The sequence below is a fragment of the Adiantum capillus-veneris genome, chromosome 21 (assembly GCF_014529385.1).
Source record: "Adiantum capillus-veneris isolate H3 chromosome 21, ASM1452938v2, whole genome shotgun sequence".
Taxonomy (NCBI): domain Eukaryota; kingdom Viridiplantae; phylum Streptophyta; class Polypodiopsida; order Polypodiales; family Pteridaceae; genus Adiantum; species Adiantum capillus-veneris.
In genome coordinates this window covers 132765809-132837897 of record NC_140951.1, presented here as the reverse complement: position 1 = coordinate 132837897, position 72089 = coordinate 132765809, and the positions used below count along the sequence as shown (strand labels likewise).

General features: G+C 44.5%; 1 protein-coding gene across 2 annotated transcripts; it reads right to left on the bottom strand.

Annotated features, from left to right (window-relative positions):
* Nucleotides 1–12222: 12222 nt before the first annotated feature.
* On the bottom strand, nt 12223–68344 carry LOC147431754 (magnesium transporter MRS2-1-like). Of its 2 annotated transcripts, XM_086494251.1 has the most exons (7): nt 67960–68344; nt 66630–67340; nt 13658–13786; nt 13247–13582; nt 13116–13163; nt 12499–12734; nt 12223–12419 (listed from the first exon to the last, which is right to left on the bottom strand). In XM_086494251.1, exons 2-6 carry the CDS (start codon nt 67272–67274, stop codon nt 12504–12506), a joined length of 1389 nt encoding a protein of 462 aa, XP_086350377.1. In that variant the 5' UTR covers nt 67275–67340; nt 67960–68344; the 3' UTR covers nt 12223–12419; nt 12499–12503. The 2 variants fall into 2 exon arrangements, with proteins under 2 accessions (XP_086350377.1, XP_086350376.1); XM_086494250.1 differs by having other exon boundaries at nt 12223–12734.
* Nucleotides 68345–72089: the final 3745 nt, after the last annotated feature.

The following is a 72089-nucleotide window of genomic DNA, read 5'->3' as shown; positions in this document are numbered from 1 at the left end:
TTCCTATCTATAATGCCATTTTGCTAAGGCATATATGGAATTTCACATTGGCGTTTTATCCCATGACTAGCTAAGAATGCGTTGACCTCTTTAGAAATATACTCGCCTCCTTGATGAAAAAAGAGGGTACCCACAATACAATTAGATACATTTTAGCTATAAGAAAAAATTTATTGAAGCACATAAATACTTTAGAACTTTCTTTAAGTGCATACACCCATGCATGCCTGGATTGATCGTCAATGAAAGTCACAAAGTACAAATAATTTCCAAAAGAAGGAGTGTGCATTTGGACCACAAACAACACCTTGTACAAGATGTTATTTGTGAGTAGCTTACACAAAACCATCCTTAGGAAAAAACACTTTTTGCCCAAAATACAACCTTCACATACATATTTCAATGGTACCTTAAGATGGGCAATTAACCAACCATATCATATTTCTACAGACACGTCGAACTGGAAAAATGTAGATGACCAAAACAAGCATGCCAAATTTTAGCATTTTAAAAAACTTTCAAACTAAAAATTGTGCATGTTGAATCTTCCATACATTTCTTATCAGAATTGGGCTTATGCACTCCATCAAGTAAAGCACCAGATGCCTCAATAGTATCACCCAAATTGAGATCATACACAATGCATCTTCATCCAAAAACTTGACCAAGTTTTGTAAGTATAGATACATATAAAGGATTCTTCTTGAACCCATGTACATACAAAGCATCCAAGAGTGAGCTGCCATTGGCAATAGTATGCACAATCTTCCCAATTCCTTGAATTGAATAAGAGGCTTTGCACACGTGATAGTATTTCCATTATGGATAGTCTCAAGAGAGGTGAATGTTGAAGTTTCAAGTTCAATACATCTTCTTCAATAAGTTAGAAACAAAAGGTCAAGCATGTTGGTATGATAGCTTAGCATGGTTCTTTGACATCATTTTGGATGGTCATGGACATCTACATCATTATCTATACACGTTGGAGGACTCTACAACAACCACCTTGAAGATTGGTGAACATTTATTAAAGGTAGGAGTACTCAAGATGTGTAGCATGCAAATTTGCAAAGGGATCCATGACTTAGAATCAAGAGCTACAACTATGTGAAGATGTCCCAATACACTAGCTCAATGGGGAGCATAAAGAGACCACTGAGAGAGAGCTGACTAGCTTGGGCTTGGGGATCAACCATTGCATGTATCAGAAAGTACCTATACATTGTATCATAGGTACTTTCACAATACCTATCTAGGTAATCTAGAGTACCTTCTTCAGATAGTAAAACGTACTTTAGAGTACCTATTTGAGCACTTTAAGTAACTAGATTTTATCCCATGGTAGCTCTCTAATTAAAGCAACATTTTGTTATTTTATATCATCGGGTCTCTCTTTCATACTTGGCTAAATGTCATATTCCTCCTCTCCTCACTTCCCATCAATTTTCTCATGGTATCAAAGTAGGTTGTACGGCCTAAATAGAGAGAGGTTGAGTGAGAGAAAAAAATCCCCCTTCATTACATTAGTTGTGAGAAATTTCAAGATGACACCAAGACTTAGTCTACACAACCTACACTTGAAGGGATCTAAAAAGCTCAATGGCAACACCTATGCAACTTGGAAGGTGAAGATGGAGTCTCTACTCTTCTTCCAAAAATGTTGGGAGATGGTTTCCATGGAGAGGCCAAGTGAAGAGGAGCATACTAAAGAGGGAATGTCAAGATGAAACAAGAAAGGCCATGTTTGTTGTCTATATGACAAGACTAAGTGTCAAAGATGACATTTTCAGCCACCTAATGGATGTGAAGACTCCCAAGAAGTCTTGGGACATGTTGAAGAACATTCATGAGTCCAAGAGCACCTCAAGGAAAGTGGCTTTGAGAGCTAAATTTACCGACACCAAGAGGAACCACAGAGAGGATGTTGCAAGCTTCATCAAGAGGGTGAAGCATCTACAACAACAACTAGTATTTGTTGGAGACAAGATTTTAGAAAATGAACTCTCTACAATCATCATTCATGGATTGAGAAATAGACAGAAGGGCCTCATTCTAGGGGGTCATTATTTGAGGAAAAATCCACCACTTGATGAAATGGAAAAAAAAAATAGAGATAAAGACAAAAAGAAAGCGACCGTGAGAACAGTACAAGATGGAGTAAGAGTAGCACCTCCAAACACCAATGATAAAGATCTCTTTACAACAAAGGAAGAGGAAGATCTCCCACACAAAGAGGATGAGAACAACCAATATTAACAATCTTATGGAGGTAGCTCATTTGCATACAGTAATGGAAGCCATTCATCTAGATGTAGAGCAATAGAAAGAGGTAGAAGCAACTACCATTTCGTGCAATGTTTCAAATGCTCAAAGTATGAGCATCTCGCTAAGTATTTCAGAAGAAACCAAGATGATAGGAATGAAAAATAACGCAACTACATGGATGGAGAAAATGAAGGAGGAAGCTCACATTCCTTCTAAGAGGATAAATCATTGCTAACTTTGGAAGAGAGGGCAGCTCATTGTGAAAAAGAACCATGACGAATTGATAGTAGGGTAGGCTCCCACATTACATGATTACTTCTCGAACATCAATGCTACTCACGATGGCACTATATACATTACAAATAGTAGTCCAAATGGTATTGAATGGAAAGGTGACATACCCATTCATTTTGGCATGTGAATGAAGATCAATCTCTCATTCAACTCATAGAGCATGCCAAAGGAGGCCAACTAAGGCTTCCTCGATGGGCAACTTGAGGAAGGAGTGAAGCAACCACAAAGGAGTGTTGTTGCAACTAAAAAGCACTTGGAAAGAAAGTTGAAGGAAGAGAATCAACCACAATGATGCATGGTTGCAAGTTCAAACAGTCCATATGCAAGCAAGAAAGAGTCTACATGGAGCCAAGCAAGCCTCAATGGATCCTCAAGAGCTTGGCATGGAAGATGGAAGAAATCTTTCAAGTCCAACGGAAGCAAGAGTGCTACAGTGATGGATGCATACCAACAAGCGAGGAGATCCACAAAGAGAGAATGGATTCCCAAATCATCCTTTGAGCACTGTGATTTTCCCCTTCTTAGCTCTACTATGAGCATGCTGAAGCTACGAAGTACAAGGACAATTGTGGTAGAAAGCAATGGCCAAAAGCAGATAGCATGTGAAAAACATCATTATTGTCATCCATGGCTAGTGACTGCACCTGAGAATGAAATAAAAATTGCACAAAAGCAACTTGGGATATATTGTACAACCCATATCAGACTACAAAGCTCATGTTTTGCAAAAAACTGCACCGTCAAAAACCTACACAAAAGGACAACATTACTTGTACAGTATTGCCCACACTGCAAACTCTAGAAATGTACCCGATTCAAAATTATGAAAGACCCAAGATCAAACATTACTTTTGAAGATTATATTGCCCTACAAATGCTCACAAAAATCACCTCAATTACACTAGATGAGCCATAAGAGTGATGGCGACGTTGCCCTATATGGAAAAGCCCACTATGATACCAATTGTTAGAAATAAAATTGAAAGAATGAATGTCTAGATGGAGAAAGAATCTCAAGAGCACAAAACACACAAGAAGGTAGTATTACAAGTATGCCAATACAAACCTTAGACTTTCCCTAGAGTGATGAGCTTATATACAAGGCGGGGGGGGAGGGGGGCTAAAGAGGGTAAAAAGTGCTTTGATAGTCCTAAGTGTGTTCACACACATCAATACCATAATGGTAATACAAATATGGACTAGAGAAAAACTTGGGGGGATTAGTGAAGTAGATGGGACTTGACTCAGATACAATATCTCCCTCACCTTTTCTTGTCATGCCATCTCAATAGGGAATGCTTGGTAGTTGTACACTATATGGTGAGAATTCATTCGAACAAGTTCTTAGTAATGAAATACTATTAGAAGAATGTCATGCAATAGTCTACCCTCTTCCCTTGCTCAAATTTGACCTCTACAGGTGCATCTCATGTGTTGCCCATATGATTTAGTCTTCAACTGAAGAAAGTTTGAATTTTGTATAGAGGTCTACTAGATGGAAGCAATAGAAATTCAAGTTTTTCTCTTTGTATTTTCCACAACTTTGTAGAAGACAAAGGTCTATTGATACCATGAACTTGATTACCCTACTCTCTCTTATGTCCTTTTGACTAGTTGCTTTGTGAGTAAAAACGTCATTGTTGATCATGGATCTCTAGGTGAGATGAAAAATTGTCACATATCGCTTCTCCCTACATGAGGGAAACAATTTGAATATTTTCTCCTTAATTTACTTTCGACATCACTCAAAAAATAAAATGTACACGCCATTTATTTTCCCAAGGAAATTGCACAAGGAACATGGAGCACGTAGAGTAATGAGAAGAATCGATACAATCATTCAGGGTGTCCTCTATAGCATAGGGATCCATAGAAGACCAATCCCCCTCATTAAGAATAGGAAGAATCCCAATTCTACACAAGAAATTTGAATAAGATGTTCACATTAACAAGTGATTTGAGAGCCACATTAAATTTCAAATTTGAAGGACGATGCATGATGTGGCAACATGTACAAGAGAAGAATCAATGGTAGGGCTAAAGTGGGCATGTGACTGGATGCATTCCAAGGTAATTATCCTAATAAAGAATCCATAGTTTGTTATTGATGACATTAAAGCTGCAAAGTAAGCCATACAAAGGTTTAACAAACATATGGTCAATGCGAGGCTGGTTGCACACTACGTGGTGGTTATATCTTGCATTTGTGCTAAAAATGTTTATGTCAAATATTCTAAGTTCATTTCCATATGCACATATTTAACATTCAAGTACGCCCATTGCCAACCCATTGATCTTCATAACAATGCTAGCTAAAGGAAGATTGTTGCAAATCTTTGGTCCCATAGTGTTTAAAGGTGCTCAAGGTTAGTACCCACAGCCTCTTGCCTTGAAGAAAACTGGTATAATTTCTACAACTTCTAGTGCGGATACCACATGCAACTACTTCAAATTTTAAACTTAAAGCTGGACAGTTTGAAGTGTGCCATTTCTTTTCTTCCATTACAAATAATGTTTTTCACAAGCTTTGGCCGGCGGTATCAAATAGCTAGACTTGAGAAAGATAACAACAGTAGTAGATGTCAAGTCCAATTAAGAGGGTCCATGTAATAGGGATTGTATAAGCAATGATATTGAGATAGTTGATGGCTAAGTCGTGGGTGCCCCCACGAAACTACTAGTGCCTCCTACCACAATGACATATAGGATGGGATTGATCATGCATTTTTGGCCCAAGATTGAGAGGATTCCCTTGCAGACTCCATCCATGATGTAGGTGGTCTCGGTGTGGAAGATCTTATAGCCCCACTTTTCAAGGGCCCTGATCCATGCCTAAGGGCTACAAGCTATTAGAGGGGATGTTATTGATTGAGTAGAGGTGGTGCTAAAGGAGTAGGTATTAGGCCATGTCACCTTGGGAGACAAGCCACCCAAAGTGAGCTAAAGTTGTCCGTGTTTTCCATCTAGACAATGTTGTGTAGGTAGAAGGAGGAGGACTTGGACCCATAGAGAGTAGAAAACATGTTTTTATAGGTCCAATCTGCATCATCCATAGCTCTAGTAGGTGGTCATAGTAATATGGTAATCTTTTGAGTAAGCTATAAATATAATCATTGTGACTACAACACAAGATTCCATAATTGTTTTAAAAAGATTACTACAGAGCTAATACGTGTATTGAAATGCTTCAAACCAAGGATAGACAATGGAAGCTAGCTCAATATCTTGACATTAATCTTGCAAAGATTGGCTAAAGGTTTTGTTGGAGATGGATGAAAGTATAATCTCCTTTGGATTATTCTCAACGGACTTCTTTGCAAACCAACACTAATTTTCTCATCGCAGAAAAATTTATTGGTACAATCAACAAAAATATGTTGGTAAAACCACCTCATCTATGACTAGATCCTAGCATTAGGGGGGAATAGACCTAAGAGGGCCACTGTATTTCCCATGGGATTAAAAATGTGATTAAACAATGAGTAAACATTTGGCTACCACTCGATTCAATAACAGGTATATCAAAATGTTCGTTCTTGCTTTTGTTGCAAAGAACCTAAGAAGATAAGTTGGATCATCAATCATAAAAACAAGATGTGTGGTGTGGACATCATCTACGTAAGACAAATGCAAGGCAACAAGTACAACGGGCATGTAAGACTTCCCCAAGCCCATTGTGTTCCACAGGGCTATCATGCTAAATTTGTGTGGGAGGCTGGCTCATAGAAACATGTAGGTGTGGTAATAGGGTACAACCCTAAGGAAAAATTATTGGATAGAATACCATATTTCTCTCATATACGTGAATTATCCGTTGTCATGTAGCTTGAAGCATGCACGTGCCTTCTCTAGAGGAGGGAAAGACGTGGAAGTCCATAAGAGTTGGATTTAATAAATTCTTGGTTCCTCCCATGGTACACCAAACCCTATTGAGAAGCATCTATGCAGTCTTTGTTTGTTTCCATTATTGCAGAAGCCCTAATTGTTAATGTAGGATATGGCATGTATTTTACTTTAGAGCATTCAATGTAGATCTAGAAAGACCTGAAACAATGTCTACGCCTTTACATGGTCCACACATAATTGCAATCATCAGTACCATGATCCCATGGGTCATGCCCCCTCCACACTTGCATTTTGCATACATTACCATCAGCATGACTATGTTGCTACTCATCTCAAGCACAAACCATACCCAAATTGGGTGCTACCATTTTCGGGCTCGCGTTGTCATCAAATGGATCTACTAGTACCTTGAACCCACTCAGTTGCTGCTTCCCCAAGTAATTACCACCCGTTCTGGCATCATCCTATGCTATTTTAGGCTACTACTATCCATACTTCATCCCCTAACCTTTGGCTGCTTGATAATGGTCGCACCCATCAAATGACCTATCACTTTCATTATCTTTCAAATCTAATTTACCTAGAAATACATCTAGAAATCTACCTCGGTGATGATGGCATTCAACTTGCCCTGGCCTATGGAGATGCTACCATCAACTTACCCAATGCACTTCATACTACTATCTCTAAGGTATATTATGTACCTCCCCTCAAGAAAAACCTCATTTTTTTCAACGAGATTACCTCTAAAGGCACCATTGAAAAATTTATGAAAAATGGCTTCAACATACTAGCCCAAGACAAGAATGGCAAGCACATCAATCTTCAAGTACTCAAGCTAGGCGGCTCTACCCGCTAGGTGATTGATTCTCTTGACATGCATTAGCATCTTCGAGACGTTCATCCCATGCTTGCAAGCCACTTGATCACCTTACACCACCTTCACCATTCACCTAGTGCATCTTTTTAATCCTTGCTCACAAATCGACCCTTCATTCACAACACATTTTACCCCTACATATCACAAATTTGATCGCATACACATGTTATATCCACCCAAAAGTGACTCCATTTGAAGAAAGGACTCTTAAGCTCCTTTTTTGTTCGTCTAATATGTGAGATCAACAATATTGTTATTTAGAGTATCTTGCTTTAAAACCCTTGCAAATCCTTTCTATCATTGAAGGAGGCATAGGAAGGACAAGTTGTACCCTTGTTCCTGCTTTGATGCAGTGCAGCCTTCTATAACAGCTAAGCAAGCCTCCATTTCTCATTACGAATAAATCAAAACAACTTAGTAATATTATGATATGAAGGCAGTGTTGTGGTAAGAGGATCACTTGGTAATGATTGGTGGTTTTGTGCCCAATTCTTTGTAGGTGATATGCAAGCAAACAACATGCGTGCTATTTTACCATGCCAACCTTCTAGTGTGTAACACAACAAATTCACCATGCTGATTTTATTTTACCTTCTTTGCAAGAAATGAATGGCATATTCACATTTCCATGTAGACAACATCCTGTGATGAGAGCAATTAATTTTCTCAACAAAGGGACATTCATGTTTTGTGTGATCAGATTGAAGTACATTTTTTGTTAAAGTATGGGGTTGACTAACTAACTATTCTTGAAACTTCTTTGTGTTGTTGGAGTTGTCCTAAGGCAGTGAAGTGATATTCTTTGATCAAGGTAGTTAAACAATTCTTCATGTCAATAAGGTAAATTTCACATTTTGATATTCACTTGGATATTTTGAAAGGCCCAGTTTTTCTCTCACTTACTCTTGCAACACTTGTTTCGTAGGGAAATTCTACGTTTTGATATTCAATTGGTTGTTTTGGAAGGCCCATTTTTTTATCGCTTCCTCATGCAACACTTGTTTGGCAATGAAACACTTTGAGTGATACCTCAGCAAAGCGCACAACAAGGCTACCCTTTGATGGCTATCGGCTGATTAGGTGTGGCAACAAGGGTGTTGCCTTCTTCTTGTATACTCTTTGTGGCTACTCTGTATGATAGGGATTGCCATTGCTTGAGCAAATGTGGCAACAAGCCTGTTGATTTCTTCTGATACATCCTTTGGGACTGTTATGTATAGCAGGATTTGTGGCCCTTTGGGATAGTACTATCTATGGTAGAAATGGTCACTAGCTAGTACCTATGTGTATGTTTTACCACGCTTCTTCAATCAACAAAGCTCTCATTTATTCCATTGAAAGACAACCCTATTTGCTTGTGCTAGGTGTGGGATGGGACCATTTGAATTTACCGAGGTGGTGGGCTTACAATCTATAGAAGGGAGTATATTTTTTCCTAGTAGCATGTTCACTCTTCTCTTACTTAATTGATCAATTATCAATTCTTTGCATGTCGCCTTCTTTGGTAATTTTAATACTATTCCTCTGCATGGTATTTTTTGCAAGCCCTTAATTTCACTTTTGTTCATTGAAGCTTTCTACTACTTGGTTCACTCTAGAAACAATGTACATTGTGCTTGTACTTTCTATATTTCTTGCCCAAAAGCTTTTCAATTTTTTGTTACATCTAGCTTTCACCATATTAGCATGGCTCCCAAACAAGTGAGCAAAAAGATCAGGAATTCGTCTTCCCCTCCTTGAGACATGCATGTTTCTATCAAGCAAAGAAAAAGAGTTATTGATAAAACATCCTCTCTTATCATGCCAAGTGGATCTCCACCAAAAAGAAGAGGTACAACCTTCAAGTGTTGCATTTTTGTTGATGACGGGTCACTTGTTTGATTGAGTTTCTTTTAATTATATGGTTTGAAAAAAGAGATCCCTAATTGGGATGAATTTAAAAAGTCTATAGCGTTGGGAGTCATGGACCTTGCTAGTAAGTTTTTGGTGGATGAGGGATTTCTTGTCACCTCGTGCCTTGTTCATCACATTTGAGACTTTTTGATAGATGTGAAATAGGGTGGGACTTTGTTTGCATCGCACGTGTACACTCATGGGAAAGAGAGCTTATAGAATTCCTTCAACTTTGGAGCAGGACTAATGACATTGTTGTTCCATAAATGGTTGTTAGTGGCCATATGTATTTTAAGTGTGGATATGTAAAAAGTCACTTGATTTTGCACATGATTGATCTCACTATACGTTAATTTAAAAAAGATTATTGAGGGCATTGAGATCCTACTTATAATAGGGAAATATGATACAAGTTCTCATATGTCTTGTTTCCATCATTCAAGAGATATCTTATGGACACCCTTGTCTTGCCTATCACCGTTTAAGTGAGGTGTCAATCTGAGGTGGTTTGAAGTGATATAGTGAGTTTTCTTAAGGTGAAATGCCACTATCTTTTCTTTGTAGTACATGAAATAAAGAATTTATATTTTCTAATGCCTTGGTCTTTATTGTGTCCACATATACATGTGGCTATTTGTTGTATCTATGGATTGTGTCAATTATGTGTTGGATGTGTTTGCTTATGTGGAGGCTTGAGACTCACATGTGCATAGGATGCTTGCCAATGTGTTTTCAAGAAAACTAATATACTTTTGGACCAGTTGTGTCTTTTAGAGATTGCATGTGTGCCTTATACATGTAGGGAGAGAGTCCCTTTGGTGATACTTGATGCAAAGAGGACATGCAAACACTTAAAGGGTCTTGCCACATGATTTTGGGTTAGGCATGTTAGGTTAATTTTGTTGTGAGCATTGAAAATTTTTGTGGATTTATTACAATTTTGTAGATTTTAACATATCAAGTTGATTTGTGCATTGTAGATTGCCTATGATTTTATGAAACCAAGTGCTTGTTGAGTGCAAGTGACACATAATCTCCTTTTCTATCATCAATGTGCAATCACCTCTATGTTGTTCTTATATGAGGTGCAATTTCAGAGATTGCATGTGTTCCATAGACATGTAGGGAGAGAGTCCCTTTGGTGATACATGATGCAAAGAGGACATGCAAACACTTAATGGGTCTTGCCACATGATTTTGGGTTAGGTATGTTGGGTTAATTTTGTTGTGAGCATTGAAATTTTTTGTCGATTTATTACAATTTTGTAGATTTGAACATATCAAGTTGATTTGTGCGTCGCAAATTGCCTATGATTTTGTGAAAACAAGTGCTTGCTGAGTGCAAGTGACACACAATCTCCTCTTCTATCATCAATGTGCAATCACCTCTATGCTGTCTTATATGAGGTGCGATTCCATATGATAGTTTGGAATGTCTCGATGTGTCCATGCATCAAAATAATTTAAAAGCATATTTTTTTCTTGTGTTGTTTCAAATCTCGAGGGGTCTACCCTCCAGAAATTGCTCAAAGCATGTGCATTTGAGAGGTATTTCACTCACACACACACACACACACACACACACACACACACACACACACACGCAAAGAAAAGTTGTTTTATCGCCCGAAAGAGAAAGGAAAGCTATGTTTATGAGAGAATGACTATCTATCTCTTTTGCAACAAGAAAGCAACAAAATGAATCCTTTAATAAAGTAAGGAAGAGTGTTCTTAATGTAAAAGAGTACGAACAAACCAAAGCTCAATTTCTACACGTTCAAATGAGAGTTACCTAATTTACTTTTCAAGAGAATTAAATCATAGTAATAGCAAAGAAATAAGATTTTTAAAGGGCTTTCTTAAAAAGCTTTAGTGAAGGGAGTAAGGCATACATTTGACTTTTGCGTGTGAAGCATTGCTTTTTTAAGTTGATGAACATGTCCTTTAATTTTAAGAGTCTTATATGAGTCCTTTCATTTTTTTTGGCCTTTTCATAACATTGCTTTGCTTTTTGGAGCTAACTAAAATAATGGAAAAACATATCTTATCTCTGTAAATTCTCATATTGAATGTTGTCAAGGGAATTTCCAAGGTCAAATCATTGGAACTTTAAAAGATTGAAACCACTCAATCATTTTCTCAAAGTGTAAAAGTTAAGGCTTACTAATAAACTTGGCTCACTATCTCTCAACCCCGTCATCATTCTAGTGAGTTTCGAATAAGTACTAGTACTACACTTTAATTTCCTCTTGAATTCTCTTGGAGCTAGGATACCATGTTGTCTTTCTATGTTCAAGGTGAAAAGTCACAATGGTCTACAAGAGGATGACAAAGAGGTGGTGTGACCCACTACTTGATGTCCGCCTTCATACAAATGGGAAAACAAATGTCAACCCTCTCACAGTAGCCTCCATGTGCATAAGATGATGCTTCGTTAATTTCCTCTTATGAGGAGGGAAAAAGGGTTTGCCATCATTAAATTGTCATGTGGCACAATGCCGCACAAATCAAAAAGCTTTATCCAATGGTCCGTAATTGCTCCCGAAAGTTCCATGCTTTACAAAGACCTTATGTAGGCCAAAAAACATAGCCAACATTATCTCATGTCTTAAAAAGCACAAAAAAAGAGTGATTTTTCTCTATTAGATATTTTGATCTCTGGCTCTCCATGTACAGCTCGCCAGTTCTCGATCTCCCCTCCATCTCCATCTCACTATCTATAAGACCTATCATACGTCTCTCCCTATCTTTCATATAGTGGACATAAAACTTAGAATTTTAAATATTTCTTGCACCTAATCTCTTATCAGGTTCTCCATACCTACCATAGACATGTAATGCCACCTTGCTTCCAGCCCTTGTGCATAACCAAGAACGGCGTACACAGCTCGTCTCCTATCATTGCCCTACGATAGGGACTTGGCAGCAATCACGTACATATAGACAAGTTTCTCTCGAAGAAATGTATCATATCCTCAATCCAAACATTCGTTTACCCTTTCTTGCAGAGTGACAAAAAGACATGGCTGATTCATGATCATACATTCGTCGACAAAACGGGCCAGAAACAAGCAGCCCTTATTTCAGCTATGCTGCAACAAAGATGACACACTACAAAAGAGCTTCATCTTCAATAAAGAATTGCCACTGTTGTTCTCTCTCTCTCTCTCTCTCTCTCTCTTCCGAGTAGGTCAAGTGACCTACCTGGGCTACAAAGTCATTAGCCCTCAAAAAGCTTTATCTGCAATAAAGAATTGTCACTGTTATATGTGTGTCTCTCTTCGAGATTTATTTTGATCCGTGTAAGTCAAGTGACCAACCTGGGCTACAAAGTCATTAGCCCTCTTTTTCTGAAGTACCACATGAAAGCTCCAAAAATCAGCAAGCCTACAATCCCTGCGATAATCAAGACCCACTTGAAAGCCTTAGGTTCCTCAAAAAGGTCAATGGGAATGTTCATCCCAAAAACACCTGCCACAACTCCAAAAATTGCCACCACAAAGGTAGAAACGGTCAAAAGCAATTCGAATTGGATGAGCTGGTTTCTGACATTGTCCTGCATCATAAACAACATACTCATTACAAGAAGCCTAAAAATTAGTTGTTCTCTTGTAGGCAAAGAGAGAAGACAAGCAGGTAATAACTAGAAAAAATTCATGAATTTTACTTTGAAGTGAATGGGGGAGCACACTTAAAAGGAAAAGAAAACTTGAAGAACTTTATAAGATGGCTCAGTGCAAGAATGTTTTCTGTCAATCAAGTATCACAAATAGCAATTGTAATATAGGGTTAATTGACATCTAGTCGTGAGCCACATTTGAGAGTGTAAACTCAACCCTGCTAAAAATGGTACTTGTTCGGGTTTTTAAAAAAAACCCTTAAGAGACCAGATTGTTGACCTTAACACAATAACAAGAAGCACACAAAAGCTACTTACCAACTGGATATTGATGAAGTCCTCTGTATCATCAATATACTCTTTCAGCTGAAATTTGATAAAACAAACCCAAATCATAAACTGCTCAAAGTTCAATTACTTTGAAGAACCCAGCCTAAAAACGAACTTACAGAGGTAAGCTTGTTGAGAATGGCATCAATCACCACAAAGTAGGCCTCCAAAAGCATCTCTAGCTCTTGTATATCACTGCCCTCCTCAGAAACCCTCGAGCTGCTGTGCCTACTTGCAGCCATGCTCAAGTTCTTCTCCAATCTGCGTTGTGATTCTGGAGGGGAACAAACTGGTGAGACTGGTGCAGATATGGAACCCCCAACTCCCATCCCTGCAAAAACTGTTGCAGCTTGGTCTTTGGAGAAAAAATTGTCCAATCTCTCCTGCTTCTCAGTCAAGTACATTTCAGCCATATCTCCGTCATCATCCATCAGTTGCTCTATCTCATCCCTGACCTATTAAAAAACTGCCATTTTCATTCTCTGACCGATTACAAACACTCTAAAATTACCCAAGTAGATTTTCCATACCTTTTGCACGCGACGAGTCAAAGCCACCAGCCTGCTCTTAAGTCTTCGAACACGCTCCAGGTTCAGGGTGCTGATCTTGGAAGTAAGCTCATCAAGCACAGGATATGCTTCCACCTCCAACTCTGTCGCCTGTGGAGCGTGAGAGGCCAATAAGGACTTCACACTTGTGAAAATAGAACTCGGGAATCAGCCCCACCCCCTTCTTGATTACACTCAAGTCTTGAACGTGCATTGCAAGTCCTTTTTATTATACACCTAGATGAACCCAGGAGAAGCCCAAAAGCTTCCCTGAAAAGAAATGCAGCTCTATAGACTCATGGTAGTCAAGACGATATAACCATCAGCTCCATCATGTATAAACTAAATACCCACTAATGCCCTGTCAGTCGCCAAAATGGCTATAGATCATACCTACTGGCCCAAACACATGCGTGCGTGCACACACAAGCATACATCAACACAAAGGTCTATGTACTGAGTTTCTAGTAGCACTCCATGACTGCGCCTCGTAAGTATTCCAGGATTGATGGTCACAACCTTGAGAGCTTGCTGCTTACAAGAGCACTCCACATGCTCATAAACAATGTGGCCATTAACATGCCAGGTTTGAATTGCACAATCCAGCTAAACTAATGTCATTTAGAGCTCTGAAGTATGGGGATGTAAATAGGCTGGCCTCACAAGAGGCAGGTGGTAACCTTTAAAGTACAAATCAGCAATCACCAAAGAGATTACTTGCACAATCCAAGTGGCAAGACCACCACTTGGCAGAGAAGACAGAAGTACTGGTCCCAACCAACATCCGCGCCCCTTGCGATATTTGTAATATAATAACTTGGGGACTGATGTGCTGATACACTACTCTCGCACGTCCAAGAGGTTGTGCTTGCATCTATTGCACAAGACTTGCACAATTAGTCCGGCATGGCACCCCAAAGAATACCACCCTCATTACCAAAAACCAGGCATCGCAGGTGTGGGTCTCCACCATCTTTGAGCTGCAAGTTCTGACAATGAGCAGGCTCAGAGGATGAAGCAGAGGCAAAAGGAAAGTGCCGAATAGGGAAAAAGCAGGTAAGACAACAGCGGGTATGGTAGCGGTAAGGGCGTGGGACCTTTGAAAGCCAAAGAAACCTGTGCAAACAATTACTTGGAACTTGCTTGGGATAGAAAGGCCACTCAGAGTGTGTTACACCTATCATTTGGAAAGTTGCATCTGCATATCCAGTCATATGTGGACACAGAGGAATTTTACATCATGCCATTGGAAGGGTGCGATCCTCTGTTGGGAATCCCGTGGATGTTCCGTGTACATGGGAGTGTTGGATGTCTTCAACGAAAAGATCACCCTTCAGCATAGGGGCAAAACTCACATCCTTGATGTAAAGCTTAGCGGGGAGTCTATCCCTATTGTATCTGCTTCGGCTATCACTTTTGTAATTAACAATCATCTTTCTGCGTACTTGATTTTTGCACGTAATGTTTCAGATAATTGTTAGTCAAATTTATCTGTGTTAGATAAAGAAAGGTCAGCATTTTTGCAAGAGTTTAATGACTGTTTTTCTGACTCATTACCATCTTGATTGCCGCCGGAGAGGCCGGAGGATCATGCGATAGATTTATTGCTAGGTTGTAGACCACCAAATAGGCCTCCCTACAGGGTTAGTGCGGCTCAGCAGAAAGAGATTATGGGCCAAGTAGAGGAGCTGTTAGAGAAAGGGCTGATTCAACCTAGTTCTTCACCCTTTTGCTCCCCAGTGCTTCTAGTGCAGAAGAAAGATGGCTCTTCGCACATGTGTATTTACTATTGATTACCGTGCGTTGAATAAGAATACCATCAAGAACAGGTTTCCTATCCCAAGGATTGATCATATTCCTGACCGACTAGAGGGTGCTGCAATTTTCAGCAGGAATAGTGTAACAAACTTGGACACTCCAAGTCAAGATTCTACCGCGACACGACAGGAATTCACTTCAAAACGATTCACAGTTCACAATTGATTTGACACGGCCCGCGGAGTTCCGTGCCTAGAGATGTTGGCCCCAAAGACTGGCGCCCCTTTCGGTATTTCTTTTTATATTAAATCTGTGCTCAAAGTACAAAGGAGTGGGAGGGTCTCATTCTCAGACTCTGCGTCCAGATGCTCTGTAGAGTGGGAGCCCTACCCACACTTATAAAGGTTTACAAGGGATGCGAAAAGCAGAGCCCTAAAAGCTTAAAAATCAAAAGCTTCTCTCTTTTTAAAATCCACTTAAAAATAAAGCAAGCTTTCAAAAGCTTCTCAGCCCAAGACTTGCGTAGGATACAGCGTAGCCAAAAAGCTGCCTTCCCGTACGTTTTCTGCCACCTCAGCCCTCCGTGTTTTCCGCCAGATTTTGCGCCGCAAATGGCGGGAGTCCGTACATTGCTGCCACGTCAGCCCCGCAGCGCAATTCACAGAACTGCCTACCAGAGAAGGTGTGTGTGCATGTTTGGTGTTTCCTCTGCCCAAGGCCATGCCACGTCGTGTGACATAACACCCTCTTGAAAGCATTGTAATCGCCCTCGATTACGCCTGCAAAACAGATAGATGCCATAAACTGTCTTAGCAGACACTGACTATTAGTACCGATGCACTAGGAACACACATCTAGCACACCTACCAATCGACGGTCACATCACACGACCTCACAAGACATCACTTGACATCACAGGACATCACATGACAAATCACATTCAAATTTCATTCGGATCTCAAACCATGATTAATCGGCAACGTATTTAGCAATCGCATCTAGATCCACTCGGGACCTCATAGATGCCCTATTGACTAATCCGTATTGCAATCACGTCTATCGAGATCTTTCAGAACGAAATGCTGCAGTCATTTCGTCTATCAGTTCCTGCACTTAAACAAGTCAAGAACAAGTCAGTATCATGTTCGGGAATTCCAGTTCATAAAGTCATACAACAGAATACTGTCAGCTCACAGTATCTCTGAAACTCAAAAGAGACATCAGTGACTTTAGTATCGAAATCGAGGCAATCTGTTGACAAAGGAGCGGAGCGACTCCCCTCTTGTGCATACCCGCTGCGCCAGACTCCACCCAAGCTGAGTTCCGGGTTCCATTTAGAATAGACTATGCTAATCCAAATGCTTCAAGGTAAAGATTCACAATCTGAGGAGTATCTGCCAGGTCCTCCTCCTCCATTCAATTCGCATCCAATGCGGAGTAGTCTTGAATTTAACCAAGAACCGTCTTATCGCTTTACCTTCTATCTTTCTGTGCCAATATCTGTTCTGGAACGAGTATGTACTCGTTTTCCTCCACTTCGGGTTGCTCATCTGGCTCCCCATCATCGGGCACATCGCCTTTAAGAAGGCTTCAAGAGACTTGCATAAAAACATTGTGAAGTCTCCAAGTGTCAGGCAGCTTCAGTCTAAAGAAGACATCATTTATCTTTTCGGATAATCTGGAAAGGTCCAAAGTATCTCATACTAAGCTTTCGAGAAAGCAGCTCGTGAACTGGTCGGCTTTAAAGAAAAATCTTATCTTTTGCGCTAAGGAAGAGTGAAACCTTCGTAGCAATTTCAATAATCTCAAATGGCACCTTCCCCATCAAAGAGTTAATCGTGTTTCTGTAGGCATATTCCACCGAAGGTAAAAACCTTTTCACATGAAGTCTTCAGATCCAAAGAAGAAGACTTGAACAAATCTAGTACTACTAAATTAGCAATCTCTGATTGCCCGTCAGTCTGCAGGTGGAACGATGACGAGAACTGCAACCGTGTGCCAATGTTCTCCCAAATAGCCTTCCAAAACAAACTCAAGAATATGGGGTCTTTGTCGGAAACAATCGTCTCAGACATGCCGTGTAATCTGAAGATTGGACCATAAACAATCGTGTCCACATTGTGTTTTCAGGAGATCAAAAATGAAATCCATTGCAATACTTTTCCAGGGGCATGTGGGTATGTGTAAAGGCTGTAACAATCCTTGTGCTTTATGCCTGTCAAAAGTTGACCTTCTAGCATACCAAGCTACTGCGTACAAAATCGTCCGCGTCCTTCTTTAGTCTCAGCCAAACAAAAATATCTCTCCACACCTTTCAAGGTGGTAACAATGCCGCGGTGACCCGTAAAAGGTGGACAGCGGCATTCGGTTAGAACCTTTTCCTTCAATGGCTGTGTAACGCACAACATCGTTTTCTTCATCAAGTAGCCATCCCGAAAGGAATATCCCGCTACTACCTCCCCATCCTGTATTCAACTGAATACATTTGCAAAATCTGTATCTATGGCGTATTGACCGACCATATCCTCGAAGCTTCTATGATGTATCGCGGAAATAGCCAGAACCAACGGCTTCGGGGACAAAGTATCTGCTACCAATTTCTTCTATCCCTGCACATGGACAATCCGGAAGTAAAATTGTGACAAGATGTTTGCCCACCGTAGCAGCGTAAATTCCAACCAGCTGTGGAAATCGTAAAATCCGCTCCGAGTAGGTAATGTCGCCACTGAGTAAGAGCATGGATAACCGCCAAAAGCTCTTTCTCACATATCTGTACTGTCAATTCAGGCCTTGAAAACAATCGGCTCTCATAGGCAATGACATGGCCTTCATGCATTAAGACCGCATCCGGACTACGACCACGAGTATCACAATATACTTCAAACGACTTCTGCAAATCCGACGTCAGGTTTCAGTCAGTTTTTTTAGGCTACCAGGACACCCATCGAGCCCTTCAGTTTGTACAACAGTTTGACGTCGTCTTCCTTGGAAAGCGGTTCTTAGAACATTCCACGGAGGGACAAGCGGCATCTTACTTGAAAGGAACGATGCAGATGAATATGTCATCATGACTTGGCACTTGAAAATGATTGAGAAAGATACATTGGATGACTACTCAAGAGATTTTGGGATACTTGTTTGCCAATGTCTTTGTTTCGAAAGATTAGTTTGAAAGACCAGATTGAGCGGTTTCGATATGGTTTGCTAAAGAGATTCAAGACTATGAGAGAGAGAGAGAGAGAGAGAGAGAGAGAGAGAGAGAGAGAGAGAGAGAGAGAGAGAGAGAGAGACAAACGCCAAAGATGGTGAAGAGGGGGCGATCAGCTCTCCATGACTACCGTGAGCAGAAGACCCTATCAATACATCAGATGATCTCTGTGTGATGACTCATGAGATATGGAAGTGGGTACCCCCTTGGCCCCATAAATAGGTTCCCAAGGGGAGATAGGGCAAGGCCTGATAAAAATCCCCACGACCCAACAGAAAAATGATATATAAAAATATATGTGGACGCCCGGACAAAAATGGGTGGCCAGCACCAAACTCGGGCAGCCGGACTAGGTACAACCTAGACAATGGGTGGCCAGCCCGAAGACATACTAGCCGTACAAGTATGCCCTAGACCTGTGAAGCAGCAGAGTGGATCTCAGGTCTAGGGTTCAGGTCAGCCTAGAAAGTGTTCTGGTACCCTTGTGAGCCTGTGCACAGACCGTGCATGTCCAGGCACTTAGATTAGTTGCATATCCTCTGATTGCACACAACATAATCTCTTGCAGCAGGCCCTCTAGCGCTTCCTCCTCAGCAAGACTTCCTCAACAAGTTCCCTAGCGTTTTCAACAAGCCTCATCAGCCATTTTGTATCAGCGTTTTCAGCCTGATAGCATCAACATCAGATCCTTGTCGTATTCCCCCGAACACATCAGATCAGCCTAGCATTTCCATTCTCTAGCAGATCAGCCCAGCGATTTGCATTTACAGTAAATCAGCCCAACGTTTTTGCATTTCAGTAGCAGTCCGACCGCGGCGATAGCAGATCAGCCCCACAGTACCGCTCCAGTCGCAGATTCACCGCGGGAAAACCTAGCGTTTTCAATTTCAGCATTGACATCGTCGTCGTCGACATTCTCGTCGTCACCGACATCAGCATGGTCGTCGTCATCATTGTCGTCGACATCATCGGTGTAACAGACTTGGACACTCCAAGTCAAGAATCAATCACGACAACACCAAATAACCACTTCAAAACAATTCACAGTTCACAATAGATTTGCACTGGCCTGGCGGACTTCCATGCCTAGAGATATTGGCCCCAAAGACTGGCGCCCCTTTCGGTATTTCTTTATGTATTAATCAATGTTCACAGTAGAAGAGAGCGGTTAGGGTTTCACTCTCAGACTCTGCGTCCAGATGCTCTGTAGAGTGTGAGCCCTCACCGCTTATTCAAAGTTTACAAGGGATGCCAAAAGCAGAGCCCCAAAAGCTTAAAAATAAAGCAATACTCTTTTCTCTCACAAGCTCCTCTCTGTAGGGCTTTTAACAAATAAAAGCAATCCTTTTTCTCTCTCTCTCTCACACAAATTGCGTAGCCAAAAGCTGAAAATCAGCGCCGCAATTTCCGGAGAATTCCATACGATGCCACGTCATCATGCCAGCGCATAATATCAGCTGCTGTTTTTTAGGGTTAGGGTTAGGGTTAGGTTTTAGGACAGGTTTTAGGATTAGGGTTAGGTTTTAGGACGGGTTTTAGGGTTAGGGTTAGGTTTCTGGCAGATTTTAGGGTTTGCAGGTTTTAGGGTTAGGGTTTGCAGAATTAGGGTTTTCAACAACTCGGCTCGCAGGTAGACACGTCATCACTTTGTGACATAACCCCCTCTTGAAAGCATTGTAATCGCCCTCGATTACGCCTGCAAAACAGACAGAAGCCATAAACCGTCTTAGCAGACACTAACTGTTAGTACCTACATACTAGGAACACACATCTAGCACATGTACCAATCGACAGTTACATCACATGACATCACAGGACATCACTAGACATCACATGACATTCAACATTCTTTCGGATCTTACACCATGATTTATCGGCAATGTAGCTAGCAATCGTCTAGATCCAATCGGGACCTCATCGATGTCCGATTGACTAACCCCTATTGCAACCATGTCTATTCGAGATCAATCAGACCAAAATGCTACAGCCATTTCGTCTATTAGTTCTTGCACTTAAAAGAAGTCAAGAACAAATCAGTATCATAATCAAGAATTCCATTTCATAAAGTCATCCAACAAAATACTGTCAGCTCTTAGTATCCCTGAAGCTCAAAGAGACATGAGTGACTTTAGTATCAAAATCAAGGCATCTGTTGACAAAGGAGCGGAGTGACTCCCCTCTTGTGCATCCCACACTCCCCTCTTGTGCATCCCACTGCACCAGATCTCCGGCCAAGCTGAATTCTGGGTTCCATTGGGAGTAGACTATGCTAAACCAAAAGCATCGAGGTAAAGTTTCACAATCCAAGGAGTATCTGCTAGGTCCTCCTACTCCATCCACTTCGCATTCAATGCAAGATAGTTCTTGAACTTAACCAAGAACCGCCTTCGGACTTTACCTTTCTTTGTATCATTATGTGCCAAATCTGTTCAGGAACAAGGATCTCCTCGTTTTCTTCCACCTTGGGTTTCTCATCAGGCACCCCATCATCAAGCACATCATGTTTAAAAGGTTTGAAGAGACTCACATGAAATGCATTGTGAATCCTCCAAGTATCAGGCAGTTTCAGTCCGAAGGAGACATCATTTATCTTCTCAGTGATCTGGAAAGGTCCGTAGTATCGCATACTAAGCTTTGGAAAAAGCCTCTCCTTTCCCTTTTTCTTTCTCAGGCGTGCGTTCTCAAAACGTAAGAGCATCCAATCATCCTCCTTCCATTTCAAGTCACGACAACGGCGATCCGCTGCCTTTTTCTATCGTTCTTGAGATTTCTGCAAAGTCTCGCGAACCTTGACAAAAGCCGTATCTAAGTCTCACGTATATTCATCCGCTTCAAAAATCTTATCTTTCGTGCTTAAGGAAGGGTGGAACCTTCGCAGCACCTTCAACAATCTCAAATGGCGCCTTCCCCGTCGAAGAGTTTATCGTCTTATTGTAGGCAAATTCCACCAAAGGTAGGTACTTTTCCCATTGAGTCTTCTGATCTGAGATATAAGACTTCAATAAATTTAGAACCACTAAATTTGCAATCTCAGATTGCCCATCAGTCTGCGGGTGGAACGATGATGAGAACTGCAACCGCGTGCCAATGTTCTCCCAAATTGCCTTCCAAAACAAACTCGTAAATCTGGGGTCTCTGTCGGAGACAATCGTCTCAGGCATGCCATGTAATCTAAAGATCTGGGCCACAAACAGTCTCGCTAAGTGATCCGGCTTGACTGTTTTCTTTCACTGGAATGAAATGAGCCTGTTTGTTAAATCTGTCAATAACAGTCCAGATACCATCGTGACCACTCTGTGTTCTCGGGAGATCAAAAATGAAATCCATTGCAATACTTTCCTAGGGGCGGGTGGGTATGGGTAAAGGCTGTAACAATCCCTGTGCTTTATGCCTGTCAAACTTGACCTTCTGGCATACTAAGCAACTGCTCACAAACTCTTCCACATCCTTTTTGAGTGTCGGCCAAAAGAAGTATCTCTCTACCCCTTTCATGGTGGTAGCAATGCCGCGGAGACCCGTAAAAGGTGCACAGTGGAATTCAATCATAACCTTTTCCCTCAACGGCTGTGTAACGCACAACATGGTTTTTCTCATCAAGTAGCCATCCCGGATGGAAGATCCCGCTATTGTCTCCCCATCCCGTATCCGTGTGAAAACGTTTGCAAAATCAGTATCTGTGGCATACTGGTCGACCATATCCTCAAAGCTCCTATGATGTATCGCGGAAATAGCCAGAACCAACAGCTTCCGAGACAAAGCATCTGCCACCACATTCTTATGTCCCTGCGACAAGATGTTCGCCCACCGCATCTGCTTTTCCGAAAGCTGCTTCTGTGAAAGGGGCGCCAGTCTTTGGGGAGGCTGGACAAGCCCTTCTTTCTTGGGTTACCTGTCACTCTTCAAAAACATGATTAGGAATCGACACGCCCAAGTGGACTCGGGTTATGTGCGACCGCAACAAGCAAAAAATTTCTTGTGGTTCGTTCCTTGAGTGATACAAAACACAGCCAAAGCTCTGATACCAATGTAAGGTGCAGCGGAAGTGAATGTTGATAGTGTTTAAGATGAGTGCTCCGAATTGTGCTCAAGGGTTTCTTTTACTTACGGAAGGGAGAGCCTTCCGTCCTTTAGAGAGAGTGCAATGATCTCAAACAAAGTGAATGCTACTGTGAGTGGAAGTGCTGAGACTGAGAGGAGAGAGAGAAGAATACGACACCAGGAGGTTCTCAAATCCTCCTCCAAGGACCCCCCTCTCTATGGCGAGAGACGTTTATGCTATAGAATGCACAAATCTGGTTTAGATGCAATGGACTTGCCGACTATCACAAAGTGATGATGTGTCTGCTGGGGAGCCGAGCTGCTGAAAACCCTAATTCTGCAAATCCTAACCCTAAAACCTGCAAACCCTAAAATCCACCAAAAACCCTAACCCTAACCCTAACCCTAAAAAGCAACAGCTTATATTTCCGTGAAATGCTCTAGCATGATGATGTGGCATCGTACGGAATTCTCCGAAAATTGCGGCGCTGATTTTCAGCTTTTGGCTATGCAATTTGTGTGTGAGAGAGAGAGAAAAAGGATTGCTTTTATTTGTTAAAAGCCCTACAGAGAGGAGCTTGTGAGAGAAAAGAGTACTGCTTTATTTTTAAGCTTTTGGGGCTCTGCTTTTGGCATCCCTTGTAAACTTTAAATAAGCGGTGAGGGCTCACACTCTGCAGAGCATCTGGATGCAGAGTCTGAGAGTGAAACCCTAACCGCTCTCTTGTACTGTGAACATTGATTAATACATAAAGAAATACTGAAAGGGGCGCCAGTCTTTGGGGCCAATATCTCTAGGCACGGAAGTCCGCCGGGCCAGTGCAAATCTATTGTGAACTGTGAACTGTTTTGAAATGGTTATTTGGTGCTGTCGTGATTGATTCTTGACTTGGAGTGTCCAAGTCTGTTACAGTTGTATCAGAGCATGGCCAATTTCTCTTCTACGGGAAATCCGATTCCCAATATTTTTTTTTCGTGGCACCTATGGCTTCACTCAAGGATCAGTCAACTCCCTCTGCATCCGGAGATGCAGACAAGGATCACAATGAAGATTCCGGCAGAGAGTATGACCTGCCTCGGCCTACTCAGGCGGAGCAACGAGAGATGAAGGGTCGTCAATTGATCGGCGATGCAACAAAGATGATGCTCAGTTTTGCGAAGGACCCGAAATTGGCAAAATATATGAGCAAGACTTCTTTTCAGGAAGTGCACGAGCAGTGGCAGAAAACCACAACACCATCCCCGAACCTGCTCTCAAGAAACCTTCTGATCACAAACAGTATTCAGAGAAGGAATGAGAAGAGGTGGTTGATGCACGGATTGCTCAGCTTTTTGACTCGCAGAAGAAAGCCAAAAAGCACGGCAAAAAGCAGAAGAAAGACACTGGCTTCCCGGGTTATTTGGGTCGTCAATCGACATTTGACAAAAAAGCAAAGAAACAGAAGACGTGTGTTCGATTTGAAGAAGTACCCAGTTCTTTTTCTTCTTCTTCTGACAGTTCTTCTAGCTCTTCAGATTCGAGCGAAGAAGACAGAAAAGGTAAAAAGCGAAGCAAGAAACAACGCTTCAGAAAGGGCAAGAAAAAGGCAAAGAAGTCTAAATCTCGCCCAGTGAGTGACAGTCCTACAGAGGACTCGTCTACAGACAGTTCAGACTCCGATGACGGAAAATTTTATGCGAACAAGAAGAATTTTTATAAAGCCAACCAGTATGACTTTCTGGAAGATAAAAGCAAGAAAGTCTGAGAGTTTAAGGTGGACAATCGATCAAATTTGACACTTTTTCAGGATACAAAGATGCTTCAAAGGCTTTGTCTTTTATTCAGCAGTTTGACATCGCTTTCGCGGGAGGACGCTACTCAGAGCACTCCAAGGTTCGGAGAGCTGCCTCTTATTTTAAGGGGAATGCTCGTTCTTGGTGGTCCACGCTTCTTTTAAACAAGGCTGCGTCAGTTAAATGGCTGAAATTTAAGAAGCTTTTTATTTCTTCTTGGTTGACGCAAGAGTATGAACGCGATATACGAGCTACTTGGAACCATCTTCGGATGACCAAGAGAGATACAGTGGATTCTTACTGTGAGAGATTCTGGAGCTCTTTTCACCCGCCTCTTCATTCAAGAAGATCTCGTTCAGAGAACAGATTGAGCAGTTCACCTTGGGTCTACCTACAGAGATCCAAGATCACTGCTTGGAACAGAAGTCAGCTTCTATTCAGGAGTTGATGAGTCATGCGAAGCGGGGTTTTGCCATTCACTCTGGCAGTCTGACCTACCCCACCGATGAGGTTATGACGCAACGAGCCGAACAGACTTCAGCGAATGAAAGTAGAAAGAGAAAGAGCAACCCAGAAAAGAAGGATGCACGACCCTTACTCCTGAGGAGAGAGCTTGCTTCATCAAGGAGGGGAAGTGCTTTGGATGAGGGGAACATAGACATATCTCTGCGAAGTGCCCTAACAAGGCATCGAATGAACAAGATGAAGAAAGGCCAGCTCAGAGACGTGGCAAAAAAGGCAGATAAAAAGCAGAACTGGTACCACATGGCGTGGGACCTGAACCGAATCAAATGAATGAAAGTACAAACTTCGCCGTTTTTGGGGCAAAGTGAAGGATCAGGAAGCTCTTTTGAAGGAGTCAAGGCCAACTTCTTTTCACTTGGAATTGGCGGCTCGATTTGGAACTACACCCGACAGGCTGAGGCCACAGGCGGAGGTAGTTCGAGTGGCACCCGGACGGGATGTTGCCATTACACCGAGCATTGGCAAACTTCGTTTGCAATGACAGGGGTGTTCAGGGCACACGAGTGACGTTCTACTCGGAATCCCTTGGTACCACAAGAACTACGCCGTGGTTGACTACCGGGCCGAGAAAGCGACTTTGACAAATGAAGGGCTCAGAGATTGTACTTGATGCATCAACTTCAGTTTCTTTACTCATTCTTTTGGGAGAGAACTGAACGATGGATAAAGGACGAATATGTTTTGACCTAAACAAAAGAACGCCAAGATTTTTCTCCACACTCATGCCAATTGTTTTTTTAGAGGGCCTGAAGATCATACCATTGATCTGATACCTGGAAGCACACCACCGAACCGGCCACCTTACCGTGTGAGCCGAGCACAGAATGAAGAGATTATGAACCAAGTGAAAGACCTCTTGGAAAAGGGTCTTGTCCAACCTAGTACTTCACCGTATTGCTCTCCAGTGTTGTTGGTTTTGAAGAAAGACGGATCTTGGAGAATGCGCATCGATTATAGAGCTCTCAACAAAATCACTATCAAGAACAGATTTTTGATTCCTCGGATCGATGATATACTCAACAGATTACAGGGATCCTCGTGCTTTAGCAGGATTGATTTGAAGAGTGGATATCATCAGATCAGAATCGCGTCGGGAGACGTCTACAAGACAGCTTTTCGGACGACTTTTGGGTTATTTGAGTTTTTGGTGATGCCTTTTGGTGTAACCAATGCTCCTGCGACATTTAACCGGATGATGGACATGATTTTTTTTTCGAGAGTACAAGCTATTTGTTGACACTTTCTTTGATGATATCATTGTTTTCTCCAAGAATGAGGCAGAACATAGAGATCATCTGCTTCAGGTCTTTCAGGCATTACGAGATCACAGTTAGTGATTAATGCAAAGAAAAGTGAATTTTTCCTACCAGAGATGCACTTTTTGGGACACATTGTCTCAGCAGCAGGAGTGCAAATGGATCCGGCCAAGATAGAGACTATCCGTGATTGGCTCGATTTGAAAAATGTCCATGAAGTTAGAAGCTTCTTGGGACTCTGTTCGTACTATAGGGAGTTCATTCGAAAGTTTGTAGAGGTTGCTTCCCTTTTGCATATTTTGACACAGAAAGGTGTCTCTTTCTCGTGGGGATCCGCAGGGGTGACTACCTTTCAATCATGTTTTTGAAGAGTGACAGGTAACCCAAGAAAGAAGGGCTTGTCCAACCTCCCCTTGTTCCTCTTTTTCACTCATTAAGAGCGGACCGTGCACTTAACGACCGGCCAATCGACGTGAGGTGGGAAAAAGCCACTTTGGTGTGAACGCAAGGCCGCCAAGGGGTGTGCCCGTAGGGAAGAGTCGAACTCAGGTAAGAGAGAAGCCTTCTCAAACACCGATTGCAAGCTACAGAACTCAAGAACCTCAAGACCCCAAGTTCCTCGAGAACTTAAGTACCCAACATCTCAGTGTATGGTCATCACCCGAAGCGGAATGGATACTTTGCGTGAAGGTGATGAGAGTGGAGTTGGTGACAAAGAAGTTTTCCCACCAGGAGAATTTTTTTCCCGATCCTCCCCCATCTCCATCTATGCCACAGGTTGCACCAAATCCTATGGAGGCTTTGGTCAAGTCGATGATAGACATGATGCTACAACAAGAGACGCAATGCGCAGTCTTGGATCGCGAGCCCGAAGAAAGAAAGGCAACCTTGGAGTGTGAGCGTGAGCAAGTGCGCTTGGCGGCCGAAGAAAGAAAGGCTGCTATGGAGCTTCAGCGTGAGCAAGCACGCAAAGCCCAATGCATAGCGGCCGAAGAAGGGCGAGCGGCCTTGGCATTAGAGCGTGAGGCACAAGGAGACCAACGCATACAAGAGTTGGTCCTACAGCTACTCACCTCGAAATCCGAGCCGATCAAAGATATGGGCAGTTCATCAGGTAGCACTAGTAGAGACCAACAATCCAGTCACTGAGAAGTTGACGTTCAGTAAGTATGACGGTAAGATGGATGCTAATGTTATTCATTCTTGGTTGCATCAATTTAATGCTTACTTTACGACAACTAAGAAAACAGGAAATAGCAAAATTTTGACGGCACCCATGTATCTTGTCGGTGATGCCATTAATTGGTATCACGCATCGCAAGAGGCACACTTGGCCACGCACCTAGCGGAAGCCGAAGAAGGCGTGTCCCTTTCTTTCAATTGGGCCAACATCCAAGACAAGCTCCAGGCGTGGTTTATGCCACCTCAGTACTTGGCGCGGTTAAAAGAAGATTGGCGCAATCTCAAGCAAAATGGTATGCCAGTCATGTCTTTCTCAAACCGTGTTTTGCAGCTCGGCACCCAATTACGCAAATCGGATGATGAGTGCAAAGAGGTCCAGATACCATCGTGCCCACTCTGTGTCTTTGGGAGATCAAAAATGAAATCCATAGCAATACTTTCCCAGGGGCAGGTGGGAATGGGTAAAGGCTGTAACAATCCTTGTGCTTTATGCTTGTCAAACTTGACCTTTTGGTATACCAAGCAAATGCGTACAAACTCGTGGGGCCAAAAGAAGTATGTCTCCACACCTTTCAAGGTGGTATCAATGCCGCGGTGACCCGTGAAAGGTGGACAGTGGCATTCGGTTGAAACCTTTTTCCTCAACGGCTATGTAACGCACAACATCGTTTTCTTCATCAAGTAGCCATTCCGAATGGAATATCTCGCTACTACCTCCCCATTCTATATTCGACCGAATACATCTGCAAAATCTGGATCTGTGGCGTACTGATTGACCATATCCTCGAAGCTCCTATGATGTATCGCGGAAATAGCCGAGAGCAACGGCTTCCGGGACAAAGCATCTGCAACCAAGTTCTTAGGTCCCTGCACATGGACAATCTGGAAGTGAAATTGTGACAAGATGTTCGCCCACCGCATCTGCTTTTCCTATAGCTGCTTCTGTGACAAAAGTAGCGTAAACTCTGATGATCTGTGAAGATCGTAAAATCAGCTCCGAGTAGGTAATGTCGTCACTGAGTAAGAGCATGGATAACCGCCAAAAGCTCTTTCTCATATATCTGTGCTGTCAACTCCGGCCTTTGAAACAATCGACTCTCATAGGCAATGACATAGCCTTCTTGCATTAAGACCGCACCCAGACTACAACCACAAGCATCACAATATACTTCGAATGACTTCTGCAAATCCGACAAAGTCAAGACCGGTCCCGTAGTCAATTTCTCTTTCAATGTTTGAAAGGCAATCACCTCTGTGGGTCCCCAGAGAAAGGGGCTCCTTTTTGTGTCAACAAATGCAAAGGGGAAGCAACCTCTGCAAACTTTCTAATGAACCGCCGGTAGTAAGAACATAAGCCCAAGAAGCTTCTAGCTTCATGGACATTCTTCAAATCGGGCCAATCACGTATAGTCTCAATCTTGGCCGGGTCCATCTGCCCTCCTGTTGATGAGACGATGTGTCTCAAAAATTGTATCTCTGGTAGGAAAAAATTCACTCTTCTTTGCATTAATCACCAACTTGTGATCTCACAATGCCTGAAAGACCTGTAGCATATGTTCTCTATGTTCTGCCTCATCCTTGGAGAAGACAATAATGCCATGATGTCATCAAAGAAAGTGCCAACAAAAGATCTTTACTCTCTGAAAATCCTGTCCATCATTCCATTCAAGGTCGCTGGAGCATTGGTAAGGCCAAAAGGCATCACCAAAAATTTAAATAAACCGAAGGTCGTCCGAAAAGCTGTCTTGTAGACATCTCCCGGCGCGATTCGGATCTGATCATATTCACTCTTCAAATCGATCATACTGAAACAAGAGGATCCCTGTAGTCGATCAAGAATATCATCAATCCTGGGAATCGGAAATCTGTTCTTGATGGTGATTTTGTTGAAGCTCTATAATCAATGCACATTCTCCACGATCCGTCTTTCTTCAAAACCAACAACACCGGAGAGCAATAAGGTAAGTACTCGGCTGGATAAGACCCTTTTCGAAGAGGTCTTTCACTTGGTTCATTATCTCTTCATTCTTGGCTCGGCTCACACGGTAAGGTGGCCGGTTTGGTGGTGTGCTTCCAGGTATCAGATCAATGGTATAATCCTCAGGACGAGCTAGTGGCAACTCACCTGGCAGGCCCTCAGAAAAGCAATCGGCATGAGTGTGGAGAAAATCTTGGCGTTCTTTATCAAGTTCAGACATATTTGTCCTATGTTCATCATTCAACTCTTTCAAAAAGATCGAGTAAACAAACAGACTTGGATTTCATTAATTTCGAAACGGCCGCAGCCGATACAATAGGGACAGACTCGCCCTTCAGTTTTACATCAAGTACAATGTTTCAACCCTTTTCAATAGTCAATGTCGCTTTCTTTGCCCGATAATCGACCACGGCATTGTTCTTATGGTACCAAAGGACTCCCAGGAGGACATCACAACCTTCCAAGGGCATTATGTAGAAGTCCTCGTGCCCCAAATACCCCTGACAATGCAACCGAAGTTTGCCAATGACAGGTTTAATGGCCACGTCCTTGCCGGGTGCAGCTAGAACTGCCTCTCCTTTTGGACCCATCCGATCGGGTGTAATCTCGAGCCGCGCCGCCAATTCAAGTGAAATGAAGTTGGCCTTGGCTCCTCCATCAAAGCAAAACAGGGCTTCTTGGTCTTTCACTTTGTCCCAAGCTCGGCAAAGTTTTGTACTTTCATCAATCGTGCTTGGGTCAGTACCCATGCAATCTGGAACCAGTCCTGCTTTCATCTTGCCTTTTCGTCCACGTTCCTCAACTGCTTTCGAACTCTCTGGCCTTTCTTCATCTTGTTCTTTCTGTGCCTTTTTAGGGCACTTCGTGGAGATGTGGCCATGTTTTGCGCATCCAAAACACTTCCCCTCTTTGATGTAGTTGGCTCTCTCTCAACGAGTGAGCCGAGGTCGTGAATCTTTATCTTTCTTTTCTTGGGGGCTCTTCTTCTTTCTACTTTCATTAATAGAAGTCTGTTCGGTTCTCTGAGTAATGATCTCATTTGTGGGGTAAGTCAAATTGCCTGAATGTATGGCAAAACCCCGCTTCGCATGACCATCAATTCTTGAATAGAATCTGACTTTTGTTCTAGGCAGTGATCTCAAATCTCTGTAGGAAGTCCACAACAAAACCAGCCAAGAAGAAATAAAAAGCCTTTAAAATTTCAGCCATTTAACTGGCGCTTTCGTGTTCAAAAGAAGGGTGAACCACCATGTTCGAGCATTTCCCTTGAAGAAAGAGGTAGCCCTCCGAATCTTGGAGTGCTCTGAGTAATGCCCTCCAGAGAAAGCTATATCAAACTGCTGTATGAAGGCCAAGCCCTCGAAGCATTTCAGAATCCAAAAAGTGTCAAACTTAATTGACTGTCCACCTTCTTTAAATTCTCGAACTTCTTTTATCTTCGAGGAAGTCATACTGGTTGGCTTTATAGAAATGCTTCTTCTTTGCGTAAAATCTGTGATCATTGGAGTCCGAACTATCTGAAGACGAGTCCTCTGTAGGACTGCCAGAAACTGGGCGAAACTTAGGCTTCTTTGCCTTTTTCTTGCCTTTCCGAAGCTTTGCTTTTTGCTTCGCTTTTTCCCTTTCCTTTCGTCTTCGCTCAGGTCAGAAGAGCTAGAAGAACTGAAAGAAGAAGAAGAAGAACTGGATACTCCTCCAAATCGCAAAGGCTTCTTCTGCTTTCTTGCCGAGGCAAAAGTAGATTGACGACTTAAATAACCCGGAAAGTCAGTTCCTTTCTTCTGCTTTTTGTCGTGCTTTTTGGCTTTGTTGTTCACATCAAAAAGCTGAGTAATCCGTGTATCAACCACCTCTTCCAATTTTTGCTCTGTAAACATTTTCGGAGTAGGAGGTTTCTTGAGTGCCGGTTTGAGGGGTGGCTCTATGGCCTTCTGTCACTAGGTGCACCTCGTCGAAGGACGTCTGAGTCAAAAATTTTACAAATTTCGGATCCTTCGCAAGGTTGATCGTCATCTTTGTCGCGTCGTCAACCAATTGTCGATGTTACATCTCTTCAATCTCCGCCTAAGTAGGCCGAGGTGGGCCATACTCTTCGTGAGAATCTTCTTCGTGATCTCTTCCCGCATCCCCAGATGCAGAAGAAGTCGACTGTTCTTTGTTGGAATCCATAAGTGTTGCGAGAAAAGGATCAAATTTCCCAGTAGAAGAGAAATCGGTCGCGCTCTAATACCACTGTAGCAAACTTTGACACTCCAAGTCAAGATTCTATCGCGACGCAACAAAGATTCACTTCAAAACAGTTCACAATTCCCAATACATTTGACATGGCTCGGCAAAGTTCCGTACCTAGAGGTATTGGCCCCAAGACTGGCGCCCCTTTCGGTACTTCTTTTTGTATTTGATAGCGGGAAAAAGAGCAGTGCAATCGGGTGGCCTCTGTACTCGTGCACACTCCACAAACCACGCCTCATGCAAACAAACAAAGAACAAAACAAAGGGGGCACCACCCTAAATTAAGAGGTTTAGGGACCTCACGCATAGTGCACATAGGCAAGTGAGACTTCTGGCATTATGATGGCATCAAAACATATGGCAAAACACATGGAAGCGAAGCTTAGGGACCTTATGTAGCATATATATACACAAGACATCAGCTTAACAATACAACGGCATCTGATCATACATAACAAAGATATAAAGAAGCAAGCCAAGGATGGCATAATCCCTTGTCAAAAACAATCAACCCAGCAAGTAGGTATGATCCTACTAGCAACACATCAATACCTTAGAGAATGATGGCGAGGATGGTGGCCATGGAGTATGAGAGAAGACTCCTTATTTAGGTTTTAGGGCTAGTAATGTAGCATACTAGAGGGAGAGAGAGAGAGAGGAAGAGAGAGTAGAGCTCCATCCATAGCTCCTCGTTGTGAGCAATGTCGTCATAGCTTCGTTGCTTGGTGAAGTGGGTGAAGTGTTGTTTTTGAGTGAGAGAAGGCCTCCTTATATAGGTTTCTGAGAGGGTTTAGGATTAGGGATAAACATGCTTAAATCCGTTGATTGGGGTTACTTTTTGCTTAGGGTGGTCAACAGATTGAGGTCACCTGATATGTCACCATAAAGATATTCTCTAGAGTGATGTGAGAGGGGAGGATAAATGCTGATTTTTCTGATTGTGACACATGGGGATAAAGCCTTGACCAACATTTAAGAGCAGGTAAGGTGGCTGTTGAAACTGGAGGTTCTGCACATGTCAGGGGGGGACCTGCGGGGAGGAGGTGGCAGCTGGGTCCTCCTGAATATCAAATTCTCAAAAAATCCTCAACCATGGCTTCTTTTGACATGTGTTCTTTGGAAAAATCAGCATGTCTCTTTTCAACTCAAAAGTCTTTATCACTGTTGACTCACCTTTACCATAAGATTTTCCTCTTTTCTCCTCCTGTAACTTCATTGTTGATGCCTAATCACTGCTTCTAGTAACAGTGAACTGTTACCTACCAAATACTTATGGTGCAGTAAAAAATATTTACCATGGGTAAAAAAAGTTACTGTAGGTAAAAAGTGATTTGTATTTACCATGTCGGTGAAAAATATTTACTGTAGGTAAAAAATATTTATTGTGGTAAAAAATATTTACTGTCGTTAAAAAAGCGAAAACGGAGTATGCTGTGCTGTGAGTCCACACAAACATCCTCGTGTAAATTTCACTAGAAATTCACACCTAGAATGGGCTATTCTGTAAGATATAGGTTGTAGGCATGCATAAGAGCTCGTTCCCACGTATCTTCTGTCCATGGTACTTTTTACTCTTTGGTGCTTGTGAAGTAGATTTTTCTTCTCTTTCGAGATCCCTTGGACTAGAGTATCCTCATCTCCCCAACAACTGACTGTGCCTTTATTGCATCTTCAGAAGGGGTCCTAAAAACCATGCATCATATAGCCCTCCCCCTTAAGCTAGAGGTATTTGATGCCTCTAGCTGTAGGTTGTGCTACAATAGGGTTCTCTTGAATACTTACCCACCTGGTACCAATTGAATTTGCCATATTACTGTTTTCTTGGTTGATGCACCCTGTTTAGTCCTTTCTGATGAATAATTGTATCCATCCATGACTAACAACTGGTTTCCTAGACCCTTGAAAGCCATATCCCATCCATTGTCAATATCCGCTTTCACTGGTAGCATTCTCTTTTCTTTTTTTCTTTTTTTTTTGAAACGACTATATACATGATTGTTACCTTAGTTGGAGCTCGAATATGATGAGCTCTCCTCTGAACCATCCTTAGCATTGATTTCACCAGCATATGGCTGTGAAAGACGACATTGGTAGGCCTTCAATCGCCAACCATTTACCGGGGTCTGATGTACCTTACCATCTAGGTGACCTAGTTGGTAACTACCATTTGAGAACCTCTGTATCACTACAAAAGGGCCTTCCCACTTAAGCAAGAACTTACCATCCTTCCTGCGATCAAAGCGATTGTCGTATCTGAGCACTAAAGAACCTTCCTTGATACCTTTCTTGACAAGGTTGCGATTGAACTTCTTTCGTTTCTTCTCTGCCTGGGCTGCATAGTACTTCACTGCTGACTCTCGATCTAGCCCTAACCTCTCCAAATCGATGATTCTTCCTTCCATCTGCTTCTCTTGACTATCCTCTTGATGTGTTTTTAGAACTCGGAGACTCGCTAGCTCCACTTCTATAGGCAATAGTGCCTCTTGCCCGTAAACCAAGTGAAAAGGTGTATACCCCAAGGATGTTTTAAAGGATGTTCTGTAGGCCCAAAGTGCTGCATCTAGGTGTTTGTCCCATGCCTTAGGATGTAAATGCACTTGCTTAGTGATGATTTTACATATAAGACCATTTACCTTTTCCACAAGACCATTGCACTGAGGGTAGTATGGTGTAGAGTGCCTGCGCTTGATTTTTAACTTGCTCATCAATTGCCCGACTAAATCAGCTCGAAATCCCGGTCCCCTATCCGAGAGAATCTCCAAAGGTGTGCCAAAACGGCAACAAAGGCATTCAAAAATGAAATCACTCACGTCCTTGGCTGTGATGCACTTTGTGGGACGAGCTTCTGCCCATCTGGTCATGTACTCCACCCCCATAATGATGTATTCCTTCCCTGATTGAGTGCAAGGTAGTGGTCCTATTGCATCTATCCCCCATTTTTCAAATGGCCCATAGGTTTTGATTGGATGCTGATTTTCATGGGTAAGACGCCTTGGTCCAGCTTTTTAGCAAACCTCACATGTGCGGCACCAATGTTGTACATCTCGATGGAGGCTTGGCCACGTGAACCATGCTTGTAAAATCTTTCTGCTAGTAATCTCTTGTGCAAAGTGGCCACCACACACACCTTCATGACAACTAAACAAAATATCCTTTATCTCTTGGGATGCAGGAATTCTCCTTAAGACAGCATCTTTCCCTCTACAATACAAGTCTTCATTCACTAAGCTATAGCTGGTAGCCTTTTTTGCCAACCACCTACGTTCACTTTTACTCATACCAGAGGGTGCTTCACAATGCTCAAGAAAGTAAAGTAAATCATGCAGCTCCTCCTTTCCCTGGTATAAAGGACTTTTCACAAGGATAGCACCTACTATGAGAGTTTGTAGTTCTTCACCTGCTAAGCCATCTGCTTCTCGATTTTGATCTCTAGGTACAAAGTGCACTCGAACTTCTTTAAAACCCTTCAACAAGGCCTTTGCTTCCCTAATCTTAACAGACAATTTGTCATTTTTACAGGCCCCTACACCAACCATTTGCTTAACAATCAACATGGAGTCACCAAAAACATTTAGCTTTGTGATGCCCTGAGAAAGACAACATTGCAACCCTAAAACAAGGGCATGGTACTCTGTCTCATTGTTAGAATGAACCTCTTTTAGATGAAACCCTTTTGCAAAGATCTTCTCCTTCTCTGGACCTAATATTACTATGCCTGCTAATGCCTTGTCTTTGGTCCTCTTGTAAGCCCCATCAAAATACAGACTGTGTGCTCCCAGTAGAACTTCAGGCTCCGGGATAGGCGGTACCTTACTAGGTGCCTCTTTCTTGGCCTTCTCATAACACCTTTGTGTGAGGACATCTGCCAAACAAGCACGGGTGGAATCCTCTACTTGTAGTGTGTAGTCAAACTCTTGAAGCTGCACCACCCACTTTGCTATTCTTTGAGACAATTCCATGTGTTGTAGGGCATATGGAAAAACCTCCTCATTTGTGATCACCACAAATTGTCTCGGAAGTAAGTAAGCCCGAAACTTCTCCACTGCAAACTTAAGAGCTAGCACCAATTGCTCAGTTGCGTTGAAACCCTTTTCAGCAGCTGTCATCACTCTACTAGAGAAGTAGACTGGTCTCATGAGAGATGTCTTTGGGTCTTTTTGCATCAAGACAGCTCCTAGAGCTTCTGGACCTACACTAGGATTTACATAGAATAATTCACCCCATGTGGATTGTGGGACGACAGGCAATGAGCTCAAAATGGTTTTAACTTCTTGAAAGCACCTTTCACCCTCTTCACTCCATGTCAATGTAGTGTGTTTAGTGAGTTGTTGCAAAGGATAGATTGCCTGAGAAAGGAGATGTATGAATCGTCCCATGTAGCGAACCTTTTGAATGAAGGAGACTAGTTGCTTCACGTTTGAAGGAGTAGGTAAAGCTAACAATGTCTTTACCTTTTCAGGGTCAGCCTCAATACCATCTTGAGACACAACATGGCCTAGTAGAGTGACCTTGCTCTCACCTATGTGGCACTTGTCTTTATTCAATTGCCCACCCAATTGGGCCAGACGGGTGAAACCTTGGACAAATGTACTTCCGTAGAGCTGTAAATGCAAAAATCATCAATGAAGACTCATATGGACTTACCAAAGTAAGGTTGAAACACCAAGTTCATAAACCTCTGGAAAGTAGCTGGGGCATTAGTTAAACCAAAAGGCATAACTCTATAAGCAAAACACCCCCAAGGTGTTATGAAGGTAGTCTTTCTTTGGTCTTCATCTGCAATTCTCATTTGGAAGTAGCCTGAGTACCCATCACACACTATGTACCTTTCATGACCAGCCACTTCATTTAGTATTTCATCTTGAAAAGGCAAAGGAAAATGGTCCCTTTTTGTGGTTGCGTTTAGAGGCTTGTAATCCACACATACCCTCCACTTCCCATTTTTCTTTGGTGCTACCACAACTGGAGACACCCACTCAGAATCTTCCACTGGGTAGATAAATCTTGCCTTGAGTAATCTTTTTACTTCTTTTAAGAGTGCATCTCGTTGCACTAGCCCTAATCTCCTTAGCCTTTGCACCACTGGTTTGGCACCTTCCTTTAATTGGATATGGTGTTGGGTTACCGTCACTCCTTTAATGTGCTCGTAATCAGTTATAAAGAGGCCAGCATGCTTCTTTAGTACCTGCAAATAGGGTTCTCTCTCTTCTTCTAGTAGGTCCTTAGCTAGCATCTCCTCTAAGCCTGTGGCTTCTTCCTTGTTTAGAGAGTCTTGACCACCTTCTCCTTCTGGGTTTCGCAGTATTATACCCATGACTTCCAAAGAGCTAGCATCCTCCTCAGATGACTCATCCTCAGATGAAGAGCAGCTGCTTGTGCTCCATTCATCCATAGAAGTCTCCATCTCTAGGTCTTGTTGTCTACCCTGCTTCATGTCATACACAATTTTTTGTTGCTTGCCACCTACCTCATGATTTGGTCGCAACTCAAGGGAACCTGTCTCCCAATCTTGCCTAGCTTTCATAGCCATAAGCCAAGGTCTTCCAAGGATTAGCTGATAGCCCTCCCCCTTAGTTGGGATCACATAAGCATCAATTGAGATTGCAACACCAAAAGCTGAAACCTGCACTCCATTAACCTTTCCCACACAAGCCACCCTTACATTATTTGCCATCTTAGCTTGTAAGGAAGTTTGCTCGTTTACTTCCAAACCCAACCTGTGCATTAATTTCTCTGTCATAACACAAATCTCGGCTCCACCATCTACATACACATTGGAGACTCGCTGACTCTTAATCTCTGCATCAATGACTGGCACGATATCCTTCATGCCTCTTGCACTAATAGACCCAACTGACTTTGTCTTAGCCCTCCTGGTGCTGACCATCTTAGACCAGGTTCTACGCATCTTTGGGGAAAGGTGGAGGAGTTGCTGCCATGAAATCTTTGGTCCTTGCTTACTCACATCTGCTACCAGGTCGTAAGGTATGGATCCTACCCCAAGTGGAAAGTCTTCTACTCCTATGTGCCTCCTTGACCTACTCTTCCTTTTCTTGTCTCCTATCACTTGGGAGGAACCCTCATTCCCTTTATCCGGCTCTGAAGCTTCCATTTCATCAGTTCTTTGTCTCCTAACTCTCTTTATTGGCATGGCAACAGCTTCCTCCATTTTTTCTTTCCCTTTATCCTTACCATTGTCAAGACTTATGACAGAGACAGCCCTGTCCTCCCCTCCCGATGGTAGTGGAGGGATCTCTCCTGGTGCTTGTGGTGGTGGAGGAGGGGGTCTCAATATTTGGATTGGTGGAGCCACGTGTGCATTTTGTCCATTTAGTGGTCTAGCTCGAGGAGGAGTGACTTGCTGGCGAGGAGACCGTCTTTGATTACCATTTCCTTGATAGCGTCGTGGATGGGGGCAATAATACATGCCGTGACCTACCTCTCCACAGTTGTAGCAAATGTACTCACGTGCTTGCCTTTGTCCTTCTTGTCTATTTCATTCATTTCCTGGCTGGGGAGCCCTTACACCTTGAACCAGATTGATGGACAGGCTCTCTAGTTGATTGGTGATTTGTTGAAGTAATTCTTGTTGAGAGGACTCTTGGTCTGTTGCTCCTGTCCCTGCTACTACCCTTGCCGTAGGTTGAGCTAGCGGTGGAGGCTCCATTCCCCCTTGTAGTTGAGCTTGGAATTTTAACTTCCTATCCTTCTCCCTTGCATAAGTCATAGCTTTATCAAAGGTATCTGGGAATTTACCTTTTACCTTTTCTCGAAGGATGGGGTAAAGCCCTGCCAGGAAACAGTTCTTCTTTAGACATTCTGGCGCCCTTTCTCCTTCACCTAGTGATGCACACCATTTCTCCCACAGGTTTGAAAACTTTCCTTCATAGCTTCTATAGTCATTGGGTGATGTTTGGCGTAGCTCTAAGAGCTGTCTCCATATCTCCTCTGGAGGCTCATGGCGGCGAAATTCTTCGATAAAGGCCATCTTTAAGGACTCCCAGTCTCTTCTTTCTTCAGGTGCCAAAGTTTGATACCATAATTTTGCACCTTCCCTCAAGACCAAAGGAAAGGCCCTTAACTTAGTAGCTTCGTCATCCCTTCCCGATACCAGAAAGGCCATTTCCAAATTATCCAAAAAGTCTGGAGCAACCTCCCCAGGCTTACCATAAAAATTAGGGAAGGCCATAAGTGAGAGAGTAAACAATTACACAAACAGCTCCAATTTTTTTAAAAATAGAGTATGGTAATTACAATTTGGAGCTTTAGCACAACTTAGCTCAAAATAGGATGAAGATCGACACATCAAAGGAATGGTAATAGTCTAGTAAGGGTAGAATGACAGGATGAGGAGAGCGCAAGATTTTCCCAAGTCTCTCGGCTCCAAACAACAGGGCTATTCTTTGCTGATAAAAGATTTTTCTATCAATACAAATATTCACACGGATATGACGCACAAAATGGAAAGGAAACATGCGGGGATCATCATTCTCATTATTGGCATCCATACTTACACACAAGAGCCTAGCTTAGTTGCACCACCTTGGGACCAATGAGCCTGATCAGCCACAGAAGGTCCGCACCTCGGATCACTTCGACTCTTCCTGATGCATCTGTGAAGACGTAAGGCGTGATGGCAACACTTTGTACAATGCTGAGCCTTTTAGCAAGCAACAATTGGATTCTATTACCATAATCAGCATGACGAATGAAAGTGACACCATTAATGTGCAGCACATCATCAACTAAGATAGTTTCCTTAGATTGAGATAACTTCTTGAAAATTAGCAGCAAAGGTAGGGCAGGGAGGCTTTTCACCCGGTCTCCAAAGCACTTTGGACAATATCCAAAGTGATCTTCACGCGGACAGGAGGTTGCCTTGGGATTGGTGGTGTCTGGATTCACAAAGTGCACTGGGAGCACTCGCAGACGAGCGGCAATCTTGTAGGTAAACCTTCGCCTCTTTGCTTCAGGAGGATTTAGGGGTGAGAGTCGTGGTTGCAAGTTGGAGGTTGAAGTTGGTTGCTTACTAGCCTTTTTCTTGCCTGTAGTGGTCATGTAATCCCTTATTAATGAGATAAAGCCAAATGTTACCTTACGCTTGAGCACGCGCTGCGGCCTTGGGCCACTTAGGTGTAGAGGTGATCTTCCTCCTCTTAGTCGGCTCCTCAGGAAAGAGAGGTCTGGTGATGCTTTCTCTTCCCTTTATGTGTGTCACAGTACCTTCGTGTATGTTGATGTAGAATATTTCAAGCTCGTGTGCGTTGGAGGTTTCTGGAGCACTCATAGGTTGAGAGGAGAGGTATATCAAGCTCTTCTTCTCACTTTCCTTCGTTGGCGACGATCACGAACAAGGCATATAGAAGAACTTACTTCTTGAATTTCAATGACACTGCAACCTGGTAACAAGACCTCGATGAAAGCTTTTAAGGCCTCTAAAGCCTCCTCCTCTTCTGTTCTCCAATTTGCAAACTCCTCACGCCATTCGTCCATGTTGTAGATTGCACATCTTCATTGCTTGTGGACTCAAGGTCTATGTAGCCCTCCTCCGTGGGGGCACCAAAATGATAGCGGGAAAAAGAGCAGTGCAATCGGGTAGCCTATGTACTCCTGCAAACTCCACAAACCACGCCTCATGCAAACAAACAAAGAACAAAACAAAGGGGGCACCACCTTAAATTAAGAGGTTTAGGGACCTCACGCATAGTGCGCATAGGCAAGTGAGACTTCTGGCATTATGATGGCATCAAAACATATCGCAAAACACATAGAAGCGAAGCTTAGGGACCTTATGTAGCATATATATACACAAGACATCAGCTTAACAATACAACGGCATCTGATCATACATAACAAGGATATAGAGAAGCAAGCCAAGGATGGCATAATCCCTTGTCAAAAACAATCAACCCAGCAAGTAGGTATGATCCTACTAGCAATACATCAATACCTTAGAGAATGATGGCGAGGATGGTGGCCATGGAGCATGAGAGAAGACTCTTTATTTAGGTTTTAGGGTTAGTAATGTAGCATACTAGAGGGAGAGAGAGAGAGGGAGAGAGAGTAGAGCTCCATCCATAGCTCCTCGTTGTGAGCAATGTCGTCATAGCTTCGTTGCTTGGTGAAGTGGGTGAAGTGTTGTTTTTTAGTGAGAGAAGGCCTCCTTATATAGGTTTCTGAGAGGGTTTAGGATTAGGGATAAACATGCTTAAATCCGTTGATTGGGGTTACTTTTTGCTTAGGGTGGTCAACAGATTGAGGTCACCTGATATGTCACCATCAAGATATTCTCTAGAGTGATGTGAGAGGGGAGGATAAATGCTGATTTTTCTGATTGTGACACATGGGGATAAGGCCTTGACCAGCATTTAAGAGCAGGTAAGGTGGCTGTTGAAACTGGAGGTTCTGCACATATCAGGGGGGGACCTGCGGGGGGGAGGTGGCAACAGGGTCCTCCTGAATATCAAATTCTCAAAAAATCCTCAACCATGGCTTCTTTTGACATGTGTTCTTTGAAAAAATCAGCATGTCTCTTTTCAACTCAAAAGTCTTTATCCCTGTTGACTCACCTTTATCATAAGATTTTCCCCTTTTCTGCTCCTGTAACTGCATTGTTGATGCCCAATCACTGCTTCTAGTAACAGTTCACTGTTACCTACCAAATACTTATGGTGCAGTAAAAAATATTTACCATGGGTAAAAAAAGTTACTGTAGGTAAAAAATATTTACTGTGGTAAAAAATATTTACTGTTGTTAAAAAAGCGAAAACGGAGTATGCTGTGCTGTGAGTCCACACGAACATCCCCGTGTAAATTTCACTAGAAATTCACACCTAGAATGGGCTATTCTGGAAGATATAGGTTGTAGGCATGCATAAGAGCTCGTTCCCACGTATCTTCTGTCCATGGCACTTTTTACTCTTTGGTGCTTGTGAAGTAGATTTTTCTTCTCTTTCGAGATCCCTTGGACTAGAGTATCCTCATCTCCCCAACAACTGACTGTGCCTTTATTGCATCTTTAGAAGGGGTCCTAAAAACCATGCATCAGTATTAATTTGTGTTCAAAGCACAAGAGAGTGGGAGGGTTCTCACTCTCAGATTCTGCATCTAGATGCTCTGAGGAGTGAGGGCCTTGCCCACTTATTAATAAGTTACAAGGGATGCCCAAAAGCAGAGCCCCAAAAGCTTCTCAAGTAAAGCAGTTGTCCCAAAAGCTTTAAAAATTAAAGCATCAAGCCCCAAAAGCTGTCGTACAAATCTGACAGCGCAAATTAAGGGATCGGGTTTGTTGTGCCACGTCATCAGCTCATCTTTTTCTGCGCCGCAAAACCTGCAACAATTTTTAAAAATCCGTACCAGCCTATCGGGGCATATGGTGAGGGTTTTGTACAGTATGCCACGTGTGTCACGTGCACATCTAACCCTATGTCTACGTGGACAAGCTACTTCATGACATGGGTTCAATTCAGTTGAGTTCAGTTAGATTAGGGAAGTGATCTGGCACTTTTGTGAGTCTGTTCGCAAACCGTGCATGTCCAGACACTTAGATTAGATGCATATCCTCTGGTTGCACACAGCATGATCATCAGATTTCCATCAGAACCCATCAGGAGCATTTTTACAGTGCATAGACCTATTTTCCCTATTTTTGACATTTTTCACTCATTATTTTTAAGTTACTTTTATTGGGAACTTGATAGGGCAATTTGACTTGGCAAGTATATAAGAAACCTAGCGCTAGCACTTTCTGGCAGAAGAGGCGGCAGGAGCTTCAGTTCAACAGGCACCTTCTCAGTAGGACCCCCCCAAGCAAGGCCTAGCATTTTTGTAAAACAGCAGCAAGGCTAGCGTTTTGCATCCACAGGACAACCAGCGTTTTTGCTCTTGCAAATTCCTGGCGACAGCAAACCAAGCAAAAGCCCCAGCGTTAGCAGATTCTCCACAGCAAGAGCAAATCAGCCCCAGCGTTTTTGCATCAGCATGACACCCTTAGCGTTTTTGCAGATCTTCGCGACAAAATCAGCCCATAGACCAGCGTTTTCAGTTTTCAGCAGCTAGAACCTGCAGAAGAAGTCCCGAACCTCGCAGATCTCACCTTCCCCACATCCTCGCCGCACGATCAGATCCCGCGTAGTTTGCAGATTCAGATCGAAAAACGCAGATTTCAGCATCTGCGTTTTCAGCGCGTCGTCGTTGCATCGCCGTCATCGACATCGTCACCGACCTAGAGTTAGAATTCAGCAGATAAAGATTTACAGATTTCAGCCCTTAGCATTTTCAGATTTCAGCCCGTCTCATCGGCATTGACATCGTCGGCAAGTCCAAGCATTGTAGAGATTTGTGCAATCAATAGTAGACCGCTCTCGCCATAGAGAGTGGGGCCTCCGGAGGAGGGTTTGACAACATTCTGGTGTCGTATTCTTCTCTCTCTATCTCTCAGTCTCAGCACCTTCATTCACATTGTTTATTCACTTTGTTTGTGATCACTTGCACTCTCTCATTAAAGGAACGGAAGGCTCTCCCTTCCGTAAGAAAAAGGAACCTTGAGCACACTTCGGAGCACTCATCTTGAGGAAAGTTCAACATTCACTTCCGTTGCACCTTACATTGGTATCAGAGCTTTGGCAATGTTCTGTATCACTCACGGAAGAACCACAAGAAATTTCTTTTACTTGTTGCGGTCGCACGTAACCCAAGTCCTCTTGGGCGTGTCGACTCCTAATCGTGTTTTTGAAGAGTGACACGAAACCCAAGAAAAGAAGGTCTTGTCCAGCCTCCCCTTATTTCTCTTTTCACTCATTGAGAGCCGACCGTGCACTTAGCGGCCGGCAAATCGGCGTGAGGTGGGAAAAAGCAACCTTGGTGTAAGCGCAAGGCCGCCAAGGGGTGCGCCCGTGGGAAAGAGAAGAGCTTGGGTAAGAAAAGATCCTTCTCTAACACAAATTGCAAGCTAAAGAAGAACCTCAAGGACTCAAGAACCCAAGAACCCAAGACCCTCAAGACCCCCAAGAACCTCAAGAACCCAAGAACCACAAGAACCCAAGTTCCTCGTGAACTTAAGAACCCAAGACTTCAGTGGATGGTCATCACCTGAAGCGGAATCGATACTTTGCATGGAGGTGGTGAGCATGGGAGAGGCGAAGAAGAGTTTTTGTCACGAGGACGTGGTAGTTGTTAACTATGTCACGAGGACGTGGCAACTGCTAACCTTAGTTGTTGGTTTCTTTCCAATGATTTTTGTTTTATTTTTGAGACCCTCTTTTTGAAGTTGCAAATGGTCGGATATTGTATGGCCAATGTGAATGGTAGTTTCACCCGCAGAAGGGAAGTTGGTCAGCACTGGAATTCGTATAGTAAGAGGATGTCTAGGCTCAGTGCAAGGTCATGTAGGTGCCCTCGTCGCACTTAGCAAGTTGGTGGATCCTAGGAAGTCAACTCAATAAAGGCATAAAGTCAAGGTGGGATCACCAACAAAAAGTATCTGACAGTTGGGCCACATTGCACTTTTGGATGCGGTCCCAATGAGGATAGATGGTCAAATGACCAGTGGGAGCCCAACGGAAGCATCTCCTAAAATTTAGGGAATTGCTATTTTGGGCCGTGAAATGTGTTGGCGTCATTACCTTTGGTATGACCAGGGGAACACTTTACAACTCTGCCGCGAAGTCAATTAGGCAACCAGTGGGGAGATTTTTAGGCGGCAACCCCGAAACGGGCAAATGCTTGTAAATGCGCCAAGTGACATTTCTGTGCACTTTCCTCCTTCATCAAGAAGTGGCGCTGAAATTTAAGCTGGGAGGGGCCTCACTTGCATTTTGTCACAAGTTAAGATCTATGGAGTGCTTTCTTTCCCTCTCATGTACAGTGTGGTGCTAGGAGTGATGCCTTGCACGCTACACACTGGTCTCTCTCCCCCCTACGTGCAGTTATGTGATGCCCCACAAGAGGGCTCTTCATTTGACTGATGTACAGCTGTGTGGGTTCACGCTTTTGTGCTGAGGCAAGAACCTCCTTGAGCAGGAACAAGGGTAGCTAACTGCTACTCCAAAGCAAGCACCGGTGAGGGTCATAACCTCACCGTACAGGTGCATTTTCAGCGCTGTGTATGCGCTGTAAATTGACTGTTTTTCATCCATACGGACGCCAGAACCATTGGGAATAGTGCCCCACTGGCAGAGAACAGTTAGGGGACTGTTTGGGGCTGAAAACAGGGCAAAAACCAGTAAATACAGCATGCTGAATTTACTGTTTTTAGGCAGGAGTCAGAGGGTTTATGCCAGTGAAAGAGAGTTCCAGCAGGGGAACTGGTTTCGCGCAAGTTTTGGGGCTGTTATGTTGCCGAAATTTGGCCAAAACAGGTGGTATCTAGCTCGATACAGATAAAGGATTCCCAAGACTCTTCTTTGTAATTTACCCTCTAAAGAATAAAGAAATACCGAAAGGGGCGCCAATTTTGGGGCCTACAGGTTGTCGGCGTCTGCTCAGAGCATTCTAGCTTCCGAGCCGTGTGTGTGCTTAAGTGTTAATTCCCGTCGCAGGTTTCCTTTGCACGTTCTCTCTGTGTGTGTCTAAAGTAAAGAATTTCGGGTGAAAGCTACCGCCCCATGGGCTGGTTTCAGTTTTCCCCACTAGGAGGTTTTTCCGACCCTCCCCCTTCCCCATCTACGCCACAGATTGCACTAACTCCTATGGAGGCTTTCGACAAGATGATAATGGACAGGAAGTTAGAACGCAAAGCACGAACAGTAGAAAGAAGGGCAGCCATAGAGCGTGAATATGAAGAAAGAATGGCAGCCATAAAGCGTGAGCACGAAGAAAGAAAAGCAAAAATGGATCGCGAGAACAAAGCAAGGAAAGTGATGAACGACCAACACATGAAAGAGTTGTTGCGACTCTTTTCTAATGTGCAGGCTCAAATTGCAAAGGATCAGGAGAAGGAGACTCTCTCAGTCTCTTCTTTTCCAAAGCAAGACACACGTGATTTGCATGATAATTATCAGCATGATGGTTTGCTTGATGATGATAAGCATGATGATTTGCATGATCAAGATGTGATTATTCACGAGCATGATGATTTGCATGATCAAGATGTGGTTACTCACAAGCATGATAATTTGCAAGAAAAAGATGTGATTGTTCACAAGGATGATGAGTTAGTTGATACTTTTTCTCGTGAAGCTAACCTCATTGCAGAATCGATCGATCACAAAGAACTGATCTTGGCTCTCGAGTCAAGATCCAAAGAACCCCCTCAGGAACTTTCGATCCCTCACGAAGAACCGATCTTGGCTCTCGAGCCTAGGTCCAAAGAACCCCCATAGGAAGTATTATGTGTACAAATGATTAGTCAGCACGCATTGTTCGAGTGTTTCATTCGTGATGCTTTCCTGTGTTTTAGTCAGCGTCCTTATGTGATCCCTTTTCATAGGCATGACATATTGTACGATGAGCACGATTCACTCATGAATGAGCACAAATGTATGCGGATTACTCATGAAAAGTTGAAATGTTTGCACCCAAGGAATTGACATTCCATGTCTCTTCCTTGGCATGACACAGTATCAGAGAGAGCACAAGAAGGATTGACCATCAAGCATCGGCATTTCCATTGTGTTTTGCCACAGTTGATTGATTTAGATCAGAAAGACAAGTTTCGAATCCATAGTTTGCGTGTGTTTGATGAACGGTTTGGCACTCCGTCTCTATGTTCATCTACACTGCATGCACAGTTTTTAAGGAAGACTAGAATTTTTCCAGTCACTTTACATGGAATGGGTATCTTCATGTTTTTGTGTTGGAAGTGGTTTCAGGAATTTTCAGCCTCAGAGATTCTTGAAGAAGGTAGATACATGACTATAGACGACGTTGAAGCATGGAGCTACAGATGACTTTGTGTCGCTTTTGGCGTGGCCCAAAGAAGCAAGCGTTGCAGACGTTTATGAAGTTCAAGTATTGCATGACCCACGCATCAGAGTGGGCCGGCAAAGAGTCCCTTCCAGGATTCCAGACCCTGTGGGCGATCTCCTCGACGCCATATAGTTCACTTAAATTAGATGCATATCCTTTGGTTGCACACAGCATGATCATCAAATTTCCATCAGAACCCATCAGGAGCATTTTTACAGTGCATAGACCTATTTTCCCTATTTTTGACATTTTTCACTTATTATTTTTAAGTGACTTTTGTTGGGAACCGGGTAGGGCAATTTGACTTGGCAAGGAGATAACCCGCTGCTCGCTGCTGCTGCCGCGTCCATCCTCTCCCCATCGCCCCCCCCCCCCCCCCGCCCTCACGCGCCTTGCCGCCTGCACCTGTTGCGTGCAGTCCTCCAGCGCGCTCCCCGTCCCACCCATTGCCCAGCCCGCCCGCTGTTGCTACCCAACCCCGCCCGTCACCCTGTCCGCTGGCCGCCCGCCCTTCGACGCTGCCCTACCCGCCTGCTGCCCCGCCATTTGCCTCAACCCGCCAGCCTCGCCTCCCAATCCCGCCAGCCACACCTCGCATCCTCAGCCTCCTCTCGTCAACGACTCTTCGCTTTTTCTTCACAGCAGCAGACACAGATGGAGGCTCAAGCTCAGCCACAGAGGGACTCCTCCGAAGTCCCCTCGCCCGACCCCACTGAGCCCACCTTTCGACTTGCTCTTTCACCGACAGCGCAAGCGAGACTAGCCGCAGAGGTAGAGCGCTTGTAGGTGACTTCTGTCATCTACAAGATTCTCGGCACCAGACCTAGCAGAGGAGAGCTGCGTGACCTTCTCCAGGCCCGCCTTCTCGCAGAGGTGGGCAAGATCTTGGACGTTCAGATCCTCGGACGAGGCTATTACCAGATCGAGTTTGAGACCTCCGAGATAGCGTCCAAGGTCATCGCCATGAGCCCCTTGACCATCCGAGCAGCTCGAGCCCACTTTCGACAGTGGAGACATAGTTTTGACCCTGCTTCCGATGTTTTGGTAGAGGAGGCAGACATTCCCATCTCCGTCAGCTTTCTTGGTTTGCGGAGGGAGTACCTATCACTTTTGTCCAGGATAGGCTCAGCGATTGGGACTGTCCTGGAGACACCTCGCACAGCAACCTAAGTAGCTGCCAAGGCGGCCGGCATTCCCTCAATTCGCGTTCTGGTTCGGGACGCTCACTCTCTCCCGAAGGTCATCCTCCTCCCTCGGGTGAGTGGAGGTTGGTTTAGACAGAGCGTGGAGTACTCGGCCCTTTCGAACCAGTGCTTCATTTGTCTACAGACGGGCCATCTTGCAAAGGTCTAAACATGGAGGAGGCCCCGACCTACACCGCAAACTCAGCCCCAGCCTGCAAGGGCTGGCCAGCAGCCACAGGCAGAGACACAAAGCACACAGGCAGAGCCACCCTCCGAGCCTGGGGCTCCAGCGGAGGAGGGATGGTAGCAGGTTCGTGGTCGACGACGGTAGGGGCCACAGCGACAGCCTAGCACTCAGGGTGGTCCTCAGGCGCCTGCCCAGCAGCAGTGGGTTCCCATGGGAAACAGATTCGGTCCTCTTGAGCAGGACGAGGTCCTTGCTCCAACCCCCACCTCAGATTCACCCTCGATAGCCTCCCCCTCCCCCCGGGTTCCCCCCTCCTCATCAGCCCCTCCCCGCCTTCTGCTCCCGCCGCCTCTCCTCCTGCCCCTCTACCTTTGCCGATCCCCATCGCCCCTCTTCTCCCCCACCTCCCCCTGCTCCTACACCCCCCCCCCCCTCCCGCTCCAGTTCCACAATCACCCCAGGGGTTTCTTGCGACCCCCTTTACAGGTACATACGTCTCCCTTTGCAACAGTCACTCGTGGTCTGACGAGCTTTGACATTCGGTGCCGATGGGACTTCTTTGGCTACCACTTCACACGTTTTCTCGGCGACTCCTCAGCAGACCATGAGGCAGCCTGCTTCAGGGTTCATGTTCTGTTCCTTGCAGCTAGGGGGATAGAGGCCTTGGACTCAGCAGTTGGATTCTCTTTTCCCCTTTGCGGCAGGGACCAAACTGAGTGGGCTCTCAACTCAGTGTTGGAGTGGCTGCATACACAGGCCCTAGAGTTCTCTCACCACATGGGAGACCTACGAGTTACAGACATGCTTCAAACTTTGTGGCCATTGGCCAAGTTTGCGGTGACCCCTCCATATGCAGCAGGATGTAGACACATTGTGGTTCACTTCTTTGCTGATACGTAGTGCTCGCCATGCTATGTACAGGTGAATCCTGGACAGAGGGGGTTGCTTTACGTACGGCTCGGTCTACTTGGGCTTGGGCCAGGCACTCTTTGCAGTCACGCCTATCTAGAGGACGCTCAGATGCGGATTACTCCCCATCCAAGCCAGCCTCGAAGATAGCACGTTTAGGTGTTGCGGCAACATCTGTTCTCTCTGGCTCCCCATGAGGATCGTCTCATGGAACGTGCAGGGTCTAGGTGGGCCCCAATTTCAGCGTCAGAGGGGCCGACTGTGTCAAGAGCTTCAGTGTTGCCTTGTGGGAGGCGAGATTGATCTCCTTATGCTACAGGAGCATCATCTGTGTGAGAGCCGCATTAGACGTTGTGGTCAGCTCTTGCGTGGACGATATGATACTTTTTGGTCAACTGCTTTTGGACTTGGAGGCATCCAAGGTGGGGTATGTATGACTATTGTGGATTCTTTGCAGCAGGCCATTGTGGGCAAAGGGATTTTTGTGCTAGGCAGGGCTCAGTGGATCACTATGCAGGTTCAAGGTTGCCTTGTGGGCTTCCTGAACATATATGCTGTCACAAGGCGGGCACCACATGCCAATAGAAAAGAACAGACTGAACAGACTTTTAGCACTTCAATAACAACTGAACTGAGAGAGAGAGAGAGAGAGAGAGACACGCGACACGGAGTGGCGGAATTCCACCCCAAAGAGTATTGGCCCAAACCTTGGCGCCCCTCTCGGTATTTCTTTATATTACTGCTGATTCGCAAAGTACAACAGCTCGAGGAGCACCGAATCTGCAATCTGCGCGCTAGAAAGTGCCAGAGAGGGCCCCCAAGGCTCATATTTAAGAGCCGAAAGCCTAAAAGCATCAAATATGAAAAGCTGGCCCCAAAAAATCACTTTCCTAAAATTTCGATATTTCCCTAAAAATCCGCCGCGAATTCCGAAACGTCCGTACAGGTGCCACATCATCATATTTTGATGTGCAAAGTCTTTTGAGAGTGTTCTGCTTTATTTTTAATGCCTTTAGGTCACTTGGGGCCCCATCAGACGGGGTCCCCATAAGTTGGTAGGACTTCTTCTTCTCTTACTTGTTCTTCTTAGGGTTTCTAGAATTAGGGTTTGCAGGTTTTAGGGTTCGGGTTTCCAAAATTAGGGTTTGCAGGTTTTAGGGTTAGGGTTTTCCAAAATTAGGATTTCAGCAGATAGGGTTTCTGGCAAAAATTAGGATTAGGTTTTTTGCTCTCGGGCAACCGCGTCATCACTTTGTGACACTTCTTCTGTTACTTGTTCTTCTTAGGGTTTAGGCCCCTCGGCCGGTAGCTCTGTTCTTCAGTAGGTCGACACGTCATTAGTTTGTTACATCTCCCCTTCTAGTAATCGTCCTCGATTACGACATATCTGCAAAACAACTCAAGTTAGCTCAAAAATTTCCGAGGGACATTCCGAGGGACAATCAGTTTGCTCTTTTGATCAAGGAGTTAGCTTCTCCTCTTTGCTCTTTTGATCAAGGAGTTAGCTTCTCCTTCATCCAGATCGGAACTCTTGATATTCCGGCGTAGTAAAATTAGCCATCACACCCAGACCGTACTGATCTTCCACGGGTGTCTTGATGCACTAAAATCACATACCCAGGCAATCTCATCCAATTAGGAATATTCAGTAGTTGGCACATCACAATGCAACACAAATGGCTTACATATGCATGTTACAAGACATAGAAACATAAAGCCGCCGATGAACACTCCTCCCGCATAACCTAACAAGGTCCGGGCCGGGAGATATTCAACGACTCCCTCATCACTCCTCCCGCATAACCTAAAAAGGTCCGGGCCGGGAGATATAGAGGCCTTCTACAACCAAACGCCCCCCAAACCGTAGCCTGCGTCGTTTGGAGGTGCTGAGAGTAACCACTGCTCAGACTTCTTAATACTCCTCCCGCATAACCATCCAGGTCCGGGCCGGGAGTCACAACAACAATTATTTTACAAGCATACAACCAAACGCTCCACAGGTATCAGCCTGCGTCCTTTGGAGGTTTTTAAACATACAACGAAACGCTCCCCAGGCATCGGCCTGCGTCGTTCCGAGGTTTTCAAACATACAACGAAACGCTCCCCAGGCATCGGCCTGCGTTGTTTCAAGGTTCAAATAATACCAAAACAGTATTTCTCACTTCTCCACCCGGGAGTAAAAATCACCAATGATTGAAACCAGTATTTAAAACCAAAGTCAAACAATTCAAATCGGCCCAAGTCAGGTTCAAAACAGATACCATCCATTTCAAACAAATTCCAAACAGACAAGATCAAACAGAACTCAAACTTAAAAAGAATCTCGACATCAGACGAGCTCGAAAAGTCGATTGACTTTCCATCCTGGAACCTGCACCAAAAATTAGAGTTAGGTTCACTCCATAAGGTCGTAGCCGAGCACAGCATGGCTCATCAGCTCTTGGACAGACAATGTTCCTTTGGCGGCGATGGTAGTCCCAAGAGATAGCAATCACACCGAACCTCCAAGGTCATCTGCTCGTGAAGAGACATTTACTGAGAGATGTCGAGAAATTTCAAGATATAATCTGCTAGGGTTTCCATGGCAAGCATTTCAAGATACCCCACTCAGCCAGAAGTTGCACTCCGAAGGAAGATGTTAGAAACCATATAACCTCGGGCAAAAATTTTCTTGAAAGCTTGCCAAGTACTTGGAGTATGCTGCTTGGTAGCTGTAGACATCAACATCTGCATGGCACTGCTTCTGAGAAAAAAAACAGTGACTTGAAACAAATTTGGATCCTTCTCTTGCAACTGATCTTAAATGGCTTATGCCCTATAAGACACTACGGTGACGACGGGAGCGCGCCCGATGCGTGATGAAGTAAGAGTGGGAGTGGCTAGTAAGTCCAGGTTGGAGGCCGAAGATACCTCAAATAAAATTCCAAAAGCTCTGTCTGCTCTTTTGTAGGACAAGTATGCTTTCAGAAAAACACACGCCTGATGCTCTGATACCACTGTCACAAGGCGGGCACCACGCGCCAATAGAAAAGAACAGACTGAACAGACTTTTAGCACTTCAATAACAATTGAACGGAGAGAGAGAGAGAGAGAGAGAGAGAGAGAGAGAGAGAGACGACACGAGACACGGAGTGGCGGAATTCCACACCAGAGAGTATTGGCCCCAAACCTTGGCGCCCCTTTCGGTATTTCTTTATATTACTACTGATTCACAAAGTACAATAGCCGCGGAGCACCGAATCTGCAATCTATGCGCTAAAAAGTGCCAGAGAGGGCCCCCAAGGCTCATATTTAAAGGCTGAAAGCTTAAAAGCATCAAATATGAAAAGCTGGCCCCAAAAAATCACTTTCCTAAAGTTTCGGGATTTCCCTAAAAATCCATCGCGAATTCCGGAACGTCCGTACAGGTGCCACATCATCATATTTTGATGTGCAAAGTCTTTTGAGCGTGTTCTTCTTTATTTTTAATGCCTTTATGTCACTTGGGGCCCCATCGGACGGGGTCCCCATAAGTTGGTAGGACTTCTTCTTCTGTTACCTGTTCTTCTTAGGGTTTCTAGAATTAGGGTTTGCAGGTTTTAGGGTTAGGGTTTCTAGAATTAGAGTTTGCAGGTTTTAGGGTTAGGGTTTCCAAAATTAGGATTTTAGCAGATAGGGTTTTTGGCAAAAATTAGGGTTAGGTTTTTTGCTCTCGGGCAACCACGTCATCACTTTGTGACACTTCTTCTGTTACTTATTCTTCTTAGGGTTTTAGGCCCCTCGGCCGGTAGCTCTGTTCCTCAGTAGGTCTACACGTCAGCAGTTTGTTACATATGCACCCAATGTGGCGAATGCACGAGCAGAGTTTTAGGGTTCGGGGTTGCCCTGTGGGCTTCCTGAACATATATGCGCCCAATGTCGCGAGTGCACGAGTAGAGTTTTGGTCACAGATTGTTGAGTCTCTGCCGCAGGCAGAGCAGTGGTGCACAGGGGGTGACTTCAACATGTTGCAGGACCCTCCTGACAGGATTGGTGGTAGCCATGCTACTGTGCATGGAGTTGAACTGGCAGCTTGGGAGAGGTTTTGTAAGACTGAGGGTTTCGGATGTGTGGCAGCACTCTAGCTTTGTGAGGCCCCCAGACACTGTCACCAGCGTGTGACTACTATCTATCCTTTTTGTTGATTTCTTTCTTATTATTTATTTACTTTCACTTTTTGGAAACACCCCTCGGGAAATCTAATTGCCCTGCATTGCATAGCTAGTGTGGAACTGTCCAGAGGGAGTCCAGGCCTGAGGGCAAGAGAGCACTAAGGTTGGACAAGCACTATGGTTAGCCAAAGTGGGGTCATTGACTAGCCAAAGTGGAATCCTTTGCTACAGAGGCTACATTTCAATTCTGGGTGTGGCTGCAGTGTACAAAGGGGGTCATATGACCTAGAAAGATACAATGGCAGCATCTCCTAAAATTTAGGGAACTGCTATTTTGGGACCTGAAAATGTGTTTGCCTCATTACCTCCGGAATGACGAGGGGAACATTTTCTTACTCTGCCGTGAAGTCAACTGGGCAACCGGTTGGGAGATTTTTAGGCGGCAACCCCGAAACGGGAAATGACTTGTAAATGTGCCAAGTGGCACATTCTGGTGCACTTTCCTCATGCATGGAGAAGTGGCGCTGAATTTGAAGGGAAAAGAGGCTCATTTGCAGATTTTGTCACAGGTTAAGAGCTATGGAGTGCTTCCTTTTCCTCCTATGTACAGTGCGGTGCCAGGAGTGATGCCCTGCACGCTACGCACTGCCCTCTCTCTCCCCTATGGCAGTATGTTATGCCCCACTCGTGGGCTTTTTGATTGACCAATGTACAGTTGTGTGGGTTCATGCGCGATTGCCGAGGCAAGAGCCTCTTGCACAGGTACTGGATTAGCTAGCGGCTAATCCCCCGCAAGTACAGGTGAATTCGGAGAGGTTTCACGCCAGAAATCTCGTCCGATTCAAAGGGCAAGTAGCCCTACAGGTGCGGGAGCTCGAGGACTTGCTACGGATGCGACCGGCACGCAAAACGGAGCCCAAAACAGTAAATTACAGCCTGCTGTGTATTTTTGCAGGTTTAGGGTTTTGGCCCTAAACGGTCCCTAATACCCCCAGGAGGTTCGGGGACGCGAGGGGACCGCTGTACAGGTGATCTGGCGCATTTTCGGGGCTGAAAACAGAGAATTCAGCGTGTTGCAGATTCTCGCGAGGTTTTGCAAAGTGCCCGTATGCGTCGGGAAAGTCAGTCAATGCAAGGGAATACTGACTGTGAAGTGTCCTAGTACAGTTATGCTGTCAAAATCGGGCCGGAACAGTTGAAATTCAGCCAAGCTTGTGCGGGGCAGCTTGTAGGGAGCCACAACGTTTATTCCCTCTTTTAAACAATAAAGAAATACCAAAAGGGGCGCCTAAGTTAGGGACAAATCTGGTGTCGGTCTTCTCATACAGGTGCAATCTAGCAGCCTGTATCCCTTTCCCCTTTGTTGTGTCTTGAAAGTACAGGTAAAGTGGGTGACAAATTAAATGGGTGAAAGCAAATAAGGTTTAAGTCTAAAGTCTACCGCCCGTTTTGAAAGTATAGGCCGGTTAAGTACAGGCCGGTTTCAGACAACCTGGCCTTCTCTCATTCGGACCGCAGAGTGGGAGGAGTGAATCTATCACGGATAGATCGCTTTTACATGAGTGACCATTTCTGTGACTTGGGTGGGACAGTTGGCATTTTGGCAGGGACTTCCTTCTCGGACCATGCACCAGTGATCCTCACAATGGCAAATAGACAGAGGGGGGGGAGCACGATGCTTCGCATCCCTGAGAGGGTCTTGCTGGACTCTGCACTCAGAGAGCGAGTAGAGGCTCTCTGGACAGAGAGCTTGGACATGCAGGATTCTCCTGCTGACAGAGTGGCCTCAAGTAGTACTAGCTCAGCTTAGTCGTTACTTTCTCCAGGAGTCGTTGGCTCGCTTGGCCGCAGCGAGAGAGGAGGAGCAACGTCTCAGACGGGGCGTTGCTTCCTTGCAGAGGATGCAGGAGCAACATCCAGATAGTCCTTGGTTGGAGGAGTAGTTACAGCAAGCTTGCCAGGAGCTTGTTAGCACAGAGGAGCGGCGCCATGAGTTTGCTTTCCATCGACAAGCATCTCAGTGGACACAGGTGGGTGACAGAGTGACTGGTGCTTTCTTCGAGGTAGTGGGACCTCGGCATACGCATGCCAAGGTCAGTCAGTTGAGGAGACCCGACGGGTCAGTTGCTTCTGAGCCAAAGGACATGCGTGCAGTTGCTACTGACTTTTACCATGAGTTACTGTCTGCAGAGCCTTAGTCAGAGCGTCAAGATACATGCAGCGAGCAGGTGTGGGCACAGATGCCTTGCCTTGTGACTAAGGAGATGCGTCAAAGGCTTGAGCTGCCACTTCAGCTTGAGAAGTTGGCACGGCTCTTAGTGCACTCCCCCGTGGTAGTTGTCCAGGTGAGGATGGCTTGACTCCCAGTTTTTTCTTGGAGTACTTGGACTTGCTTGGCCCAGATCTCTGTAGTGCTTTTCAGTACATCTTGCACACAAGAGAGATGCCTGACAGCATGAGTGAGGGTCTCATCTACCTCATTCCCAAGGAGGGTGGCTCCTTGGATGAGATTCGACAGTGGCGCCCCATCACCATCCTCAACTCAACCTACAAAATTCTAGCCAAGGCTCTGAGTTTGAGGATCCAGCCACCTCTAGAGAGCCTTATACATGTGACTCAGACAGGTTTTGTCAAGGAGCGCAGTATCCTTGACAACATCTTTACTTTTTGGGAGGCTTCTGCCCTAGCGGGGCTCCGTGGTGAGGATCTGGTGATTCTTCTTCTCGATTTTGAGAAGGCCTACGACAGAGTTGACTGGGACTTTCTGGACGGCACTCTACGCAGGATGGGCTTCGCAGATGCTTGGATCAGAGGGGTGTCAGCTTTGTACAGACGGGCACATAGTCAAGTACTTTTGTCAGGAGGTAGGGGTGATCGTTTCATGCTCACACATTCGGTCAAACAGGGCTGCCCTCTTGCCCCATTCCTCTTTCTATTCTATGCTAAGGCGATGAGCAGGTTTTTGGTGTCGCAGCAGGTTGGTCTACGGGGCTTAGCACTCCCTATTCGGGGAGATGAGCTATTGGACGCTGAGTTTGCTGACGACTCAGCCTTGTACTTGGATGGCCTAGAGCCCAACCTTCACAGCTGTGAGCAGGCTCTTGAGACGTTCTGTTGTGCATCTGGCGCACTGATCAACTGGAGAAAGACAGTGGCTTTCTCGGTTGGTAGTGCTCTTGTACTTGATTGGATGCCAGGTGAGGGTTTAAGGTGGATTCCCCCAGGGACTGCAGTTCGATACTTGGGCTGTCAGGTTGGTTTGGACTTGTCTCCCGAGCAGCAGATTGCTCCCCTCCTCCTGTCTATCAGGAGGAAGTTGTTACATTGGAGCTCCGCACGACTTTCTTTGGCTGGCAGAGTTGTAGTGGCCAACCAGGTGTTGTTGGCTACTATGCAGTACATCACTTCTTGCTGGATCTTCTCGAGTTCTTGTATCAGCCAGGTAGAGAGGCTGATTAGGAACTTCCTTTGGTCAGGGCGTGACACTCAGACAGCCCGAGCCAAAATGGCTTGGCAAGTCATCACTCTTCCTTGTTCACAAGGAGGGCTTGGGATCATCGACCCAGCACAGCAAGGCAGAGCCCTTCTTGGGAAGTTCATCGTCCAAGGACTTATTCCAGCTGAGGAGCCCTGGAAGGAGTTCTTGCTACAGCGGCTTCATACTAGGGTGCCTCGGGCAGGAGGCTCCTGACAACCTTCGACCATATGGATCTTCACAAAGATGCGCAGAGTTGGTTTGAGCAGGAGACTGGAGGACCGCTTCACTGTGGGTTTGCTTAGATCTTGGGAGCACTTGCGGTGAGGCCTGGAGCAGCGGCAGCCTACTTGCACGGAGGAGCGCTTGCGATAGCCCCTTGTTTGGAACCCCATGGTTAGCACTCAGAGAGGCCACTTGGTTGGTAGTCGGCCTCATGTTTCTTGGGGTCCCATGGCAGCGGGTCCAGCACGCTCTTTAGGTGACTGGTTATAGTTTTCAGGCTTGTCAGAGGAGCTTCAGGGCATGAGAGGGGTGCAGAGCATGTGCCAGGACATCTCAGAGGCAGTTCCAGCTGAGTGGCTAACACCTCTCAAGTCAGCAGCGCCCAGATGGATGGGAGCCTTCACGCGACTGGAGGTTCTCATCTTAGTTCGGGCTTGCTCAGAGAATGTTCCCTCCCTGTTTTTCGAGTTACAGGGTGAGGGACGCTTACAACGAGTTGCAATAGAGGCCCCGCAGGTGGCAGAGTACTGTTTTCAGAGGATCCGAGTGGTGGGCATCTGTGGGAGGACTTGTGTCATCGATCCTGACCCAGCTGCTCTTGAGACTGGACATTGGAAACTGTGGGCTTGGGAGTGCTATCCACTGGGGGATCCTGGAGAGTGGCTTTGGAGGGATCCTTTCTCTTCTACAGATCACCCAGGTGTCCCTTTCTTTCAGTACACTGTTCGAACGTCACATACTGGCAGCACAGAGAGAGGCTCGCCCTGCTGCAACACCTCATTGGCAGGAGGAGGGTCTCACAACTGAGTTCTTGGCAGCTTTTTGGGAGAGGTTGTGGGACTCCAGACAGCCGAGGAGAGTCACTTTGTTTTAGTGGCTGGCCGCACACAGAGCTACAGCAATTGGGAGCTGGCTGGTGCATAGTGGTCTCTCGGCCGCATGCGTAGCTTGTGACCATCTTGTGGAGAGTCAGCGTCACTGTCTTTGGGACTGTCCCTTGGCACAGCAGGTGTGGCTTCGTGTTCTTCGGCTGATGCCTGCTCTTTCCACGGCTCGGCAGTACACTTGGGGGGCAGCTGCTTGGTCCACTCTCACAGGCCCGGCACTTCAGTTTGAGCTATCTTCCACCAGCAGGATGATAGTGATGCAGGGGGGGCGACCTACACTCCAGCCTGCCACAGAGCTTACTCCACAGGAGTGGTGCAGTGAGAGAGAGGAGTGCTGGGAGCTCATCAGTGGCCTGACACTCTGGCTCATCTGGCGGGCCCGTTGCTTCCGCATCTTTGAGGCTCGCCCTATACCACCAGCAAAGACTGTTCGCGATCTTTGGTTAGAGCTGATCCACACCCTCAGAGGACAGCTCGAGAGACTTCAGGGCAGCTCCGACCGCATGATGGAGCGCAGAGAGGCCTTCTTTCGACTTTGGCGTCCTGGGCCTTTTTTCACCATGGTCCAGGGTGTATTCAGATGGCACTACCGTCTTTCTGTGTGGCTTTTCCCTCCCCCCATTTCTTGATTTAGCCTCATTGTACATATGCTGTTTTTTCATTGGGAGTGTCTCCCCATCATGGTTGTTGTAGCCCTCTCTCAAAGAGGTGGTTGTAGCCCTATGGGCAGTTTCATTAACTAATAGAAGGATCTCTTTCTCGGAAAAAAAAAATTTGACTTGGCAAGTATATAAGGAACCTAGCGCTAGCACTTTCTGGCAAAAGAGGCGACGGGAGCTTCGGTTCAACAGACACCTTCTCAACAGGCCCCCCCCCCCCCACCCCCCAGCAAGGCCTAGCATTTTTGCAACACAGCAGCAAGGCTAGCGTTTTGCATCCACAGGACAGCCAGCGTTTTTGCTCTTGCAAATTCCTGGCGGCGACAGCAGACCAAGCAGAAGCCCCAGCATTAGCAGATTCTCCACAGCAAGACCAGATCAGCCCCAGCATTTTGCATCAGCCTAACACCTCAACGATTTTGCAGATCTTCGCGACAAAATCAGCCCATAGACCAGCGTTTTCAGTTTTCAGCAATTAGAACCCGCAGAAGAAGTCCCGAACCTCACAGATCTCACCTTCCCGCAGCAGATCCTCGCCGCACAGTCAGATCCCGCGTAGTTTGCAAATTCAGCCCGGAAAACACAGATTTCAGCATCTGCGTTTTCAGCACGTCGTCGTTGCATCGCCGTCATTGACATCGTTACCGACATAGAGTCAAAATTCAGCAGATAAAGATTTGCAGATTTCAACCCGTCTCATCGTCGTCGACATCGTCGGCAAGTCGAAGCATTGTAGAGATTTGTGCAATCAATAGTAGACCGCTCTCGCCATAGAGAGTGGGGCCTTCGGAGGAGCGTTTGACAACATTCTGGTGTCGTATTCTTCTCTCTCTATCTCTTAGTCTCAACACCTTCATTCACAGTGTTTATTCACTTTGTTTGTGATCACTTGCACTCTCTCATTAAAGGAACGGAAGGCTCTCCCTTCCGTAAGCAAAAGGAACCTTGAGCACAGTTTGGAGCTTTCATCTTGAGCAAAGTTCAACATTCACTTCCGCTGCACCTTACAACATGTCACTGTCTTGGGGCCAACCACTGTGGGTGTATCCGGGCATGCCACGTCACTGGTTTGAGACAACATCTAACCCTATGTGCACATATGTGGACAAGCTATCTCAGGTCTAGGGTTCAGGTCAGCCTAGGAAGTGTTCTGGCACCCTTGTGAGCCTATGCGCAGGCCGTGCATGTCCAGGCACTTAGATTAGTTGCATATCCTCTGATTGCACACAACATAATCATTAGCATGGCATTCAGTACCCATCATGAGCATTTTACAGAGCATAGAACCCTTTTTCCCAAAATACACATTTTTCACTTATTTATTAATAAGTGACTTTTGTTGGAGAAATAAGTAGGGCAAATTGCTAAGGAAATATAAAAGAAACCTGACAATGACTCAGTAGAAGCGGGAGAAACACAGAGAGCACAGGCAATCTCTTGCAGCCGCCCCTCTAGCACTTCCTCCTCAACAAGACTTCCTCAGCAAGTTCCCGAACGTTTTCAGCAAGCCTCATCAGCCATTCTGTATCAGCATTTTCAGCCTGACAGCCCCAATGTTTTCAGCCTGACAACATCAGCTTTTTCAGCCTGACAACCCCAGCGTTTTCAGCCAGATAGCATCAGATCCTCGTCGTATTCCCCCGAATACATCAGATCAGCCTAGCGTTTCCATTCTCTAGCAGATCAGCCCAGCGTTTTTGCATTTCAGCAGTAGTCCGACCTCGGCGATAGCAGATCAGCCTCGCAGTACTGCCCTAGTCGCAGATCCACCACGGGAAAACCTAGTGTTTTCAATTTCAGCATCAACATCGTCGTCGTCGACATTCTCGTCATCAACATCGTCGTCGTCATCATTGTCGTTGACATCGTCGGCAAGTCCATTGCATCTAGACCATTGTACCAGATTTGTGCAATCTATAGCATAGACCTCTCTCCCCATAGAGAGGGGGGCCCTTGAAGGAGGGCTTGAGAACCAGTCTCAGCACTTCCACTCACAGTAGCATTCACTTTGTTTGTGATCACTGCACTCTCTCTCTAAAGGACGGAAGGCTCTCCCTTCCGTAAGTAAAAGAAACCCTTGAGCACAATTCGGAGCACTCATCTTGAGCACTATCAACATTCACTTCCATTGCACCTTACATCGGTTGTCCGAACAAAACCCTGAATGAACTCTCTAGTTGTTTTTATAGTTAGATACTTTTGAACATTGTTTAAGAAAGTATTGTTTGAAATTTGTTCGAAATGGATGCTATCTGTTTTAAACCTGTCTTGGTGCCGATTTGAACTGTTTGACTCTGCTTTTAATACTCGTTTCTTGATTGGTGGTTTACTCCCGGGAGGAGTAGTGAGAAATGTTGTTTTGGTATTTGTTTGAATCTCGGAACGACGCAGACGGGATGTCTGGGGAGTGTTTCGCTGTATGTTGGAAAACCTCCGAACAACGCAGACGACATGTCAAGGGAGCGTTTGGTTGTATGCTTGAACCTCCAAGCGGCACAGGCTACGGTCTGGGGAGCGTTTGGTTGTACTAGTCCTCTAAACTCATGGCCCGGACCTTTCTAAGTTATTTGCGAGGGGGGAGTGACGAGGTAGTCGTTGAGTAGCTTCATACCGCAAACCGTGTGTCTCGGGGAGTGCTAAGTGGCGATGTTCGTTGTGTCTTGTAACATGCATAAATGAGAATTTGTGTTGCATTGTGATGTGCCAACCAGAAGTATCTCATCCTTGTTGGATGAGATACTTCTGGGAAGTCAATGACCTAGGATATCAAGAGTTCCGATATGGAATGAGACTCCTTATGGGATGAGATTCTTCAGGGAAGCCAACGACCTAGGAAATCAAGAGCTCCGATTTGGAATGAGAAACTGATTGTCCCTCGGAATGACCCTCAAAAATTTTTAAGCTAACTTGAGTTGTTTTGCAGATATGTTGTAATCACGGACAATTACTTTCTTTCAAGAAGGGCGAATGTCACAAATTGCTGACGTGTCAAGCCACTGAAGAACGGAGCTTTTTGGACAAGATGCGTTTGGACCATTTGCTTTTGAGTTTACTGCTTTTCATGTAACTGCTTTTGAGGCCAAGGGCCTTTAAATATGTGCCGAGGGCTCAGTCTCTGGCACGCTTCAGTGAGAAGGTGCAGAGTGCGAGTACCGGCAATGTACTGAGTTCAAGTAATATAAAGATATACCAAAAGGGGCACCAAGGTTTGGGGCCAATACTCTCTGTGGTGGATTTCTGCCACCCTGTGTCGCGTGTGCTCTCTCTTTCAATTTCAGTTGTTATTGAAGTGCTAAAAGTCTGTTTAGTCTGTTCTTTTCTATTGGCACACAAGGCCTGTAAAGGCCGCCTTGAGGAGACGCTACACCGTAGAGATGATCTCCAAGCACTGCATCTACTATCCATGGGGCTGATTTGCTGAGCAAAAACGTTGGACTGATCTACAACAAAATGCTAGCTGATATGTAGCAAAACGTTGGCTGCCCTGCCTCTGCTACAAGCCCCATTGGGGCACCCAAGGGAGGGCCACCCCTTTGGGCTCTACTGCTAAGCTATAAGAGGTGACCCCCCTGCTCATATATAGGCCCAGCCCTATACCCCCACGACCTAGCAAAAATACCCTAAGATAGGGAAAATAGAGGACGTGGGTTCCACTAGCCCATAGGGCCCTCAAGAAAGCAAGAAAAAAAACCCTAGGGGTACTAGAGCCTACATGGCCATGGAACCAAGCCAAAACCCAGGGCTAAACATGGCTAAACACAAACCGACATGAGGAAACAACCTCACACTGGCCGAGCACAACCACAAAACAGTCCTCACTCCCTACTGCTCGTCCCTGGGAGAAACTGAGACCACGACTAGACGAATCCAGAGAGATGCCTTAACTCACCCCCTCTCAGATCCTAGAAAGGAACACAGACCAAGAAGCTAGAGTGAGCAATCTGCAACAGTAAAGAGAGGGTTTAGTGGACGAGGATATCTGCTACAAAACTCCGAGGTCGAATAGTACCTGTCTAGTATACCATCCAACCACTACCCCCGAAAGACGTCTGGAAAGTAACATGCTGACCGCTGAACATAAATCCAGCTCTATCAAGAATCTCCTCAACCGACTCACAAATCGCACGACCAATATTTGCAGTAGGTATTGCTACTAACCGCTTCAAGAGAATGCATCAAAATTGAGGGCAAAGGCATCAACTATTGGTATCCGGACCATTTCCTAACTCTAAAGTGCTCCGCCCTCAAGGAAAGCATCGGAAACCTACACCTCAAATCATATACCACATGCCAGAATTTCCAAGCTACTACGGGAAGTCCAAAGAATGGGACAACAAAAGCTACTGAGAAATCAACTATCCGATGACGAAGAACCAAAGAAATGCACCAACCACCATATACCATGATGAACAACAGACTGTATCTGAAGGAACCTCTTTGAATTTGAGAGTGAAAACAACTATTGATCTTCATCTGTTTGGAACACCACCCGAGAGAGTATCACCCCATTCTTAGAGTGAATCAGGAACAAACATCCAACAAAAAGGAACACGCATCAATATTGAGACTGTAGCTAATACTATAAGTGGCCAGTACAAAGTAGAGGGCGATACTAATCAATTACTTGTTAACTCTACACAAAGCACTGAGAAGAAAAGAGAACACGGATGCGTCCAACGACTAAAATGTCACTGCACCCACGCAAACCGTCACCTTGTAGGCTCCAAAGACTGACGCCCCTTTCGGTATTTCTTTATTCAATCACAAACAAATGACGCGAACACTTACACCAAGCTGTCTGTAACAAACTGCTAACGTGTCAAAGCCCTAAAGAATGGAGTCAACTTGCGGATGCCGGCTGAGGGGCCTAAACCCTAAGAGAACAAGTAACAGAAGAAGAAGTCCTACCAACTTATGGGGACCCCGTCCGATGGGGCCCCGAGTGACATAAAGGCTCATGATGTGGCAAATTCTCGAAAATTTGCGTTGACATGATGATGTGGCAGGCTGTACGGAATTCCACGTTTTGCGTTGGCTGATGACGTGGCAGGCTGTACGGATTTCCGTAAATTGCGCTGGCAGCTTTTTGGCTTTGCTTTTGGACCAGATGCTTTTGAGTTTGAAGGCTTTTTACTTTAAACTGCTTTTGGGGCCTAGGGCCTTTAAATATGAGGTTAGGGCTCATTCTCTAGCATGCCTCCTGGAGAAGGTGCAGTGTCTAGAGTACCGGCTTGTACTGTGTTGATGCAATATAAAGAAATACCGAAACGGGCGCCAAGGTTTGGGGCCAATACTCTCTGGGGTGGAATTCCGCCACTCCGTGTAGCGTGTCGTCTCTCTCTCTCTCTCAGTTCAGTTGCTATTGAAGTGCTAAAAGTCTGTTCAGTCTCTTCTTTTCTATTGGCACGTGGTGCCCGTCTTGTGACACTGTCCAAACCTATCAAGGGCCGAAATTGCAGGTTTTTGACCCAATTTCGATAACATAACAGCGCCAGAACCCCTGTAGGTCAAAAGTACACGTCTACAACGATACTACAGTTTCCCTTGCATTTTATAAGCTTTCCAGTGAGCTGTAGGTCAATTTCAGCATGTTGTAATTTCCTGTTTTGGTCACAGTCAGGTACCCAAACCCCTGTATAACCACCCCAAGGCTTCCTTGGTGTCATCTTGCAGTTCAGGTGCAAAACTCTAAACCTGCAAATAAACACATCAGGCTGTAATTCTCTGTTTTGGATCATTTTGAGCGGAGCAAACACATCTCTGCATGTCTCAGAAGCTCCCGCACACGATGGGATATTTCCCCTTTAATTTGGACGAGTTTTCACGTGAGAATTCGCGAGCATACCTGTGGGGGATTAGCAATTAGCTAATCCAGTTCCTCTTAAGAAGGCTCTTGCCTTGGCAAACACGTAAGGGGGGTGACAAAATTGTACATGGTTATCTAAGTAGCCTGACTAGTGGGGCATTACCATACGTGTAAGGGAGAGAGATGCATGAAAGAAGAATCATCACGCTACATCAGACAAGGAATGAAGGCAAGCTTTCCATTAAAGCTTCAAACCTGAAAATCCACTCACAAAAGCTGAAAATGCAGCCTCCACCCTCATATTGGGCGCCCTTGCTCGGAAGAGTATGTTGACCTGCAGGTTGCTCTCCTATTGACATGTGTCCAGCTTGCCCATTATGCTTCAATTTCCTAGCCCCTCCCAACTTATAAAGTTGTCAGTGACTTGCGGAGTGGCCCAAATTCCATTTTGGCACACACAAGCTTCCATACTCATCAAAATTCAGTTCTAACTGCCCGACCAGTCCCCGACTAACTGACCTAGATTCCCGATGTGAGAAACCCGTTTGGCTGGCAACATGTAGTTCAGAAACTGATGAAAATTTTACAGCATCAGGAGATTCAGCTCAGGATGCCGCGAAAGTATGTCGCGAAGCTCGTCGAGAAGAAACTGCAGGTACTCTGTAAAATCCAAAAACACCATTGTGCCCTGTTTGTTCTTGGTAGGACAGGTATGCTTTCAAAAAAGCACACGACTCGAGCTTTGATGCCACTATAACAAGACGGGCACCACGTGCTTTAAACACTCCAATAACAACTGACTGATAGAAGTGCACAACACACGAGACGCGGAGCAGCCGAGTTCCACCCCAAAAGAGCACTGGCCCCAAACCCTGGCGCCCCTTTCGGTATTTCTTTATATTGCTTTGACGCAGTACAACGCCGATACTCTTTGCTCTGCACCTCCTTGCGGGAGCGGGAGCATGCCAGAGAATGAGCCCTTGGCCATATTTAAAGGCCATTGGCCATGAAAAACAGTTACATCAAAAGCATTAACTTGAAAAGTATCTAGTCTCAAAAGTCTTGCGCCCTATGGGGTTATCCGTACACGATTTGCGGGTGCCCCGTCAGCAATCAACGTAAATTGCGGAGATCCGTACTGCCTTGCCACGTCATTAGTTGCTACACGATTTGGGTGTGTAGGTCCTGTTATGAGGTTTGGGCCCCATCGGACGAGGTGCCATAAGTTATGCCATAAGTTGGTAAAACTTTATTATTTTGTCCCACTCGACGAGGATTTGTAAGTTGGTGAGACCTTTTTCCTCTTCTGCTTCTGCTAGGGTTTAGGCCCCTTGGCCGGGATCTGCAAGTCGGGTAGGGTTAGGTCTGGGAAATCTTAACCCACCAAGTGTTCAATGGCTTGACACGTCAGCAGTTTGTGACAGTGCCGACCGATTACATTGGGACCTAAGAAATTGCCCCTTAAGAGGAGTGATTGTATCGGCTAGGGTTAGGTCTGGAAATCTTAACCCGCCGGGTGTTCAGTGGCTTGACATGTCAGCAGTTGTGCCTCGGACCTGAGAAATTGCCCCTTAAAAGGAGTGATTGGATCAGCTAGGGTTAGGTCAGGAAAATCTTAACCCGCCGGGTGTTCAGTGGCTTGACACGTCAACTGTTTGTGACAGTGCCGACCGATTACATTGGACCCCCCTAAGAGGAATGATTGGATTTGCTAAAAACAATGAATCCATTGGATACAGCTCCATCAGACCCCTTTCTTTGGAAGATTGGGCTCTGATACCACTAAGACCAGTTGACACCACGTGCGAATGGAAAATCAAAGACTCAACTTCAACTGGCACAAGGCACAAAGGGAGAAGAAGGCGGGAAACAGAGAGAGATCAAAATCTGCTCCTGAAATCAGAGTACGGATTGCTGTAAATTATGGCACTGATTCCGATGGAAAATCCTAGCCTTTACAGATTTGCTAATGTGCAGTTCCACGTTTTTTTGAAACACTAGTCTTCTTTTGAGCTCATTGCTGATAAAATCAGAAGTTTTTAGTGTTTTAAAAACACAAGTTGAAAATAGCAAAAGTCTCTAGCTGTGTTTTGGCCAAAGTCCCTATGGATTGATGGCCTAGATGCCAGTTATATTGGAGGGTGGTCCCTCTCAACTATTGTAAACATTCAGTTAATCAATAAAAAAGAAATGCCGCTGGGGGTGCCCGATTTAGGAGCCACCACGCCTTGAACGGGAAGTGCACCTGTGCAATGTCGACTAATGTACTCGAGTGTAAAGTTTATTTTGTTGTGTGTTGCCGCTACGTCCACGGTTAGTCTTGTGCTATCAGCAACTAGTCACTGTAACTTAAATTATGAGAGAAATGACAAATAAATAAATGTGCTGAAATTTGGGCATCCACTTGAGATGCATACCTAAATAATGAAAACCATGACGCTCTAACATCTATTTTCCTAAAAAAAGTTGGGATACTTCAATGTCAGAGAGAGAGAGAGAGAGAGAGAGAGAGAGAGAGAGGAGAGAATATTTAAACGTTGCAGGAACAATCCCAAGAGACCTCAAAGATCTAGCTTGAACTCAAGACTTGAAGCTCAAGGAAGATAAAAGAAAAACACTGGATAGCAATTTTCACCTGTGTATCCAAAAAAGTGCATGCTGCCTCTAATGCAACTTCCATTGCCAGAAATTCAAAGGGCATATAATCCGCATGTGACCCTCTTGATGAATAAGACTCGTTTTGACGGTGTGATCCTTCAGATGTCATAGCATCCAAAACTGTCATTTTGTTCTCCCTCACTTCTGAAGGCAAACTTCCTGTTGAGGCATTCAAAAATGGCCTGTTACTGAAATTCTGTAAACCATTCTTCATCGCCAATCGCCTCTTCAACTCCGCTACGTATTGCAAAACATAGCTGTCAAGTGAGTTCAGAAGTAGGACTTCATCTGCAGTGATTATGCACCTTATCTGCTCGAGATTCATCACAATGGCTTTTTCCCTCCCTAAAATTGTAGATGGGTAAACAAACAAAGGATCTAGAAGCCGAAGGTCTCTAGCAGGAAGATCACAACGCCTCATGATTGCAAGCTTGTCAACCTCCATCACTTGAGAAACTCCATCCTTGCCTATTCTGATCCAGGATCGAACCCCTTGACCTCTCTTCTTTAAGCTTGAAAGATCCATTCCCTGAAAAAGGGGCCGAACAGGGGTGGGCGCTCGCCGATGTGGCTCCTGTGCAGGAGGACGAGGAGGTAAAAGCCTTGCTTTTAAATCTTCCATGATTGAAGGCAACTTCAACAGGCTTAGTCACCAATATTGGCCAATCTTGTCTACACCTGATTGGAACTGTTCAACAGGAGGTTACATCAGACAACAAGTTGATGGTAAGCACTTCAGTATCTTGAATTATAAACATATTGATGCCTCTTATGACAAGGAACTATCTTTGTGCAATAATTATCAGTTCAACAAAACTGTCACGATTATCAGCATCCAGGTTAAGACACTTGTACATACTGCAAATGCAGGTCATTTAAACAGCATTTATGAAAAATAAACAAAAGAGACATTTTTCTTCAAGACAACTCCTTCATAGTCAGGTATATCTTTGAAAGCACTGCTCCCTGATAACTTTACTGCATTTGACAGTGGTTGAAGATTTTTGAGAAGATTTATTTCTTTAACGGTGTGGCAACTCAGTTGCTTTACTTTTCCATAACTGGACAGTTTCATGTGTGTATGTCATCTACAATTGAGCAACTTCAGTGCACGATGCCCCAGTTTTTTGCCTCTGCTTTTAGGCGATTTCATCATCAGGCGTTCTCATACTCCAAAGCTTCAAGCGGATAGCACAGGGTAACAAAGACAAATTCTAATAACGACCTTCTCGAATTGTTCAGGCATAGTAATCCTAACGCTCCACATCTCAACATAACAGATGAAATCCAAAAAGAAAGAGCAGCACCTCCGAATCTAATTGGGCTATACAAAGTCATGGCCCGCTGGCGAAACACAAGTGAAGCGTCCCAAAATAGCACATAAAAAGTCAGCCTGGCAAAGCGACTGTTCTGCGAAGCGGATGAGTTCTGCAGAGGGAGATGGCAATTAGAAGTAAGTGCTGGAGAGAGGGGCCTCTCAGAAAGCCAGAGCGGTATTGACGTGTCCACAAGTTGATGAAGATGTCGACACCCAAACACATATTCTGCTCGGAGATGGAACAGCTCTTCTGTAGACGCTTGGCTATGGCAGATTAGGGTTTCTCTTGCGACAGACAGTGGAAAAAAGTGGAATTCCCATCACCCGTGGATGCTAAAAAATATTTTTCTGAATCCCGAGTCCTGACTCCATGACGTAATGACGTTCCTTGACTTTACTTTGAGCTACAAGCCTCAAGGAGATTGGACAAAGTTCTAACTACCTTTTGGAGAGGCAGTGGGCCCCACCACACATTTATGTCAGATGATGTACAATGACATTGATGATTGTACATACTTTCAAAGATTCTCCATTCACGTGCTTTTTGAGTGTTGCAAAGGGCAGTTTCACATGACGGGGTAGATAGTTGTGAGGTGGCACCGTGAATGTTATAGAGAGAAGAAAGGCAAGGAGGGAATGAGCAAACTCTACATAAATCAACAAAGTTGGGTTTTGTTGTTAGCAATGGACGACCCCCAACATTGTTAGGGGCCTTTTGCACACTTCAAGCAAGAGTTGTTGTATGGCTATTGTTGAAATCGTAGGAGCGCGGGGTAGTTTTTGCTTGATGGTGAGGGTATGTCTCTCATTCTACCAAAATCGAGAGAGTTGAAGAGGGTGGGGGGTTTAGGTTTAATAGAGGTCTTAGGTGAAGCCTTCTTACAAATCCCCTATCCAATGTCTCCAATCAACCCATGGATAGGTAGGGCTAACTTTATCTCAAGTTAGAAACCCTATCCATAGTCTCTAAGAAGCCTACGCCATATTTTATTTTGAGCACATTCGCACGCCCAAGACTCACCTCATTCGAAGCAATAGAGAATTTGCATGGAGGGAGATTGTCCACACTGTGAGTACATGCGACAATTTTTGAAGTTGTGTTCACCTGCAAAAGTTGGTCTTGTTGTTTTTGCCAGTTCGCACTCAAGCTTCACAAAGACTCCTTCTCTCCAACTTGGCAGAGTTGAGAGAGAGAGGCAGGGTTCTACCCTCACCTACCTACTTAGCCTCGTGCAAATTTCAGCCTTTCTACAAAATTGGGGTAGGACCCGAACCCGTGCAAAACTGCCATTAGAGTTGTGACTAGAATGTGTCAGTTATCTATACATAGAATGAGCATGATTCTCTAACAAGTAGGTCTAATCTTTTTTAGCTATGTATTAAGCAGAATCTACAAAGATGCTCAATAGATATGAGGAGGAAAAGGGTGAGATGGCACGTGGAGGAGAGGGGGGGGGGGGGGGGGGGGGGGGGGGGGTGGAGACAGTGTGGATGAACACAAGCGCACAAAGAGAGAGAGAGAGAGAGAGAGAGAGAGAGATTCTTTCGATGTGTGAGGCATCAGAGCGAGTCAATAGAGAGAGATATTTTTTTTTGTTATCCCACGCGGTGGTATATGGGAGGCCTTTCTCTCTATTTCTTGCTACGTAGCGATGTTAGGAGAGGGGGGGGAGAGAGAGAGAGAGAGAGAGAGAGAGAGAGAGAGAGAGAGAGAGAGAGAGAGAGAGAGAGAGAGAGAGAGAGAGATGCTAGGTGTGTTGTGGGCAACGTAATGGAAAAGTGCAACAGGGATGCATTGTTTCCATAAGTGGAGGGTTGATCAAGTGGTCATGCAGCACAAGAAGGAGCGAATTGAAAGCAGGGTGCACACACTTGGTCTACTTGTGTGTAATCCCACAAAGATAGGGCGAGGGAAGTGATGCATTGCGTACATGAGAAAACCTGAGCAACCACCACTGACTCTTCGTCAATCACACACACACACACACACACACACACACACACACACACACACACACACACACACACACACACACACACAGGGTGACGAGGCCCCACACACACTGTCCATGATGGACTTAGCATGAGAGAAGAAGAGGTAGAGAGAGAGAGAGAGAGAGAGAGAGATCGTGTCAAAGATATTATTTTCCAAAAAATAGTATCTATATTTTCCTTTCAATTTCAGGTGGTAGTGCATGCAAGATGTTGGCGTTGACAATGCTGCAGATAAGAGGACGGATGCCAAATGCGTTGGGCATGAGAACAGGGCACACGACCAGGACAATTGGAACAGGCGCTGCGAGGGATGATGATAAAGTTCTCTTTTTTAATGCAAAATGCCATCAGGCGCTCACAAACGGATTGTAGCCCGATTGTTTACCGCAATTATTTGTTCTTGATGACGTTGTGAGCTCGAGCTCTGCTCCTGCACTCATTTATGTGTTCCTCGGTTCGATGGTTGGAGCTTCCATCCAAGGCATAATTGGATAGAATCTCTAAAGATTCTACCTAATTAAAGGGTCTTTCATTTTTCAATGGGTCTTTAATGATTCAAGGTGGCCCAATAGCCACTTGTTTGCTAACAGTGGCCCAACACCCCATACCTCATACGCGACACCTTCTTCCAAAGAGCCTTCACTTTTCCACAAGCTGGTTGTACAAATCCTACATGCCACATGGAGCTTAAGTTGCACCATTGGAGTGCCTTCTAGCCTACTTTAGTAAAGTGTTTTTGGCTTTTTAAAAGAAGCCTTAGAGGAGAGTTGAGTTAGGCATACTTTCAATGGTTTCAGTGATGATTGAGACCTACCTTGAATGTTTTCAGCTATATGATTGAGACTTACCTTGAATGTTATTTTGGTTTTAAAATATTAAAAAGATCTTTTTATTTCACCTTTCATTTCACTTCATGACATGTATTGACGTTTCTTACATTCTATTGTTTTAGAATGCTAAAGTGAAGCTTCACCTTGCATAATTCTAGTAAATTCTATATATACATAAATTTGTTTATTTTTATTTTTATTTACACATGCATATACATATATATTAATTATTATTGGTATATATATATATATATATATGAGCTCTTTTTACTTCATCTTTCATTTCATAACCTCACATGGCTTCTTGCATTCTGTAGCTTAATTCTAATCAGTGTTTCGGAAAGTCTCTTTTATTAAGCAACGGTCTGCCGAGTTTTCTCCTTGTAAAGAAGCAAATAAAAAGTACTGTCAATTTTTTTTTAATTTGCACGATTTTTGAACTATTTTCTCACATATTTCACCGGTTGTTCTTCTCTTTACCATGGTTTGCAACCGACTAGTCTCGATTTTCAACTTGCTCAAAGCTAAGTAGAGGCAATGCTCTCCCAAAAATTGATTCCAATTAAACTCAACCTAATGATTTTATCACTTTCTTATTGTTTTAGAAAGCCACCGACCCTTTCACTTGGTTTTTTTTTAGAGAGAGAGAGAGAGAGAGAGAGAGAGAAAAAAAAAGAGATACAAACACCTTTAATTTTCCAAAAGTTGCTTGTACAACCCTACATGCCACATGGAGCGTACATTTCACCTCTAGATTGTCTTCTAGTTGCACCCTCTAGGTGCTTTAGTACGATTGTGTGGGTTTTTTTTTTGGTGGTGGGGGGAGGGTTTGCAAACATGACAATATTGATATATTGATAATGAAGTTTTCTATCCTTTTGCTAATCAAATGTTGAAACTCGAGCATCTTCCCTTAATCTCATCCAAAACAATGTCAAAAAGGGCCTCTCACTTTTGCATTTTAAAACAAAGTGAAAACTTCACAATAGCCTCAAGAAGGCAGCATTTTTTTGTTGTAATCAGTATGTGACCCGCATGTTGCTCATGTGGCCAAGAAAGAGAACATTTCAATTTTGGTAACCTCTCCCCTTCTTTAAGGTGACAACATGCGTAAGTTTTTTTTATGCATCAAATTCAACAATTCTTCATTATGTTTAGTACAGTTTTACATCCATAATTGTATTGCCATAAATCACATCAACTTTGCACGACAATGGAAAATGCATAAAGAATTGAATCAACATAACAACTATAGTATATAGACTACAAAGATTAAAGGGGATATATATATATA

What these genes read in the sequence shown, in the direction of transcription:
- LOC147431754 (XM_086494250.1), bottom strand. Translation starts at nt 67,274, where the DNA reads ATGGAAGATTTAAAAGCAAGGCTTTTACCTCCTCGTCCTCCTGCACAG. An exon ending in TTCTCAACAAGCTTACCTCT is followed by an intron (nt 13,164 to 13,246) that starts GTAAGTTCGTTT and finishes ATCAAATTTCAG; the next exon opens with CTGAAAGAGTATATTGATGA. An exon ending in ACTTCATCAATATCCAGTTG is followed by an intron (nt 12,735 to 13,115) that starts GTAAGTAGCTTT and finishes TTTATGATGCAG; the next exon opens with GACAATGTCAGAAACCAGCT.